A 72,089-nucleotide genomic window follows, 5' to 3' on the forward strand; every position below is an offset into this window, starting at 1 on the left:
TTTTCCAGAGGTTCTCATTAGGCTTTGAAAATATAACCCAACTAATAAAAGTGTCAAATTATTAATCACATAATTAAAAACGTGATTTTAGAGGGTTTTTTTTATACTTGTCCCAAACCCTCAAATTTTAATGAATTATTAGAGACGACTATAAATATAAACCTCAACCACTCTAACTCAACATGATTAAGGACTGACATGAACTTGGTTTCGTATTCCTTGGCCCCTATAATCAAATTTTTTTCTATAAGTATTTCTCCGGTAAAATGTTCATTCATATCATTAATGTCAAAAATATATATATATATACATGGTCAACAAAAATTCCCAGAATGTAAAAGCTAAATTTCGTTGGCCCCAACCTTTTTATTTTTTTTGGCAGACAACTTTATTATCAGCCGACGAATGATAGCCACATATCCATTTTAAGGACGTAATCTCTTTTATAAATTCACCTTATATTTTATAAAGTCGTGCCGTAGTTTTATAATGCCAACCCCCTATTTTATTAAGTCGCCTTGTATTTTATAAAGTCGTCATATGTTTAACAAAGTTGCCCTATAATTTAAAGTCGTCTCGCGTGTTTAAAGGGGCATGACGATGAGTAGTTGGTTAATAATAAAGTCGCATGACCTAAAATAAGGTGGGAGCAAACAATATTAATCATGTATATTTTTAGAATTTTGGTTGGCCATGGACATTTCTTTGACATGAATGATAAGTGTAACATCCCTCGATTTTGGGTCAAATGGTATTTATTTTTTATTTGTTTTTATGTTGTAAACCGATCCGATTTATATCCCGAACATTTCAAATATATAAAATATTGGATTTTATGTTACTAAAACATTCCCGCTTGTCTAATTTGAAAAACCCCTTTTACAGATTCGAAAACGAACTTAAAACGCTCAAGATACATCAAAAACGAACTTCCGGACACGAACCGACGTGCTGACCAGCAGCAGATCCGCAGCAGCCCCATTTTTGTTTTGTTTTTTTTTTTTTGTTGTTTTGTGACATGTCTTGACCCCTCTTGCATGCAAACCTTTATATCACACCCCATGCTTGACCCTTTCAACCCACCCTATATATACACCCCTATCCCCTTCATTAATCCTTGCTCATTCATCTCTTTCTCTTCCAATTCTCAAGCATTCAAAGGTGTTCTTCATATTTTTTTGGCAGTTTGACTTTCCAAAGTCAAACTGACCATAGTCTTACATTATAATCAACTTGTTAACACTTATTTATACTTGAAGATTGTTATACAACATATATATAATAACACCCTTTGTACCTTCGGTGGGCATTTCTCCGGTCTCGGTCGGTTAAGTGTCCGGCCCATAAGACAAAGCTACATGGAGGACTCGTAGTAGTCCTTGATTATATATATTTTCCGCATCTAACTATCAAACTTGTTATACTTGTTTAACTTCTGCTCATCTTAGTTCTATTTTACATTTTGAGTTCCATGGTTATGGGTTTGTAGAGACTAGCCTCGGTTATTCCGTAAATAGCTCCAAACCGGAAGCCGAACTCTTGTTTACTAGTTTGTTTAAATAGTTGTATAAACATGTTTTATGTAAGATTTGAGTTTCTAAAATCATTTTAATTAGTTCCATGGTTATGGGTTTGTAGAATCTAACCTCGGTCTTATCCTGAAACAAGATCCGAACCGGAAACCGAACTTTCGTTTAAAGACTTTGTTGTTGACTTTTTGTATGTAAAACTTTGGTATTATTATTTATAAATTATTTTACAAGTTCTATGGTGTTTGGACATGTGGTAACCATTCTTGGCCTTATTCCAAGATAAAAACCGAACCAAACCGAACTAAACCAAGTTTACTCGCTTAAGACACACAAGTGTGTTTTTAACCATTAAAGCTTATATATTTATTTAAAAATACTTTATAAACTGATTTTAATTATTTTCACAATGTACTCGGAATGTTGAACCCAACTTGATCTTATAACAAAGTTTGGACCGATTAAACCGAACACTCGCTTAACGGACGTTGTTAGTTCTAAAACAATAGAACTACATACTTGGTTAAGTCTCTTTAAGATTTATTGAGTTATCTCGTACATCTATTATTTTGGGAAAGTTGACTTTGGGTTTGGTCAAGTCACCAAGACCCGAACCGACCACCCGAACACTCGTTAAAACCCGTTTTAGTATCTATATTATAAAGGGACTTGCTTTCTTGCATTTTTACCCACCTTATTACTTAACATAGGTTGAGTAAAATTAAGGGCTAGATACTTTAACCCGGTTTCGAGCAAACTTACATTTTTAAAGGACTATTATTATAGTTTCTTAAATATTTACATTTTAAACCTTAAACTTTAAATTGTTTACATTTCTTATCATTTATTTTCGTTTAAAGACTTCCAAGACAACTTTTTTAATACAAGACTTCTTCTCCTTTAGGCTTCGTTTGTTAAACTCATCGTTCGGTTAATCTACAATCATCAAATCTTTCAAGTTTATTACTTGAATGTGAGTACTTTCATCCCCCATTTTCACTCTTTTATATTTTGGGGGTGACATTGCAAACTTATTAAAATCCAAATGATTTATACTTGAGTCTTAAACCACAAACTTTATTGTATACTTTACTTAAATAAATGCTTGATTTGGTGATTATATGCTTATATGCTTGAGTGCTAATGTGTTTACCGCTTTTGGATGGTTGATTCATAAATCCAAGTATATCTGGCATCCCCTTATAGAAAGGTGTCGTTAATGTATTCTTATTAACGATTTCTTACAAAATCCGAGTATATTTGGCATCCCCTTATAGAAAGGTGTCGTTAATGTATTCTTATTAACGATTTCATTTACCTAAATTGTTGCTATTATTTATTGTTTTGTATACAAGTTGTGGAATTTCATATTATATATCTATTGTTCAAAAACTATGAAATGGCTCACCAACCTTTATGTTGACAAAATCTATTTATGCAATGTTACAGGTTTGACTTTAGGTTGACTCGAGGACTTGAAGAAAAAACGTTATCGAGGCTATTAGGATATTAGCAAAACGAACATTATATTATTTACTATGATTTGAATTCGGTTATTGTATGAACAAGTTATGTGACTCTTTGTGTTTTTTTGAATTTAAATGAGTTGATTAAATATTGTCACTTAATAGTGTCGTGTGCGATGAACAATCGGTTGCGCCCCGACGTTTCCGTCATGGTCGGGGTGTGACAATAAGAATGTACATTTTGGGTATTTCCCTTTCTTTTAAGTCTCCTTTAGAGCGTTTACAAAAAGTTTTTTAGAGACAGATTCAGAAACCAAACTTACAGATAATAAAAAAACAGGGTATCATAAAGTCTGCTTCAGGAACTATAACTAACAGTAGAAAAAGTCTCCGAGGTTATTTTTTGTGTTAATTAATGTAACATCCCGGCTTACGCGGAATGCTCAAAACACATGTGACAATATTATCATTAATTAATTTTCAACATCAAGTACACAAGTTGTAACAAGAAATACAAGAAAATTATATAAACAATTAAACAACTTGTCCATTTATTGATATAACCTAAATTCTAGTGTCTTCTCTAAGCATCATCTTCTAATAATCATTCCTGTAGTATATATATAAAATACAGGTCAATTAAATGAATAGTTTGTGAGTTCACACAAGTTTTGTTATATATAATATAAAAGCCATACAATTCCATGAGGCATGTGAAAATCGAGCAAGTAAGGTCATTTCCAGTTGGTAATAACCAACGCACTCATAATCGCGTAAGTAAGGTCATTTCCAGTTGGTAACAACCAATGTACTCGGATAATGAGGCCCTTTTCCACTCATAACAAAATGGTCCTGAGTGCAAAAGGGGGCGTATGATCATACTTATTAAGGATACCACATAACCAACGCACTCATAATCGCGTAAGTAAGGTCATTTCCAGTTGGTAACAACCAATGTACTCGGATAATGAGGCCCTTTTCCACTCATAACAAAATGGTCCTGAATGCAAAAGGGGGCGTATGATCATACTTATTAAGGATACCACATAACCAACGCACTCATAATCGCGTAAGTAAGGTCATTTCCAGTTGGTAACAACCAATGTACTCGGATAATGAGGTCATTTTCCACTCATAACAAAATGGTCCTGAGTGCAAAAGGGGGCGTATGATCATACTTATTAAGGATACCACATGCAAGTAAGTTTTGAGCAAGTAATCAAGTAAACACACAAGTCCATCATATGAATTGTAGTTTTGCAAATGAATAAGTAAGCAATTGAATCGATAGGATATATATGCTACCCCTAAAGAGTGTAAAAGTGTTAAAAGGGGGTGTGAGAAACTCATCTCGAAAATGAGGACGATATTAGAACGATTCGAACAAACGAGGTGGAGAATCACGATGGATTTTCCTAAACAAGTATATACGTGTGTTAGATTTTAACAACGAGACTAAATTAAAAGGAAACTACGACAAGTAGGGATTTAGGGATTTTTTTTTATTTAAAATGAGATTAACAAAAATGAATTAAAGTTTATATGCATTATTTGATATTTATTAGTTGAATAATGATTTGTAAATGAGTAATTATATCATATTAATATAAGCTTAAATAACATGATTGAAAACAATTTATGATTAAATGTTTTGTTTTATTTTAGTAAGATAATAAATTAATTTACTAATTAATTAGTTTGAAGGCTTTTCATGATTTATTTTAAAGAAAAAATATATATTATTTATGTTGAACAAAAACAAACAATAATTAATTTACTCAATTAATTATTTAGAGATATCAAGTATATTAGTTCTATTATAAGAAATATTTATAATTTTGTATAAATCATCTTATTTAAAAGAAAGTTTATAAGTTTAGCTAAATATTAATTCTTGTTCTTGTAAAATAACTAGGTTTGATCCAATATTTAGAAAATCGAATTGTTTATCTTGGATACCATGATCATAGTGATTCTTAAAACCAAAATATAAGTTTTTTTATTATAAAAGTACCAGGATCATGAAGAACAAGTATTAACATTCAAGGTAAAATCAAAACAAAAGCTATAAAATGCTTGAAATCGTAAAACTTACTTGTTAGTGCTCTCAACCTTAAGAAAAGAATGTATTTGAGGTGTGAAAATGATGGAGGATTAGTCCTCCTTTTATAGTGAAATTATAGAGTTGTTATGGTTTATAGAATTTATGAAAATTAATCATATTTAATATAATATAATTAAAAACAAAAATTAAAATGGTTTAAAGGGGTTTTCAAAGTGTATAACTCTTTTAATAACTTTTATTTAATTAAAACATTCATTGGTTTATTTTTATTAGTTAAAAAAACAACATATGAAAAAATGGTATTAATCTATCTACCTATTTTAATAAAGTAAAATAATTGTGGACACTTGTCATCTTTTGGTTAATTTTTGCAATTCTTTTCCTTCCAAAACTAAGATCTTAATTGACCCTAATATATTTAATTGATCAATAATTATTCTCTTTCCTTTTATACTCAATTTATATCATATCTATTCATTTTTATAAAATAAATCTTAACATATTATTTTACTATATATTCTAATATACTTGGTGAAATCCAAAAATTAACAACAAATCATGTTTGTCAAAAATTAAAAACAATATAATTTTAAATGTTATCATTCATAACGTACAAATAAGCAATAATGGAAACGCAACTAATTGATAAGATTGGACCATACACCAACAGTAAACTGGACCATTAGTATAGTATAAACTGGACCATAATTATTGGACCATACACCAACAGTAAACTGGACCATTAGTATAGTATAAACTGGACCATAGTTATTGGACCATACACCAACAGTAAACTGGACCATTAGTATAGTATAAACTGGACCATTTGTATAGCAAAGACAACTTACATGCAAAAAAAAAGGCGAACAAAATTTGGACCAATTTTGGCAAAGGAAGGCGATTTAGTCTAATATTTTAAAATTTTAATTTTAAAAACCCACTAACATCTTCACTCATATTCTACAACCATCACCACTCTACTGCTCGTCGCTACCACAGCCGTCACCAACCGCCCAAAAAATTGCCAGAAATTTTCGCTGGAACATTGGCCGGAAAAGTTGCCGAGAAATTTTGCCAGAAAGTCGTCTGAAAAGGTCATCGGAAAAACACAATGGAAAACATTACGAAAAAACACAATGGAAAAACGCAATGAAAAACACAATTGTATAGCACAAGTAGGGGTGAGAAACTTAACCGCCATAACCATTAAAACGAACCATAACTGACATAACTGAACCGATTTTAACCGATAACCGACATAGCCGGCGGGTCGGCTTAATGAATTTTTAAAAACCACAAAATACGAGTCGGTTTTGGTTAAAGATAATTCCAAAACCACTATAACCGAACCGACCCATTTATTTAACCAACAATTTGTTTAATATGTTTGGGATTAACTTCCACTAAACATGTTGTTGGATTATATCATTTTGATGTTTTCGGTTCAACGTTTGTTATCTAATTAAGTTGAATTTCATTGTTGGATTATATAATGTCATTCCTTTTTGAATATTTGGTATTAATATTATGGATTATATATCGTGTTAGATTATGTCATGTTGTTTTTTTGTAATAATTGGTATTAAACTTTTAGGCTCAGTTATATTGTTTTGGTTACGGTTAACCGACCAATAACCAACTAATTGTAACCTATAAAACCGATTAACCAAAACCGTCATAACGGATCGGTTATGGTTATGGTTATCCATTAGCCGACATATCGGTTATGGTTATGGGTTTGGCTCAAAACCATCCCAAACGACCCATGCACACCCCTAAACACAAGTATTGGTAAAACACAAGTTGTAAATAAACCCACTAAATTTTTTTAAAATTTTTATATAGCATATGGTACCCATATAAAAGATAAAAAACGGTTGCTATTACGGTGATTAAGTTAATTTTTTTACATGTCGTATAAAAAAGTTATGGACTTTTCAAATGATGGAGGAATTATCATATGTCTTGCATGTGGAACAAATGTGTTATTCATATTATGTCATTCCCCCTAAACAGTTGATTTCACATATAAACTAATCTCAACCATCCATGTCCAGTATCAATAGACTAGATTACTTCTTATACTTCCTACAAAAGCCATACTTCCTGTTATAATCTAACTCATTGTCTAATGGATAGGACAGAGGTCTTCTAAACCTTTAGTATAGGTTCAAATCCTATTTGACTCCAAGATCAGCAAATATAGTTTTTAAAAGATTGGGTTTTGCGATTCAAAAAGGGGTAGCGGCGCAGCTTGTTACCCGCTTGCCTTCTGTTTCGATGTAATCTAAACTTTTCTTTAATAAGATAAACTAATACAATAAAGTCTTTTCATTTAAAAAAAAAGAACTCATGAAAATAAATCTGCCAATTGGAACAATTTATGAAAAAAAAAAAACATTTAGCATCATAAATGGATTCTAGGTGACTTGGAACGAATTTATGAGTAGGAGTAGGCACTATTGTGATTCTTTGAAGGTTTTTTTGCTCCTCGTAATAGTTTGGGATTAATTATGTAAGCATCGCCTTCGTATCAAATTATTTTACATCAACAAATACATCACAAAGTTTAGTTGAAATGTTTTAACTCTTTGTTAAATAATATGTCACCTGGAAATTAAACCTAGTGGTGCACAATCCATTAAACAACTATTTATATATTGGTTATTGGTCAGCATGGTCAAAATCGATTTGGCCAATAATCGGTTCGGTTAGTAGCAGGTTTCCAACGATGAAAAACTGTAACCCATATGAAACCGGTTAGGGCATTACCCAAACCGGTTAACTAATACTAGTTTTAAAAAACAGTTTTTTTATAAATTAAAAAAAGTACTAAAAACAAAAAAGTATTAAATAAATACCAGAAAAATTACAAATAACTAAAAATACTTGTTTTATTTACTTTTAATAAATTTTTAAAATTTCTTTGATAATTTCTATAAAAATAAACATAGGTAATTTTCATGTTTTATATGTCTAATTGTAGTGACGCCTTCTTCTTTGTTTAATTTTTATTATTCAGGTTGTGCTTCGGCTTCTTCATTAAATTCTTGTTAATCATTCTTGATTTCGGGATCGGCTTCATCTTTGGGTTCCGGTTCAGAACTACTTGCTAGTACTGAGTCATCATACATTTGTTCTTCTTCAGATAGTGGTAACGCTTTTTTTCTGCCACATCTTCGTCGTGCAGTTCTTCAATTTCGAGTTCTCCTTCCAGACTTGGACATGCTGTATTTGTTCCACCGCATCCAAGTGGTCGTTTAAGCAAATGGATAATTCCAAGGACGTGCCCGAGTGAGCCTTGCTATTCGTATATATAAACTCGATGACTAATGAGAAGAGCTCTTTCCGAAGCTACCATAGAAACATGAACGCCTAGTAAATCACAAGTCGCGGCAATTACTTGTAAAAGCATGTGATGATTACAACAAATCAGCCAATTATATGAGAATGACTTAAATGTTACATTTAATAAGAGAAAATTGATAATATAAAAAGAATAAAGATAATGAAATTATTTAATGGTTATATAGGAGAACTAATGGTTTATATACATGTCAATTAGGTGATACTAGTAAAAATATTTGCCTTGTATCTATACATGATACTTCTACTTTGTGGCATAAAAGATTATGGTATGCTAATATGAAATTACTCCAAAAGATTAATAATATTGAGCTTGTTAGGGAGTTGTCTAAATTGAAAATTGATTGGCATTTTTATGATGCATGCAATGATGCAAAATGTAGAAACAAGTTCACTCGCCTCATAAAGCTAAAAACATGAATTTAAATAAAGAATCTTGAAACTAATCCATATGGATTTGTTTGGTCTATCAACAACTCAAAGTTATGAATCTATGTACTTGGGTTACGGTGGCCTTAAAGCATTCCCATCTATTCCCATATCTTAAAATTCAAAATTACACTAAAAAATACCATATTTTCTCTATTCTTTTCAATTAAATAATATTTTTTTCATACTTTTATTATTACATTTTTTCTCTCTTTCACTCACATTCACTCTCAACAAATATTAAAAAATTATATGAGGTAAACAGTAACTTTTAAATTTACAGAAAAATCACTGCATTTCTCTCTCCTCTACTCACAGCACCCTAAACTATTCTCCACATTAAAACTATTCTTTACATTATAAAAGCACCACCCAGTAAGGGACAAGATATGAATGATATGAATGCTCAGTCTCCATTTGCCTGCTACCCAATTAAAGCCTGCTACCCAATTAAACCAATATAGCTATGTCCACCTTCACCAAAGTCCTGTCAATCCTCACTCATCTTAGCCTTTCTTTTAACGAGTCAACATCCTTAACATGCACAACGCGAATGAACGCAAAGCTATTGCATTGCTTATCTTTTTCTCTTTGGTATAGAAGTGTCCACCAAAGTTTCAAAGCTTTCGTAGATTTTCCATAGGAGAATATTACTAGTGCAACTGTCAGGAAGGTTTGAGATGAAGAATTTTGTAGGCTTCGGTTTCATATATGTCTGCTCACCCTTGCCTTTGCCTATTCTGTTGAGTATTGAGAACCAACTCCCAACTCCCTTAACTTTCTAGGAACTATTTATCCGAGAATATTTTGACGGTTTGAACCCAGTTGTCATGCAATAATAAGTACAAGTTCAATAGAGTGATTAAAGTAATTGCACGACGAAAGCCAAAATACAAGTCATTGTGATTAAAAAAATAAAAAAATAAAAAATGAGATAATATCAAATTGAAGGTATGTCGATTATTTGGACTACAAAAGCAAACCAGATTGTAGAGCAAGATCTGATAAGTAATAGTCGACAAATTGGGATTCATTTATCAACAGATTTTTTTCTTCCGTTTGAATTTATTTCAATAATTCTTTTAGTTGCGTTAATCGGCGCAATTGCTGTAGAGCCAGAATTGGTTTTCTTCTCAAGTCCCACAATGTTCTAAGGTTTTTTTGATGCAAAACAAAAAAACTAGATGAATAAGAGATTAAAAACATGATTACTCATCATAAACCAGAAATCGATTTATCATCAAATCCCATGATGCTCAATGTTTTGTTCTTTGATGAAAGCAAATACACATCATCCTCAAAACTATTGCAAATGAAACCTTGAACAATTTTTCTGTCTTATAAGAGTAGATGTGTATAAGTAATTCTACGGTTTCATATATGTAAACATGTTGTTACATATACGTAATTCGGTTATTAAAAGACGGTCAGTAATTAAATAGAATGTTGATATTAGTTTATTAGAATCATTAATCAATCATAAAATACACACACATATATACGTACGTATGCATGTATTATAGAACCACGTTCAAAAAATTAAACAACAACAATAAACATTAATTATTCATTAAAATTGCTTACAATACTTAATACAACGGAAACGAAATTACACCAGAGAATAACATAATACGAGGAAATAACATGAAACAAAAATACAGAAATAAATAAAGCGAAAATCAAAGCGGGTCTTGGCTGAGAATTTGTTTATTAAACAGAGTCCCTTAAATTAGATTTCGGGCCACCTAGGTGAACCCGTCTATCTGTCTCCCAGGATACAACAGCCGAAGCAGTTGTGCTGCCAGGATTAACCTAGCAATTGTCTCGCAGGATACAATAGCCGAAGCAGTTGTGCTGCCACGATTAACCTAGCACCGAACTATACCTGAAGTGAGAGTGACGAGTTTGACTGATTAGTTGAGTTATGTGTACGAATTTAGTTGTTAGTTGTGTATAAGCTGCACAATATCACTTCTATTTATAACAATAACCGGTGCTGACTCATCATAAACGTGTCAGGTGATCAGGGCTGCTCATCTATGGTGATGACACATAAATCGGTGACTCATCACCAGTGATGATAAGTGGTACACAGTAGGCCTATTTCGTTTAGGTGTTGACACGTAGTGTGTCGACCAATTCCCGTTGATGACAAGTGTCTCACTAGTCGGCCCCACTACCCCACAAAAATACTAAGACGGTTCTCAAGCGGCTTGTGAAGTGCCCTCAAAGCGTCAGGTGCTCTGCGCTAATTGCTAAAGCCACCAAGTGTGTTTTATCTTACAAGAATATAATCTTGTGAGCTCTTCTCCTTGTAAGGAGCTTACAAGTTTATCATTATATTTATGTGGGAGAAACCAAATTTTTTATTCCACCAATGTTCAAATTCTCAACCACACATTTTAAAGCATCAACATCATATTCATCTCTACTATTAGTATGTGTTAGTAATAACTAGTTTATTAGTAACACATACTAATAATTATTATTAGACTAAAATTTTCCAACATATATGTATGTTAAAAAAAGGAAAGAAAGAAAGAAAAAGAATAAATATAGCCCTGGGTCCATGATAAAAGCAGGGGTGTAGCTTCATGGGACTGGAGGTGACCCTGGCTATTGTCGTTTTTCGGTTAATATGGTAAATTTCGCAATATTTGTTCGGAAATTTTTATAGGTATTGAGTTCGGTCACCCGATGAATTTTTCCAAAAAGCTACCGGCCACCACTGAATTTTTTTTATAATAGGCCTGCGTTTGATTTTTCTTTTTATCAAACCTCGCATTTTTATAAACAAATATTAGTCGAATACTAAAAAGTTTTGTTTTTATTAAACTCAAACTTAAAGGGGACTATTTGTAACAATAATAAACTTGTTTAAAAAAAACAGATTGCCATTCAGTTCAGAACTCAAAGGCACTGCCTCACTGGAGACCACCGGGCACCACTAAGCGCACACCGTCGTCCGCCGCTTCCGGCCACCGCCTTGGAGACCACTGACCACCACACACCGGACAATGCATTTTTCCTTAGAGGCACCACACACGCCGCAACACCGATTAATCGCGCATCACAATTACTACTTAGCAATGTAATTGTTAAATTTAGTTTATTATTTATCATTATTGAGTTGTCAAACATTGTATAGCATCTGTATTGATTATTGTTCAAGGATTATAAAATTAGGGTTTATAATTGTGGATTTGGGAATTGATCAATTAAGCTTATCATTGGCATTTTATGGTGAAATGTTAGTTTAGCTCAATGCTATTGAATCTTTTTAATTAGTTAAATCATGGTGTAAACGTCACAAAGCTTCAAATAGTGAGCCGATTAATTGATGAATTCAAAGATCTCAAAGATCGTCGGGCTTTAATTCTTCTTCTAGATATTCACCATTCTACTCGCATTATCATGAATATTTTAGGTTTTTGTTGGTTAAAAAATTATCTAGTTTTTGTTTTTTTTATTATTGTAAGAAAAATCGTTTGAACTTTGAATGAATGAAGAAAAATTAGATATTTGGATTTCATATTGTTTGACCCGACCCGACCTGAATCGCCGACCAAAAATTTTTAAACCCCTGACTTCGGTCACCCGCTGCGACTATTACCAAGTTTCCCCACAAATTATTGTCATGCATGATTGGAAAGCAAGGAGTAATAAGTTTGGACTTTGGACCATATATATCTATGGTATAGAATTAAACGGGACCATTGATTTAACATTTTGGCCCAATCGAAAACACCAAGAGTAAGGTGGACCAAGGAAGTCGGCAGAATCATATCAGGACAGTTGGGAATGGGATATTTGGATGAGTTGAACCAAGTGGGTGACCCACCAAATCAAATGAACCATTAGAAAAACTACATCTAACTAAAGATCAACGGTAATCAACAGTGATACAAGTCTTAATTTGGTCTCTAATTGTGAGTTGTGGGTGGGTGAAGATGATTTGATCCCAAATCTTGATTTGGTGCAAAAAGTCAATATTTGTAGATGGTAATACAACCACATATTTTGGAGCTCCCAAAAGCCCAAAACGATCATCAACTACTATAGTATTATGTTAAGTTATATTTACAAGATCTTTTCCTATTATGCTTAGGAGATCTACTTCATAATTATCTCCTGCGTAAGCAACGGCATGATGCAATGTTTAGCAACAAAATACAAGATTATGAACGACATTAAAGCAACTGCATTTCTTTGGATTACAAAACATACGGCAAAAGTTCATGTTTAGGAATAGGATAATTGGTGTTCTTTTAATATTAGCTTTTGTTTATGCAATGACTGATGCGTTTTACTCAATGTTTTGAAACCCGGATCGGTCCTGTTATTTTATAATACTTTAAAAATTCTGCGTATGTATATCAAATCTACTTGCTTATTTTTATCCACGTCTCAATAAAAATTTTATTCAAAACCTAACGGATAGGGTTGTAAACGAACCAAACGAACACGAACAAGGCCTTGTTCATGTTCGTTTGTTAAGGATATAATATGTTTACGAACACTTCACGAACACTTACCAAACGGGATTTTATGTTCGTGTTCGTTCATTAAGAAAATGAATGCGTTCACGAACGGTTCAACAACACAAACGAACACAAATAAAATCGACGGAGGTAAGAGATGGAGATCGATGTATTCATCAATGTGAATAATGAGAAAGGAAATGAGAACACTGCAAAAACAATATGAGAATATGATTTTCTATTTTATGTTAGGGGTAATAAATTAAAGAATATAAGATGTTTAGATAATATAAATAAATGTACAGAAAAAAACTTTCATGAACGACATATACAAATGAACAATGAATGCTTATGAACACATTATCGAATGTTCACGAACACAATTGAACGAACGAGGGCTCTGTTCGTGTTCTTTTGTTTAACTAATCAAACGAAACTTCTTGTTCATGCTTGTTTATTAAGCGAACAAATATAAACGAACTTCCCACCGAACGGTTCACGAACTGTTTGCTGAACGTTCGGTACTAACGGATCAAATATGATGGATTTTTTTTTTGTTTTTTTAATCTTCGATACTATTTCTTTTTCCTTTGTTGCTTTGATGTTTTTATTTTCCTTTTTTTTCTAATTTTATTATTGTTTTGACTAAAATTGACAAAGGTAATTTCTGATCAACTTAGTACGTGAGGTAACATGCTTATATGAATTGCTAACAAATATGATAAAGCAAGCAAAAAAGAAGACACAGGTGGTTACGAGTAAAGCCCTTAATCATTTAGGATATCCGGCATAAAATCTCGGGAGGTGACTAATCGTCGCACTGCCTTTGCTTGTTCTTATTAATTAAAGTGAAGATTACTGCTTGAAAGCAAGAGACGAACGAAACTATGTGTTACATAGGAATTGTGAGGTGTATTATGTGTTTTCCTACCGATCCTATTACTCTATCAAATAGAAAAGGATAAATAACTAACATTCCAATAATCCTGGAATTACTTGGTCTACACTCCAAGCCGTTAGAGCTTTATTTCACACGTTTTTCTTTAGCTACTTACCATTTACTTTGTTTAAAGTAGGTCATTAACGTTCACATGCAAAGACAAGTCAAAGCCGAGAGCAAGATAAACGCTTAATATTGTTATTATTCATGATACCGGATTCAATTAGGATTTGAGATCCAGATCATAAAATTGACCCTTAAGGCTATGTGTAGTGGAGTGAGTAAATTGATGGGTGGTTTTTGACACGTGACGCCACGTCTGTAAGGGGACGATTTTCATTTTAGGATATGGTCGTTTGTATCTCAACCTCATCACATCATATATATATATATATATATTACACACACATCCTATTAAAATAATATTATTTTCAATGTACCCCACCCCGAGACGGTGTTCGAGGCTACATCGAGGCGATATTACCCCACTACACATATTCTAACAATCATCCCCAAAGTTTGGAAGTGTTTTTACCACTTCAGCTGTCAATTTTTCAAATATTGTGGTTAATATGCGATAAGACGTGACCCAATAATAGACAATGACGTCATGTATTGGTATGCCATATGCTAACCGCTCGAATGAAGTTTTTTACCCGCGAAAACGTTGGAAATTCTTTCCTCTACATTATTTTCCTACCAAAACAACAACCTGTAATCATATTCCATTCCTTCATTTCTTCTAGTATTCCATTCTAATCACATCGCAGATAAACGCCGATTGCTGCATCCTTTTCATCTTATGGGTAGCCGCCAAGATTCCAATCCATTCGACGACGGCGGAGATGTTAACCCTTTTGCGGTAATTCATGCATTGATTTTGTATATTGAAATTATATGGGTTTTAGGAGTCATGTTCCTGATTGATGGATTGAGCATTGGTTCTAATGGTTTTGAGAAACCCTAATTTAATATATTATTTCATAACATTCAAGCATATTTGACTACCTATTATGCAAAAAGCATTATTATTAATGGTTATGTTTATGTGTAAAATCTATTTTGAGGAATCATCAGAATCCTAAAGGAGACTCAAAACTATCACCACTTCCCCAAGAGCGCGTTCATTATGAACGTGGTGGTACAACCGTTGAGATCACTCTTGATAGCACCGTGGTATGATTAGGATTTTGGCTTGCTTTGAATAATTTATCTATCACATGGTTTTTTTAGTTTTTGTGTTTTTCATGAATGTAGGATTTGAAAGTCAAGGAAAAAGAACTCCAAGCTAAAGAGAATGAATTGAGAAAAAAGGAAGAGGCGCGTTTTCTTTAACTGTTACGTTTAGAAACTTCAAATCACATCCCCGCGCATACATATATATATACACTAAATTATTGTGAAAATAAAAGGAACAACCTAAAACGTTTACCTAGACATGTGTCACTAATATAAGCTACACATGATTTCCACGTGTAGATTCTATAAATAAATTAAGTTTGTTCATATTCTGTTTTAAGGTTTTGAAGAGATGAATAAAGGTTGCATTTCAACCATTTTCTAACACTTTTAACAAATTTCAAGATTGAAAAAATTAACGATTTAGCTTGTTCTTGTTGTTCTCGCAAAGAACTTTGTTTTGTCTAGAACCCTGTTAATTATTCGCACACACACCAACATGATGTTTTCATTATGTATTACTTCTTTCTGTGCAGGACCTAAAGAAGAGGGAGGAGGCAATTGCACATGGTAATGCATTTTTAGGGGGGCGTTTGATTTATGAACTGGGAGTTTAGAGATTCTAATTCCTTTGGTTAAATTCATTCACAATTTGAGAGGAATTACTAACTTGAAAGAATTTAAGTGAATTGCTTCCAATTGAATTCCATTCATTTTCTAACCAAACATGTTACTATTTGAACTAAATTTCTAATTCCAACAAATTATGCGAACCAACCAGGTTAGGAATGAAAACCAATATCCAATTTCATAATGCTACAACAAACCAAACGTGCCCTAACAGTGATGGATTAATAAGTTTTTTTGAGTCTTGACATAATATATTCTATGCAGCTAAAATAGATATAGAGGAAAAAAATTGGCCACCGTTTTATCCTGTGATTCATCATGACATCACGAACGAAATTCCGATCCATCTACAGAAGATTCAATATGTTGCGTTTGGGTCGTTGTTAGGTATGTAAATTTGAATCTATATTTCTTTGAGTTTTATGTTCAATTTTGAGAAATCAAGTATCATCCATAGTATTTCATACGCTATGTAAATGGAACACTAAACATTGAAAATCATGATTGCAGGTCTTATAGTATGCCTTGCATGGAACTTTATAGCTGTGACCGCTGCCTGGTTCCAAGGGCAAGGTATGATTAAAAGTACACCTCAGTGCCTCACGATTATGACACAGCCCGTTTTGCCAGGCTTATTTAAAGCAATTTAGATACTCTTTTTCTTGTTTTTTTTTTTTCAAATATATCCATACTTAAATTTCTTGCTTTGACAGGTACTTCTATATGGTTACTTTCAGTTATCTACGTCATAACTGGAGTACCCGGGGCGTATTTTTTGTGGTATCGTCCTTTGTATCGAGCCATGAGGTATTATAACAAGACCCGGGCATGTTATGCAAAGTTGCAAACACATTTTTATGATATTTAAAATCTTCTTTTATTATTCCGGTTAATAGGACTGACAGTGCTTTAAAGTTTGGTTTCTTTTTCATAGCGTACATCGTAAGTTCTATTCATTTAAAAAAATTTTAACTTCTCTTTTCGGGCAGTTGCTTCTTTGTATGTGAATACCGTGTTGCTCATGCAGTGTCACATCACCTTCTGTGGTTTTGCTGCACTCGCTCCTCCTTTTTTTATTCAAGGAAAATCTTTAGCGTAAGTTTTTACTGTTCTATTTTGTACATGATTTAAAATATAGAATACCGGATGAAGAATCGGTGGTCCAATTAACCTTTCAAATTTGATGACTGTCTTCTATATTACAGAGGCATTTTGCCTGCTTTTGATTATCTAACCTGGAATGCTTCGCTTGGGGTAAGTGTATTGGTATTCATTATATTGGTTACATATTATATACATATATATATATATATATATATATATATATATATATATATATATATATGATAGACAGATAGATAGACACACACACATTTATGGTAAATAGGGTTTTCGAATTGCGGTTAAGGATTAAGGAACCTTTAAGGGAGTTGCACAGTGATAGCGCCTAGTTACTGGATCGTGCCTTTAACTCCTTGAACCGGTTTCATTGATTAGCAGTGTATTGTGGAACTGTGAGTTTGTTATAAAATTTTTTAGATTAAGGTCATTATTGTTCTTCACTTGTAGGGCATCTACTTCATTGGATTTGTACTTTTTGCTCTTGAAACGACAATCAGCGTATGGGTCATTCAGGTAATTTGAATATAAGCACGCCACACACACATATTTATATACTTGTGTGTTAATTTTTCAGTATTAAATAATTTGTTTAATGCGGATTTGCAGCAAGTTTACATGTACTTCCGTGGGAGTGGAAAAGCTACACAAATGAAAAATGAGGCTACAAAGAAGAGTATGTTGGCAGTATTGTGACATGGCTACCTACACTTAGTTAACATCAAAAACCATAAATATGTGTTTCGGGAACTCCTTGATGTCCCATTTACCACACGAGTACAGTGTTAGATGCTAGTTCGTTTCCAAGAGATAGAATGGTCGTTGGTTCGACAAATCGGACCAAGACTTTGTATCATGATTGTAATCTAAGGTCGAGATCTTAGTCGCCTGTTGTATTTTACCACATTTTATTCAATTTTAGTATCTAGCTCTTTATCTCTATATAACATAATTTCTTCTTTTAATGAAAGTCAATTGTAGACCATTTTAGGAAGGAAGGTGGACATAAGTGTACTCCTTGTACATAAGGCCATAAGGGGATAACACATATATAATGGCAAATTGAAATTATGTTATCATATAAGATGACAAACTACTTGTTCAATATAACAAATTTCAACTCACCAAGTTGTTAGAAGATTTGTCCAATGATGGTGTAACCCTTGTCGGTCTGGATAACTCTGGTTTCACACCAAGGTCGTGCATATATCGTTTTTGGGTCAGTTTTATTCTCAAATCAAAACCGAATTTTTAGTTTTTGGGCTTTAGAAAACCTTTCGGTTTCGGTTGTCCAGTTGTTTGTGCAGGTTCAATCTAAGTTTCAATGAGTCTTTCAGTTTCACATTTGTGCTTGAAATATCCGTACGGGAAAAGTTACAAGTTTAACGAACATGAAGGGCCTTAAAGAAACTAATAATAATTTAAATAAAACAAATTACAGGGTTCTCATTTCCCCTAATTCTTCCAACCTGCAACTAAAAAAAGCCGCCATAATGCTTCAAATGTGCAGCTACAGAGAAATCACTCAAGACAATAATAATATGCACAAATCACACAATTGTAAGCTTCATCCTGCTTCCAATTTCATTTCTGTCAAACGATTTTACGTTAAACGGCACAGATTCCCCATTAGGGTTTATTTAGGGTTTAACTTTACCCACCAAAGTCGTTCAAAAATCGAGTCTTTACCTGTAAATAGTTATAATAAGAGGAATAATAAGCGATACGGAGGTTTATTGCCGTCAATTTTAAAATCTTTGGATTCCGAAGAAGATGTCGATAAAACCCTAAGTTTATATTATGGGAAATTGAACCCTAAAGAACAGACTGTGATTCTGAAAGAACAGAGGAATTGGGAACGGGTGGTCCGGATTTTCGATTGGATGAAATCGCAGCTTGATTATTCACCCAATGTGATTCATTACAACGTGGTGCTTCGGGTTCTGGGTCGGGCCCGAGAATGGGATCATTTGAGACGGTGTTGGGTCGAGATGGCGGAAAAGGGGGTTTTACCCACGAATAACACGTACGGGATGCTGGTTGATGTTTATGGAAAAGCGGGGTTGGTGAAGGAAGCGTTGTTGTGGGTTAAGCATATGAAGATTAGAGGAATGTTTCCTGATGAAGTTACAATGAATACGGTGGTACGAGTGTTGAAAGATGGGGGCGAGCATGATCGGGCTGATCGGTTTTATAAGAATTGGTGTGTTGGGAAGGTTGTTTTGGATGATTTGGAGTTTGATTCGGAGGCTAGTTCGTCTCAAGAACCCGTTAATTTGACCCAGTTCTTGTTAACCGAGCTTTTCAAAACTGGGGGGAGAGACCATATACCGAGCACGGGCCGATATGATCACGAAAACCCGGTTCAAAAACCTAAGTTAACTTCAACTTACAACAATTTAATCGATTTATATGGAAAAGCGGGTCGGTTGAAAGATGCAGGTAAGGTGTTTGATGAAATGCTTAAGTCAGGAGTCCCGATGGATACGGTTACTTTTAACACCATGATCTATACGTGCGGGACCCACGGGCGTCTATTAGAAGCCGAGTCGTTATTAACTAAGATGGAGGAACGAGGTTTAGCACCCGATACAAAAACTTATAATATCTTTCTGTCTCTGTATGCTGATACGGGCCACATAGATCAAGCTCTTTGTTGGTATAACCAGATACGTGAAACGGGTCTTGTTCCTGATGATGTTACGTATAGAGCGGTTATTAATATTTTGTGTGAGAGAAGAATGGTTAGTGAAGTCGAAAATGTGATAAATGAAATCGAGGAATCGGGGTTTTGTGTCGATAAACAATCGGTTCCGGTAATTGTTAAAATGTATGTAGATGAGGGGTTAACCGAACGTGCGAGGTTAATATTGGAAAAGTGTGAAAAGAACAGTGGATTATCGTCAAAGGGTTATGCTGCAGTTATTGACGCGTTTGGTCAGAAGGGTCTGTTGACCGAGGCTGAGTATGTGTTTAATCGTGAGCGGGAAAAGGATGTTGTCGAGTATAATGTTATGATCAAAGCGTACGGGATTTCACACGCGTATGATAAAGCGGTTTTATTATTCAAAGCAATGAAAAGTCGAGGCGTCTGGCCCGATGAATGTACATATAACTCGTTAATTCAGATGCTTTCAGGTGCAGATTCGGTTGATGAAGCAAGAGATCTTGTGAACGAAATGCGTGAAGCTGGTTTTAAACCCTCGTGTTTGACTTATTCAAGTGTTATTGCAAGTTACGTTCGGTTGACGCGAGTGTCAAATGCGGTTGAGGTTTATAACGAAATGGTCAACTCTTCGGTCAAACCAAACGAGGTCGTGTTTGGCTCCTTAATAAACGGGTTCGCGGAAGCTGGTGAGCTTGAAGAAGCTCTTCGGTATTTCCAAATTATGCAAGAATCAGGATTGCTGGTCAACCAAGTCGTGTTGACTTCGTTAATCAAAGCATATAGCAAAACCGGGCTCGTAGACGGTGCGAGAACACTTTATAACAAATTAAACGAATTCCCCGGTGGGCCCGATGTGGTGGCATCGAACAGCATTCTAAATCTTTACGCGGATCTCGGTATGGTAACCAAAGCGAAATCAGTATTCGACGATTTACAAAAACGCCATCAAGCCGACGCCGTTTCGTTCACAACAATGATGTATGTTTATAAAAACATGGGTATGCTCGATGAAGCCATAAACGTAGCAAACCAAATGAAAGATTCGGGTTTGTTAACCGACTGTCCATCTTTCAACAAAGCAATGGCGTGCCACGTCACAATCGGGAATCTAACCGCGTGTGGTGAAATGCTTTACGAAATGTTAATAACCCGAAAGTTACAACCGACATCGGGTACATTTAAAGTATTATTCATCGTGTTGAGAAAAGGCGGGATCCCAGTTGAAGCGGTTGAGCAGCTCGAATTTGGTTATCGGGAAAGTCAACCGTACACGAAACAAGCGGTTGTGTCGGTTGTGTTTTCGGTTGTCGGGCTGCACGCATATGCATTGGACTATTTTCAAAATAATATTAAATTCGAAACGGGGTTGGAAAACTTTATCTATAATGTTGCAGTTTATGTTTATGGGGGTGCTGGGAGGATCAATGACGCGTTAAAGGTGTTTATGCGGATGCAAGATGAGGGTATGGAAGCGGACATTGTAACGTATATATATTTAGTCGGGTGTTACGGGAAAGCGGGTATGCTGGAGGGGGTGAAGCGGGTGTATGGTAAAATGAAGTTCGGTGAAATCGATCGGAACGAATCGTTGTTTAAGGCGGTTATCGAAGCGTATAAGTTCATGAACAGACATGATCTTGCAGAGTTGGTGAACCTGGAGATGAATTTGAGTTCTGATGGAGAAAATTTGAGTAATACTGAGGGCGAAGATGAGTCTGATGAAACATATGTAGATTTATCTGTAGAAATGTAAAGATCAGTTGTAGAGGTTTGAATTATGTTTTTAAGTGTTGTTGAATAATTTTTAAGTAGATTATTATTTCAATATTTGTGTGTTATATGTTATTTGCAGAAGTTATAAAATGAACAAGAAAATGTTTGCAAAAGATATTAATTGAAAATTTTGTTTTGGTACTTTCTGAAACGCTATGTAAAATAGGTTGGTGATTAAAGGAACATTTAGATATTTGTAGATACGAAGAATCTGGCAAGGGTTATTTAGGCCGTGTGTAGCATAAGTACATTAACGCATGGGGAGTTTTAAGTGCAGCATAAGTACATTAACGTCGGTGAAGAGGTAGGTCCCAGCAGAGCCCAGTTGGACCCGCAAGACTCACCTCAAAGAGGGACGTCTGCGCAGTTGAACCCGCAAGACTCACCTTCAACAGGGACGTCTGCGCAAAGGCTAAACTCGCAAGACTCACCTTGAAGAGGGACGTCTGCGCAGAAACCAACTGGATCCGCAGGACCCACCATGCTCAGAGACGTGACGTCCTTACGCGCAGTACGCAAGCTGTTCCCGCAGGAAAAGCCTCCCAATGGTGAAGTACCCCGCCTGTTCCCGCAGCTGCGGATACAAGCCATCAGGGAAGGCTACCTGCGCAGCAAGGCTACACGCACAAGGCACTTAACTCTTAAATAATTCAGTAATGTCACCTGAAGAAGGAGTGAGCAAGCTGGGAACACTCCCGCCCAAAGCCGGGAATACTCCCGCCCAAATGAGCCAGTCCGTACGCTACTGGAGGACCTTTTGTACTGTACCTGACGAGGTATGGACACAAGGTCTGACCAAAGCAGCGACAGCTCACTGTGACAAAGGAATAGTACACAGCCGGCCTGGTCACTATCAGCCGCTGCCTACTCACCAACCCCTGTCACTATTAGCCGCTGCCTACTCACCAACCTGTCGTAGCACGTGCATAGCCTGCAGTTGGTGGAAAAGGAATAGTACACAGCCGGCTTGGTCCCTATCAGCCGCTGCCTACCCACCAACTGCCAGCATGGCATGTGCGTAGCCCACAGTTGGCAGAACAGGAATACTATTCAGCTGGCTGTACCTTCTTGGAAACCTACCTTCGGCTATAAATACTCCAACACCTTGGAATGGTAGGGACACATTACATTACCTTATCACATCTTATCTTCTCTAGCAATCTCTTAATATACACTTATATTCAAGAGCAATCTAGTCTGATTCTCACGCCGGAGGGTGGTCACAAGGAGGTACCCCCCCTTCTCAGTGATGAGCTCACGGTGTCTGTTTTGCAGGTCATCAGAAGAACCATCTTGCCGGACATAACCCTCGTGGGAAACATCTGTTTAACCCCCAGATTATCCATAATCTGTCCGGGGTCACTTAGTGTTTCTTCAGTCGGTTACACTGTGTCGGGGCGTTAATAATGAGGCGGTAAGCAATAACTTTTCTATTTCTTTTGTTCTTTTTTTTTTAATTTCCTTCACCTCATAACTAGCTAGTCTGTTAACCCACAACACCAATGATACGAACATGGTCCTTTTCAGTGTTTTAAAAACCGGTACGTACCGGCCGGTTGAACCGGTTAAACCAGATTTTCGTAAGGCCACCGGTATTTTTGTGCGGTTTGCTAGAACATCGTACCGCCGGTTTTTTCAAAAATACTGGCTTAAACCGGCAAACCGGTTTTAAATCCAAAATATTTTTGATATTTTTTGCAGCCGATATTTTTTAAAAATGACTTTTAACATAGCGGATAAAGTTGAAACGAGTAAACACAATAAACGACGATTAGTTAATCAACCAATTTTATATCATGCAAATCAATGTGGGTTTATTTACATCTTTTGTAATCGACTAATTTCGTATACAAAGTATATAAACTTTGTATCTGACTCGACCATTGTTCATGTGTGATATTTAGTTCAAGTGTGATGCTTATTAATGTACTTTTGGGTTATTTTTTGAGTTGAAAGTGTATTTATATGGAATTACAAGGTAAATTATTTAACCCGGTTGAACCTCTCGGTAAATTCCGGTTCAACCGGTTGTGACATTTTTTAACCAAATCCGATACGAGTAAAATACCGGTTTTTAAAACATTGGTCCTTTTAGTTGAGGCTAATTTGTAGGAGTTAGAGTAGTGGGTTAGTTTTTATCAGTTTTTTTTTATTAACTGCAGAAGATTAGTATTAATAGTTTCACATTTGTTTGTAATAGGGGTGGATATTATTATAAAATTAGGGTTTCTTTAACCTTGTATTTGGAAAATTGTCATCTTGAATTGGCTAATCGGAGATCAAGCCTATCTCGAATGTGGCTAGTTATGTTAGTTTCATTACTTTAGAATTCCATATTCTATCAATGGTTCCATTGCCGGGAATTACGAGGGTACAAACTCGGAGCAATCCAAGAGAAGATGGTAAATCAGTCTTTAGAAGTAGTCATTATGAGGAAGGCTATGGTAGTTATGACGACCACAGTGGGAGTAAGCCAGTAGATCCAATTGCCACACAATTGGCTTCTATTGGTGTAAAATTGGGATCGATGGAGTCCATGAAGAATGAAACTAAGGGTAGCAACACTACCCCTGTCCAAATCGCTACCTAATTAACCACCAAAACCACTCCGACTCCACCATCACCAAATTACTCGGTTGATCTGCCCGCTCAATTAGCAATCATTGCAACCCAATTGGTAGCACTAAAAGAGGATATTGCAGAGATCAAGGTTTTATGGAATGGCAAGGAATCTCAAGAAGAATAGCACGACCCACAGACCTGATCTGGCTAAAGAGGAAGACCCAAATGATTTCCCTTATAGTAATGATGATAAAGATCGACTTGAGCATGTCTGGGGTAGTCATTTGAAGGTCAATAATGGTGTTCAAGTGCAGACTGGAGAGGGTGTTAAATTGCAGGCTGGAGAGGGTGTCGTAGATTTGGAAAGCACCCAAAATCCCATACAAACCCAGGCCTCCTTAAAGCAACATAAACTGACTTTTTCGGTTAGAGATCCGGGCCAAGACAACCGACAGGTCCAGGAAACTCTCATGCCAATTATTAAAGATGGGGAAAGTGATCACCAGTTTTATTCAGTTCAAGACCATCAGGGGTTGCAGGAAGCCGGTCAACCCACAATAGAATGGCTTATTGCTTGGCGCTACAATTCCCTTGTTTCCGACTTGAGGACAAGTCGATTTTTCGGGTCGGTAGTATTGATACGAACATGGTCCTTTTAGTTGAGGCTAATTTGTAGGAGTTAGAGTAGTAGGTTAGTTTTTATCAGTTTTTTATTAACTGCAGAAGATTAGTATTAATAGTTTCACATTTGTTTGTAATAAGGGTGGATATTATTATTATAAAATTATGGTTTCTTTGTGTTTGGAGAATTGCCATCTCGAATTGGCTAATCGGAGATCAAGCCTATCTCGAATGTGGCTAATTATGTTAGTTTCTTTACTTTAGATTTCCAGATTCTATCAACCAACTTAATGGGTGGGTTAGTTAAAACTCAACCAGCTTTGTGGCCGTAACGTGACGCTTTAATTAGCATGAGTTAGTTACCCATAACACATATCTTTATAAAAATTTGAAAATATGAAGTTGGATATGAATTAAATTCAAGAAAACCGACTTGAAGTCATGCTAATTTGTTTTGCAAATTAAGAATAAAGCATATAGCAAGGTTTAAAATATCTTCTTGGGGCTAAGTTATTCTACATAGTCTTTAAAATCTAAGAGTACAAAGACACAATGAATTCCAAAAATATAATATAATGTAAAATGAATTCCAAAAATATAATATAATGTAAAATATAAGTTATAACACATGTCGATGAAAAATGACAATATCAAAAATAAATAGAAAAGACGACAGGCTCAACACACAATGACAATCCACAACACAACACAGGCTCAACCATATATCCAAGTGGGCTGCTATTATTACACACAATCACACATAATTGTTGGGTTATTAATTTTGTTTGGGCCAACGAATTGAACTTGGGCAGTTAAAATTTTATAATTTATAGTGTTATTTTACATATTTAGAAAAAAAAAGGAAAAAAATGGCGTTGAAGTCCCGTTCATCTAAACGACAACAGGCTAAGATAGCTTCAACAGAGGCTTTATTAAGTGTACAATCAACTATGTGACGCAATATTATAGAATAAATCTAAACCCAGGCTTCAACAACAATTCAATGTTTTACATAAATAAAGTACATTCAGTTTAGGGGCGAAGGTTAGCGAGGGCCGGGGGTGCCCCCCCTTGTTTTTTTTTGCACAGGGGTGTAAATTTACATGTTTTCGTCCGATTTTTTTTTTTTTTTTTTTTTTTTGCGTTGTGTAAATTTACTCGTTTTCGACTTAATATTTGAGCCCCCCCCACACCGGTTTATGATTTTTTAAATACATTTTGACTCTGGCTCTCCCGAAAAACTCGTCCAAGCTTCGCCACTTATTTAGGTTGTATAAGTATGAAATTAATATGATTGAGGAACTCCAGTTTTTGGCGTGCTAATTAACAAATAATAAATATATTATATTAAAGATGCCAGCGATTACTAATTAATAGCCGTTGACTTTCCTGATAATATAGTCAATGCTAATTGCTTATGGATATTCAAGTTTTACATTCAACACGACAACATTTATTATTGGCTTATTGCTTTTCTTTTTCTTAAAAATAGTCTATACAGAGACAAGAAGCTATACCCAAAATCCCACCTCCCAAATTGCTTTTCTGAAAACCTGAATGATTTGTTTTCCGGTTATGATGAAATGAAGGTTGATTGCAGTGTCCGAAATGAAACAATCGAGCTTGACAAGTTCTTTTGTGATGTTGAGAACGTGAAGGATGACTTGATCGTTGTTGAGAATCTCTACAAGAAGGTACAAGAGTCTATCGAGGAAAGCAAGATGGTCCACAATGCAAGTGAGACGAAGTTGCTTAGATCTAAGATGGATTCGGATTTTACGCACTTGTTGAAGATCGCGAAGATCATCAAGGGCAAGCTAGAGGCCCTAGACAAGTCTAATGTTGAATGCATAAAGATACCAGGTTGTGCCACTGGTTCATCAGTTGATCAAACTCACACTTCAGTGTTTCTCAACTTGGGTAAGAAGCTTAAGATCATTATGGACAACTTTCAAGAAATGCACACTCAAGTTAAAGACGAGTACAAGGAGACTAGTGGCAATGTAGAAGATCTCTTTCACAAAGTAATCCCGGATCAAGGCCGAGAACAAATTACATACATGATATTCGAAATTAAAGAACAAGAAAATGCTTTTATTGAAATTGAGAAGACTCTAACAGAATTACATCAAATTTCTTTAGGCATGGTCATGCAAGTAGAGACACAAGGACAACAAGTTGACGACATTGAAAGTCATGAGGCTTATGAAAGTTATTTTGTCCGACCCAGGACAGGGCAAATAGTAAGATCGAAGGGCTTGGAGAAGAAATGGAGAAAATGCGCTTGCATCATAGTGATCATCTTCATCCTTCTTTTTATAATTTTTATTATCACTTACTTTTTTATTTTTACCAAGTGTGTTAAGTTTAGATTAAGATATTTGAGTTTTGATTTAATGTTGTATTTTCTTAGAGCATGTTTGGCCGGCCAGTGATCAAATTATTGTTTAAAAAAAACTAAGTCTTATTTCACTATTTATTTTAGTTTATCTTCTAATATGCCGGTGTAGAAAACTGGTATTTAATTAAGTATGAAATTAATATTGTTGATTAAGTCTTTGGTGTAAATTAGTAGCTAACAAATTATAAAATACAATTTTATCCTAGAGCTGTTGGTGCATGTAGTCATTGGCTTTCTTATATAATATAGTGAAAGTCATATCTCCATCCCAAGACGCAAACATTTGTCATTCCTATTCTTCTTATTTAAATCTTGCTTAAAATCTATTAGAGTGAAGGTGCTATACATATGCACTCACCTCCCAATTTCCTTTGCTAACCACATGAATGATTTGTTTCCCAATTCCCTTAAACAATATCAAGACCTAAAGAGACAAGCATATATTGATGTCATGGAGCTCGTGTTGGTGTCGGGAATGACACAATCGATCTCGATAAGTTCCTTTATGATGTCGATAGCTTGAAGGATGACATGATGGTTGTCGAGAAGCTCTATAAGAAGGTACAGGAGTCGAATGAGGAATGGAAACTGGTCCAAAATGCCGAACAGATGAAGTTGTTGAGATCTAAGATGGATTCAGACTTTACACACTTGTTAAAGATTGTGAAGATAGTCAAGGGAAAGCTAGAGGCCCTGGACAAGTCTAATATTGAGCTTCAAAAGATCCCAAGGTGTGGCCCTGATTCGTCATATGATAGAACTCGCACTTCGGTAGTTATTGATTTGGGTGAGAAGTTTTAGACCATGGTGGACGACTTTCAAAAACTACTGACCGAAATAAATGATGAATACAAGGAGATCATCGAGAGAACGTACATTGCCTTCACTGGTGAGAAAGCCAACGAAGAATTAATCGACAACTTAATATCTAGTGGGAATGACGAAGATTTTCTTCGGAACGCTGTTCATGATCAAGGTCGTGGACAAACTATGGATACAATCTCCGAAGTTCAAGAAAGAATTGACACTATGGTTCAAATTAAGAAGAGTTTAAGGGAACTACTTAAAATTTTCTTAGACATGGTCATGCAACTAGAGACACAACCCGATGGCATCGAAAGTCATGAGGCTCACGCAACTTCCTTTGTACTACCCGAGGCGGATCAAATAGTAGCAGCCAAGAAGTTGCGAAAGAGGTGGAGAATATGTGCTTGCATCACCGTCTTCCTCGTCCTTATAGCCGTAATTATTTTAGTCTTGTACTTTGTTGTTATACCATTACCATATTGGGTTAAGTAGCCAGGGGAGGTCAAAATTACTATACTATTAGTCTATTATTAGTGTTTAATGTTTCAGTTTGTTGTCAATATAATATAATATTTGAAGTGAATGTAAAAAGAAATTTATTGAAACTCTTCAATTGGAAAGAATAATATAAAAATTTTATATATTAAAAGTTATAAAAGAAAAAAAAAGAAAAATAATATATATAAAACTTTATATATTTCAGCCAAGAAACATGTCTCGTCAGTATATTCGAAATAATATAAAACTTTATATATTAAAAGTTATAAAAGAAAAACAAATATAAGTAAAACTAGTTATAAAAAAAACAAACAAAAGGCTAGCATATCTTTGACTATGTGTTTGATGCTAACATATCGTTATATGTAACAATGTAAGTTTGAATTTGAAGTTAGGCTGATTATTGAAGGGCTTATATGTGATAATGAGGAAAACATGAAGGGAATTATTAATTATTATCAGAAAAGAAAGGACGCCAACATCTTGTCTGTTTTCGATCGGAAAAACAATGGCTTCAACAACTTTGGCGGCTCGTCAAGCCGCAACTCTTCTCCGACTCTCCTCGTCTAGACCGGCTTCCCTTATCCAGCGCCGTGGTCTCGCCGGCGCCGCTGGTACAATACCTCACACTGACACTCTTTTTTTTTTTAATTTCTTAATCACTCTAAAATCACTCTAATTGCAGATCATCATGGAGCTGCGAAGGTTGATTTCTGGAAGGATCCGATGAGTCCGTCTACGTGGAAGGAAGAACATGTGAGTATATATATATATATATATATTTTTTTTTAACAAATTCAAACACATGTGAGTTTGTCTCCTTAGGGCTAGCGTTTTCAAATATTCTTAATTTTATTTTTATGAAGAGTTATTCATGTTGGAATTAATTGGATCGAACAACGCTCATCATTTTTGTCTATTTCAACAACTCTATTAATGCAAACCTAGCTAAACTCGTTTCCTTAGAGCTGTAATTGAGCCGAGCCAAGGGTGCTCGACCTCGGTTCGTTTACTTTATAGAGCTGAACAATTCAGCTCGAGCCGAGCTTGTTTAATTTTTTTGTTTATCTTATGTTCAAATTTTGATATATAAAAGTATAATTTTAATATACTTTTTATGGATTTGGATCAAATACAAATGACTTTTATCGTGACAAGTTTACAAGTAACTAGAGTAGTTATTTTAACACTTGAGTAATTATTATTACACCATAACTTTTGAACTAGAGTAATTATTTTATAACATAATTACTCTAGTTCAAAACTGTAATTACTCTAGTTAGTTGCATGTTTAGTATGCTAATTTTATTTGTACCGGATCTCGCCCCAACTTTTTATAAACTAGAGAATTTATAACGTTATTTTATTTTTGCTTTTTATTTTATAATAATGTTTTAAAGATTGAGTGACATAATATATGTATTATTTTTAACTTTTTCTGTTTTTGGTGTGCTATTATTATATATAGATATTAAAATTTAGGGTTTAATCTAAACGAAACAACGAGCCGAGCCAACCTTGGCTCGAGCTCGGCTTGTCAAGAAATAGAGTCGAGCTGAGCTACATAATTCAAAATCGAGCTTTTTTTGAGTGAGCCGCGGACTTTTGGAACAACTCTATTTCCTACACCAACTCTAATTCCTAATGATACTCGATAATAAACATTACACTTTGGGTATGTTTGGCAAGGAGCTTTTAGGAGCTTTTAGGGGCTTCAAGCTTTTAATAAAAAGCTCCAACCTAACAAAAAGCCTTGTTTGGTTCAATGGGCTTGAAGCTTTTATATTAAGAGAAAAAGCTCTTTTTCTAAACACTACTACTACTAGCGTTTGAGAAAAGGCTACAAGATTTTACAATTTTGGTACTTGAACTTTCATCAACTTTTGTTAATTTATATAATAGTTACATATTTTACCCTTATTCAAAACTAACTACCCCCGTGACTCTTTAAAAGTCAATAACTTTTTCACACGTTAATATTTTTTTAAACACATTACATCATAAAAAAGAGCATTTTATTCTCTTTAATTTGAATATGATATTGATATACTTCTTTACCGGTTATGATTGGCAACAAGTCGAGTCAGACAAGCTCGGGTCATGTGTAAGACCAAATTAGGGTCGGAACAAGTCGATAAAAAATGGTTAATTTAGTTCGGTTCGTGTCGGTACGGTTTTGGGTCGAAAGGAGCCAGGTCAGAATATGTTTCAAATTAAAACGGTGTCGGGTCGGAAAGGGTTTCAAATCAAAAGAGGTTGGTTTAAAAAACTATCTATTTGAAATTACTGTATATTTTAGCTTTGTTTCTTGATTTTCGCCACGATTACACGCTTGCTGCCTTTGCACGAAGTACACGTCTGCATTCAGGTTATGCGTGCACTAATATCAAGTAAATCGCGTACCGACACTGATTATGCGGTTGATCTCAGGTTGTGCGCGCACTCCGCCGCACCGCGCTGGCACCTAATTAGTTTTATTAAAAGCTCCAGCTACTCAGCCAAATACCTAAATATATCTAAAAAGCTTCAGCTACTCTGCCAAACACCTAAATATATCTAAAAAGCTACAGCTAATAGCTACCAGCTACAGCTACCATCTTCTAGCTACCAGCTTCCAGCTAGTTTTGCCAAACATAATCATATACCTTATACTCAAAATTTGAGACAATTGCACTAAAACAACTTCTTTTCCTTGTTTTATGGATAATGTGTGTAGGGTTATTAAGCTTTTAATTAAGCACACAAGAAAATAAATAACCATTAACATGAATTCCTTTGTCTACCACAATAAAATCAATGACTTGAATACATTTTGTCTCGGATGAAAGGACGATAGAGACTAGGCGAGTAGGTGGTATGGCGTTCACTAGTAGGATCTTTGAACCAAACGGGTTTTACCTCACCGTGATAGCGCCTTCCATCGAGTGTTCACGGGTGTTGGCCGTAAGTGAGGGTTTTCCTCGGATCGAAAGGCGAGTGTATCCCGATGTGATGAATTTAGCTAGTAGTATCTATAACTCTTTAGTAATTATCTCCTAACAGTAAATTAATCATTTAATTTACACTCTAATCTTTTATCTTCAAACTCTTTATTATTTTTACCCCTTCTACTTCTTGGTTGTTCGTATTTGACCTCGTTCATATGTTAAATCAAGATTATATCCTTCAATTCATATGGTTATAATATAATATGAACTTTTTTATTTTAGTTTGTCATCATCTCATTATCTGGTTGGGGATTGTTAATCTTTGGTGGATACAAGGCTTTTTCAGGAGGCGAGAAGAAAGATGAGGTACACACTTGTGCTTGCGAATTTAATTACTGAAATGTGCAAAGTTTATACTGAAATTTGATTGTTGTTTTTGTTTGTGTGACAGAAATTGGTGGAAGCAGTGAACTAAGAGATTGGATTCAGAAGCTTTTTACTAATAATTTCTATGGGTCAGTAAGGTTTGTTTTTTTAAAGTTATTTGACCTATTTTCTAGATACTAATTGCATCTTTTGCGGTTTTGTCAATCGCGTATTTGAATAAAATGATCTTTTAGTTTTTTCTATGTGTTCTACTTTATAATATGCTCAAGAATCTTGAATTGCATTTAGTAGATTTGATTATCTGAACAGGGCCTAACAGTTGTGACAGTATGCCTTTAAACCCGAAGCGAATGTCTAGTGAACTGTTTGACAGGAAGTTCATTTATGTTTGTTTACTTAATAAATGAACAAGCATAAACAGTTTTTGAAGTCAGTTAGTTAAACAAACAAACGTGAATACATGCGTCGTTCATTTTCTGTGTTTGTGCGCGTTCGGTTACGTTTCTTCATTTATCCTCTTTATTTCATTGGTTTATGTTCGTTTATATATTTATTCAAAATATTTAGGCCAATTATAGTTTAGTTTAGTTTTATTAAATCTTTAGGCTCAACATATTGATGCTCGCATTTACTTTTTAATTGGTGTTTGCTCATTTGTGTTCAAGTATGCATGTGTGATTACGTTCGTGAACCGTTTGTTTATGCTAATAACAAATGAACACGAACACGCATGCACACAAATTTTCTTAACGAACAGACACGGACAAGAAAATTGTGTTGGTCTAATTTCTCGTGGTCTATTTTCGATTAAATTTAAATGAACGAACACCCTAGTTGCCGGAATTTGAAATCAAGAAAACAGAATTTAGAAATTACTTATATTATCATAACACACCATCTAAAGAATGCGATCACTCTTCTGTTTCTTCCTTGTAATCTTGATCAGCTTCCGCAACATTTCTAGAAGATTCCAAATCGGCTTCTGTCTCGATTTCCGCATCATCTTCATCCATTTTATCAGCTTCAGGATGAACTTCTGTGGGGCCCACATCAGGTTCTCCTTTCAGTTGACTTTTTTCATTTTGAGTTTGACCATCAGTTTTGGTTACCAAACTCTTGTCCCTTTGGGTTAACCCATCAGTGGTATTGTGAAGTTCAATCTTTGTATCATCTTGATGGTCAGCTTGAACTTTGACCTTGTTGGTCAAGTTGACTTCACGACTTGATGGGTCGTCCGAACTAACGGACCAGATTTTAGGTGGGGTTTGCAGAGTGCTTTTAAAACCTTGAATTTGAGATTCTTTGTGTTTGATTTGGTTCTGTTTTTCATTAATTGCTAACTCAAGAACGCGTTGCTCGTCTCTCATGGAACCGATGGTGGATTTCATCTCCATGATCTTGTTATTGAGCTCAATCTTTTGGGCTCCAATGGAGTATAGCTTTGCAGTCAATTCTTGAATCTTCTTTTTGTTTTCTTTTGCATATTGCCTTTCTTTCTGCCATCAATGGGATAACAGTGTTGGTATAAAAATATTAAACGTGATAAGATGCAGGAGTCTATGGCCCGGTTTGGCTGGTTTTGATGAAAATCCCGGGCCGAACCACCAACTACGAGTTTTTAGGTTTCTTCGGTTTTGATTAAAATTTTGGGCTGAACCACTTGATTACAATGTATAGCAAAGACAAACCAAACGGCTGCTTTTACCGCCACTCGTTTTTTAAAAGTAATTGATTTTATAGTAAAAAAATTAAAATAATAAACAGGGTTCATGGTTACAATACTATATAATACACAAATATCTGCATATATAGTCTTTCCTTTTTTACAGTCAATTGCAGATAGCATGTGCAAATGGAGGTGTTCAAGGGCCGGTTTGGACGGCTGTAACAAAAACAGTCCAAACCACTAACTAAAATTTTTGGAATGACAAACCAAACCGGCCAGTTTTGGCGGTCTAGCGTTCTGGTTTGACGGTTTATATCAATTTTTTTTTTCTAAACATCAGCTTGTATTAAAAAAATAACAATAATAATAAAGATGGTTCACGATTATAATTCAGTCATATTATGCATGTATACATATTTCGAAAACCAAAAAATATATAAAAACAGTAAAAGTGAAATGGTTGGTTTTGAGGGGTTCTGAACCAGGAACCAAAAACTGCGAAAACCGAACTGGATCTTAAACATGTCTCGGCTAAGATGGTTGGATCAGCTTAATATAGAGATTATGACATCAACTACCTGCAAGAGGAGGTGAAGAGAGAGAATTTGGCGATCTTTGTCTTTGATAATGACGTTAAACAACCGCATGTCTTTTATCCTCTGAACCGCCATCATTCCCATTAACGCAACCAAGATCACCACCATCACCACCGTCATTTTCTTCTTCTTCATCCATCCACCACCACCTCCACCACAGTTGTTGTCTGGGTGTCCCTTCATCCCCATTCTGTTTGTGTGTATGTGGTTTGTGATGATGGTTCATAAAGTGGAAAGTATTCCACGAGGTTAAAACTTAAAACGAGGTGTGGAGTGAGTAGGTAAGTGCATGGGACTTGTGCCCCAACTAAAGTGCTTAATTCACTCTGTTTTTTTGTTTATTTATTCTTTTGAAATATGCCTACTGAAATCAAGGTTTGAATGACAATATTTTCATGAGAGAGGCGTGACAAAAAATCGATTATTCAAACATAAAACAAGTTAATAGAAAATGTGAAACTCAAATAACCGACCTAAAGTAATGCACAATGTTTCGGTTTTGTTTTATGAAAACCGAACCGTTAAGCTGCGCATGCACTGAACTTGTTCAAATGTTTGTTATTGAACTTATGATCTTAATTCATTATTTTGGTTCAAAAGTTGTGTTCGTATTCATTATGATTAATAAGATGTTAACAAAAAGGGTAGGACAAAAGTTTAAGGCCGAGTTTTTATTGATATGGGCAATTACATTTTTCAAGTCCAAATGTAGAACCGAAAATGAAACCACAGCCGAATCAAACCAATGTGTAAAATTGAAACTTTGATTTTGGTTCAATTTTTGCCTTAAACCGACCCGACCCGTGTACACCCTAACTTTCATTTTATACGTGACAATAAATAATACATATATATGCCAATCTATAAGCGAGTACAAATTTATATATTTATATGTAAAATTGTTGTGATATACATAATTATTTTGTGATTTGTTTCATAAAATAATACCACTAACATTATTAGTGCAAGTTATTATATTTAAAAGTAGGTCCATAAGAGTTTTAAAGGCTCAAGAAACCTAATATCATATTACTAAAAATTATGATTCTTAACATAAAATCATCATCATCATATGCACACATTAGCTAAAGGAGCATAACATTTGGTTGCTAAAGCAAGAAAATAAACTTGATTATATGAAAATCAAATGGTTGCTACATTCATGCTACAACCTTTTTCAAATATCTTTTTAATTATCATATAAAACGAGTGGTTTTCCGGTTAAGCAATGCTCCTAATCCTTCGTAACCCACCTACTCCCGCGAACCTCATATCGACCAAAGTTCAAGCTTTGGTCAGTAATATTCTCCCCTACACTTGTGTAACTCCTGCGATGCCTTCTTTTTTTAGTGTCACCACTGTAGCTAAAACTCCCGTTTAATAGTGGATCATCGATTCCTCGTATGATTCTTTGTTTGTTGATACAACTGTCATCTTTTGTTCTTTGATCCTTATCTGACTTCTTTATGTTTTCAGATATTTTGTGAAGCCTTTCATTAAACTTTGTGATCCCTTTCTCTACAGGTACCACAGCTTGGCTAACTGTAAACCTCAAATCACTAACAATCTGTTTCAAAAAGAAATTGAATTTAGGTAATCAAGTTGTAAACAAGTTGACGGGTTGAGATGTTTAATCAAATGATTGAACAGATCAATTGGAGCACAACCTGTCTATTAAACAAGCTAGACATGACAACCCTAAGTCGGTTTATTTTCAAGTCATGTTTCTTGTTGTATTTAGTTAAAAGCATGCAAAACAAAGAAAACTTACATATCCACCGCCACCAACGAAAACATCACGAACACTTTCTCGAATGGCGGTTTTGATCTTAACATCTCCTTGGGGTCGTGGTAGCCGTAGTTTTGTGGGGCGTTCACTGTCCCTAACTTCATCAGGGTCTAAAGGACAGTCACTAGACGCGTAATCACCAAGAACAGAAAAATCCCCCATATAAAGATCTCCCATTAGTTTGTACGGTTCGGATGGAAACACATATAAGTGAACCATAGAAGCAATCCCCATCTGTTCTTGATTCAGACATACTTAAGTTAAACTTCAGAACGTTAACATAACAACACTTTTTGCAACGTGTGAACTGAAGTAGGGGTGTTTACGGTCCGTTTTTGACGGTTTTTAAGTCAAACCGTTAGTTAAACGAGATTTTGACCAATGCAAACCAAAATCAAAATGTTACTAACGTTTAGTTTGGCGCTTTGGCTTACCAGGCCTTTATAATATAGAAGTGATAATACGTAAAAGTTAAAAGACCTGACTCCTTGTATTGTATTGTTAAGCAAATCTTAACCATTTGTATAGCCCAACTTAAAATAATTACAAGCTCAAGTAAAATGCAAAAAAGCTACATAGCCAAAAATCTTTTACGGACCAGTTGTTTTTTTTTTTTTTTGTAAAGTTTTAATATAAATCACAAACCAAACCGTTTGGTACGGTTTGAATATGGCGAATTCACCAAAAATGTCATCTTGACCAATGAGTTTGACAAAATAGCCTTAACTTTTAAAAGCGTCATCTTGGGTTGCTAATATATTATATTTTTTAGAACCCAACCGAGAAATTAAGCTGATGACCATTTTAAACGGTTTCACAATTTCAAACAGACCATAAACACCCCAAATTGAAGGTATGTCTAAGTGAAGAAAATTACCTCAATACAAATAATAAAATTCTGGATACTAGATTTGAACTGCAGCTCTTGAGCTCTTGGACTTCTGACCAACCCAAAAGAAAAAAGAAGGGCAATGGCTACACCTTGCCACCATGTCAGGAATACAATTGATTTAAAAGTTAGAAACTTGGACAATGGATTGATATGTGAAAGTTCATGCTTTGTGATTTCATAAAACTGAACTAAGCAATATAAAGCCCATGTCTGACTGAAGTTTATAACAACAGCCATGTAAGGGTACCTGCATATCCAACAAGTTTAATAAACCGACATTAGTCAATGCTCAAGTTTAACCCGAAACATGAAAACAGACCCCGAAAAATAATGAAAATCACAACAATGACCATTTGATTAAACTATTTTACTCAAATAGCTGCAATTGCACTCTAATCACCACTCACCAACGGCGCAGAAAAAGCCAAAACTGCGCCACTGGCGTAGAAATAACTAAAATTGTGCCACTAGTGATGACCAATAACAAGATGACATGTGGCATCAGTGCATCACCAATAGCGCTTTTAGCATAAAATTTGCACCATTGACGATTACTTATCTACTATCAAATAATTTTTCATTTTCTTCAAGTACACGTGGCACATAATTATTGGATGTAACCAATTGTAACAGTCAACTGGTTATGTGTTCATAATCATGGTCAAATGGTTATTTATGTGACTTTCCTGAAACTGCTAGCTTACCCACATCCCCACTTGAAGTCACCTTCACAATATACATCAAATGCTTCAAGAATCACAGCCAAAACAGATGTAATAGCCTTTATGAGCATCTGTTAGAAAAAATCACAAGTTTTTCATATATAGTATGAAGTCATAAGTTTTTCGTGATGACAAATTAAACAGAAAACTTACATATTGAACAATTCCAGCTTTCATGATTTGATAAACCCACTGCCCGAGTTTCCATGGTTTTAAAAACAAATTCATTGGAAAAATATGTCTAATGATTCCCTTTTCGGAGGTTTGGTCTAGCAACGGGCTTCTCTGACCCGCACGTCCTTCCCTCTCCATGAAATTAATAGCCCGCTTCTCGCCCCCTTGAGAAAGAAAAGAAAATTATTCATAATCTTTGATAATATGTGCAAATTAATGAAAGACATTCATGTTTTAAGTCACATACCCAAGCATGCAATTAGATATCTCCCAAAGCAATACATTGCAAAAGCTTCATAGCAATCTCTTAGTATCTCGATTTCAAGGCTAATCGATGGATTCAACAGCGACACAAACTGCACATAAAAGTTCTAAGCATAATATGCATTCATGGTTCTTTTTTGGTGATTATGAGAACCCGTTAGAAAAAACTCAAGGAACCCACCGATACCCTAATGATCGTGGGACTAGGTAAGCCTCAGCCTACGCTGGGTAGGTGGCCTACAAGGTGTTAATACAGTAAACTAGTGGAAGCTGAATTATAACCTAAGACCTTTATAGAAGGAACCGGACGCTTATCATTGTTTCACCCCCTCTTTAAATAATCACATTAATTGAATGAAAGGTTTAAAAGCCTAAATATGAGCATAATGACATATGTTACTCTATGTGATTTGCCTGTGAAATAAGCAAACTCTACCCTATTTGTTGAACTTAGATTTATGGAACTTCTTGTACTTCTTGGTGGTTTCCCGTAAACGAACTCTACAAGTTCACTTAGGTGGCAAGGGAACTCCATAGGTTTTTCACCAAACTCTATGAAGTTAGCTTACAGGGGTAGCGAACTATCTATAATCACAAGAAATTCGAAAGACAGCAAGAAGTACCAGTCTCCTTTCTAAATCACCACCTACTAATTATAGAAAAAAAAAATCCCTATAATTTGTTACCTTAAAACTTCCTATGTGTCACTAAACGTTATAGACCTTAAACATCCATATCCATCATCAGTCACCGACACCCGACATATGAATAAATAATAAACAAATGAAACACCATCTTCTTAGTTCTTAAATGCAATTATGTCATATACTTTCTTCTCAAGATTCAGGAGTCGTAAACACTACAAAACAACCGAGTATCACTTACAGATTCAACAGCATAACTCGGTACCATGAACACAATACCAAACAAAAACTTTTGTTCCTGTCAACCAAACACCACCCAAACTTATCAAGCACATTGTCTACGTTTCGATATAAATTGTATGAGAGCGAGACCTCGGGGTTCTTGTAAGCAGATAGGTGCTGGAATAAGAGGAAAATGGACAGGGTGAGACTGACAAAAACAAAGACAGCAGCCACTAGGGTAGTCCATGGGAATGCGGAGTATTTAAGGATTGTGATCAAACTAACAAATGCTTTTCCTCGTATCTTCTTCATAGGATTGCTTCAAACAAATCCAGATGATCTTCGATCCAAAAAAGAAGAATGAAATACACCATGAGAATGGAAGGTTAAGATGAGTGAACGATGGATTTGATTAGTGCATGCATGCAGAACTAATCGAAATTGACCTAACCCTAAAATCCTCGTGAATTGCTTTGCTTGATTTGATTAAGCCACTGAATTGGGTGAAATTAGGGAACACGTCAAGATTTTGATCCATCAACAAAATAGGTCTTAAGAAATGAAAATACCCTTTGAGTTTTGATATTATTTTTGGAGAAAATAAATAAATCATATGGATTAACAAATGTTGTTAAGCTTTTGCTAATACTAGTAAAAAGCTCGCGTGAGGCGGCGTTGACAATTTACAAGACGATACTTGTTTCTTGTTAGTTTATTAATTCTCTCGTGATATATCATATAGTATTGTAGCTGACGTTTTCCGGGCTTTTCTACGTTTATTTCTTCCGCTTCATGATGTCGATCCTGTGAACTTTGTACGACTGGTTATGCATGATGTGATTCTCCGACTGGCCTTTTCTCACACCGGTTTAATCTTAATACTTGTAAATTTATAAAGATTCATTTGATATAATAAAATAAATTATAAAAAAATACTAAAAGTTTTATTTGATCAGTTTAAGATAAACCTGTCAACTATAATCCATTAGGGTTATCATGCATTTAAGTAAAATGCCTAATCATTTAGAATAGGTCAAAATAAAAGAAAGGACAAAGTTTTCTAAAAAAAGGGGTGTAAATTGGTAAAAAAATGTTTAACTGGGCGTCGGTACGTGCATAGTAATTGGACCAAAATGAGAAAAAAAAAAAAAAAGAAAAAATCGGTTTCTTTCTTTCTTTTTTTTTGTTCATTTTTAAGCCAACACGTTATGACCTAAATCCCGTTCCGCCCCGACTCTGTTCAACTCGAAATATGTTTTGACCTAACGTGATCCTTTTCGACGCGAACCAAATTAACCCTTTTTGTATCGAGCTATTCCGACACAAATCCGATCTAACCCATGACCCAAGCCTGGGTGACCCCAGCCGACCCGCTGCCCGCGCTAACTAGTAATCACGTAACATGTTAATTTTTAAAAAAATTTAAACTATAGCAATATAATACTAAAATTAAAGAGAATAAAATGCTCGTTTTTATTATATAATATATTTTATTTAAATATATTGACGTGTGAAAAATTATGCCCGCTAAAAAGCGGTGGGAGTAGTTAGTTTGAAATAAGGGATAAATGTGTGATTATTCTTTAAATTTACAAAATTGAGTAGAGTTGAGGGACCAAAAATTGTATTTATTTTTTGTAAATGAAAGTTTACTTAAATATTGGTGAATAAAGAGAATTTTGCCCCTAAATTTTTAAAATTATATGCATTATAGTTTATACGGTTTCAGAAGAGAGGGCATTGTTTGGAGGAGAGACAAGATGAGCGTTTTAAAAAATGGGTTATGTGAGGGTGTGACGAGAGAGGGAGGACGCAATTTGGATCGTTTTAGGGTGGAGGGTTCCATCCCGGGACCATGTTAATATATGTGTGTTTTGGTTTTTATTATATTTTTTTTGATTGCTTGAAAATAACACAATTTCTTTAGAGTATTTACATTTAATCCATCAAAAAATGTGAGTAAAGTTTTTATAATGTAATGAGTGGTTTAGGGTGTTGTGACTGGAAGAGAGACAAATTCATTGATTTTTCTGTATATTTGACAAGTTATTGTTCGTGCCCTATAATTTTTTAGTATATTTTGAAAGTGGTTGCGAGTGAGGAATAGAAATAGTATTGATGAAGGTATAAGAAAGTATTACTTAATTAAAAAAAATGGAGAAAATGTAGTAATTTTTAGTGTAAATTTGAATTCAAAGATACGAGAAAGGATGAGATTGCTCTTAGGCATTGGGTCCTTCACCGGACGCCCTATAATAGGAATGGATGTAAATACTTCTGATTATGTTATACTATTCAGGTATGCTAAATGCGTTTAATATGATGACAACTTCAAAGCTCTTAATCTCCCATCAATATTATTATTAAATATATAATAATAATAATAATAATAATAATAATAATAATAAAAAGACGGTTATATTTGATTTTGTATATCAAAAAATTGAAACTTGAACTCAAATTGAAACAATGCTGGTGTTATGTTCTGCCCCTGCCAATTATCACAAGATGGCATAGAGATGCAGTTTGCAACCAATCATCTAGATAGATCACTAATGTATGAATTTTTATATAAATTTGTCTTTAACCACCATTATGAATAATGTTCTAGCGTACTTCCACTTAACAAACCGGCTACTTAGGATGAAGGAAACAATTGCAACTACTGGATTAGAGGGTAGAATTGTAAATATGTCATTTGTAGCTCATCTTTACACCTATCAAGAGGGGATCATTTGCTCTTCGTATGATGACATTTTGGATCTTAATACTTTTCCTGAACCAGCTATTCGGACAAAAAGGTATACGAGCAGTCCAAGTTAACCCTCTAATATTGCATTTTTTGTTTTCTAGATATGTGAGACTATTTTAATCTAATCTCATGTTTGGTTAAATTGTAATGCAGGAAGAAGAGCCAAATATTCTAGGAAGCGTTTATCCACTTACATTAAAGGTGTATACTTCATTAGATACAATAGTTGACTTAAAAAGTCAAACTACATTATATGAATTCCTCTTTTATTTTTTGTATGATATTAAGATTTATATGCATTCATCTTTTAATTGCTGTAAATGGTGTTCTATATTGCTGGAAAATGATAGTTTAAGCAGTGTTTATATGTTGTAAAATGATGTTGTAGCATGTGGTTTTATGTGTTGTAATGGTGTTTTATATGCCTGAAAAACGATGTTGTAAAGTGTAGTTTTAGGTGCTCTAATGTTGTCTTATATTGCTGGAAAATGTGATGTTAATGGTGTTGTATATGTTGTAAAGACTACTGTAAAATGTGAATTTAGGTGCTGTAAATGATGTTTTCTATTGCTATAAAATACGGTTTTAGGTACTATAAATGGTGTTTTACATTGTTGAAATATGGTGAGCTAAATGCACTGAAACATGAACTATTTTGCTAATACTTTATTTTGATTTTCATATTTACTTCAATGCAACTTTTAATGATCAATTTTCAGTAGTTTGTTGATTACCGTAAATAATTTATGAAACTTAAATTTATATTTAATTCTTTGATACCCTTTTCAAAGTTTGTTTATATATACAGTAAGTTGTATATGCAACAGTAAGTTTTCAAATCAATCTTTTTATTCATTTAATCATCATTCATTCATTCGTCCGTTCATGATTAATATGGTTTAATCAGGTGCAACATCTATCATGACTTTCATTTAATTTGTATTTTGTTGAACTAAAAGGTTTGATTGACATTTTGAGATGGTAAAATGTACGTAGTCCCATCTTTTCAGTTGTTTGTAAAATCTCTTAATAACTTTAAGATCACCCACTACTAGGGGTGTGTTTTTTAACCGTACCCGAATAACAAGCCCAAACTAAAGCAACCCGAGACCCAAATAACCCAACCCGAAATCACCCGAACCGATTAAACTCTTAACCCGAACCCGAGATAAAATATTCGGGTCGGTATTTGGGTTGAAATACCCAGATTCGGGTTGACCCGAATAACCCGAAGTATAATAAATCAATGCATGTATCCCTAATTTTATAGGGTAGTTTAGCGGTAAAGTAGCACGATGATCTTATGAATTCTTGTTCGGTTGTTCTCAAGACTCCAATTAATACTAGATCTATCATATCCCAATGTATTAATGACCATAAAGCATGTGGAGAATGCATCTTCAATTCAAAAACTTAAACAGTATAGTATTTAAACCAATATTTATTAAGCATGTTTCTTCAATCTACACAAGTATTAATCCACATGCTACAACACTCCTTCATCCCGTCTAATGCATTCTTATATGATAAATTTCATGTTTTGCTAAATAATATATGCTATTGTTAAATATGGCTGTATATTATGGTTTTGTAACGGCTTAGAATATGGTTTTTTAATTTATGATATTGTTAAAGGCAGATTTTTTTTTAATTTGTTAAACCCGAAACCCAACCCGAATTTACCCGACCCGTATAACCCGAAACCCGAACAAACCGAACTTATTTGGGTCGGTTCTTGGGTCAATTTCAAACAACCCGAAACCCGAACAACCCGACCCAAACAACCCGAAACCCGAATAAATAAACCTAAACCTTTTCGATTACAAACAACATTTGGTTACAAAAGTACCACAATATTTAACACATGCCAACCGCTAACAAAAAAAAACCTAAACTAGGTAACACATGTCGTTCACAAAAATATCTAGATAAAATTAGAAAGCATACTAAGATTACTTCTTGGCTAATGTTTTTCATCGTTTCTTCAAATTGTTCTTATAATTGTTGCTCCCTTTCCTTTCATTCAGCCGGCTCTCATTCCATTCGTTCCAAACGATTGTTCTTATAATTGAGCTCTCATTCGCGCTATTTTTCTAATTCGGGTCCAACTTCTTGAGCCTAAAAAATTGTTGAAACATACATAATCAAATATATAATACATATTTACATAAAATCATATGCACATATGCTCAAAATAAGTTTGGATCAAAACGAGTATACTTAAAGTAGTTGCATGTCAACAAGTTGTGATAAAAATATGTCCGAGTCCAAATGAATCAATCTAAAACATAACAAAGCAAATATATGGAAATCAAACAAGAACTTGTTAATAAAAGTGTTTCTACATATATCTAAAAAACTATAAAATCAACTAACAACCTAACACAATAACCTAGCGATTACACGGCCGACCCTGTGCCACCCATACCCATAACCCAAAACCCATTTAGCATACCCGATCAACACTCCAAATAACGCATATTTACATACATGCATATGCATACAAGCATTTTAACAATGATTTCCAAAAGCGATCCTAACCCAACAACAATAATGCCTAAGCAAACTATGTAATGCAACATGCAAACAATGCTTTCCAGAACTGATCCTCCTAATCCGGAAACAACTAAGCATAAACAATATGAGAGAAAAAAGTATGGTGTAATTCTTAAAACAATAATAAAAATAGTAATAAACAAAATGCCTATATTATACCTTTCCACCATGAGTACTAGCACGACGACCACCACCAGGATTACCTTGACTGCCGGCCATAGTGCATACACCCTGTATTTAATAGAAAAAAATGGTTAGATATATAATATAATATTGACAACCCTATGATAGGAAATAATTTAAAGTCATGTTCGACTTCATCTAAAGAGTGATTAGAATAAACCATTTCATAATCATCGTCGTCATCCTCATCTTCATCGTCATCGTCATCTTCACCTTCATCTTCATCTTCATCTTCATGGTCATTATCAACATCATCATCATCTTCAGGTTGCTCCTCCTCAAAAATCATTTGCTCTTCTATATTGGTATTTGTAACCCGATCTAAACGTTCACTTCTGGTAGCATTATCCGGTAACTCAAACCTTTCATCCATCTGAAAGAGCGCATTTGCTTCCGTGTTTCCATCATTCAAGACTTCAGTTTCAGGTGTAGTGACCTCATAAATGTGTCGAGCTTTTGTCTTAACAACTGCCCATAGATCTTTTGTATCACTTGTCACAGCAGGGTAAGAGGTGTAAAACACTTGTTCTGCCTGTGATGCTAAGATAAACGGGTCTTGGCTTTGAAGTCCGGACTTGGGTTCACATCAACCAGCTTATTTTTGTTAACTACTACACCATGTCTGTTATCAAACTATCTGCAGTTAAACAATACAACAGTTTGAGGCCCATTGCAATCATATTGGAGCTCTAGCACCTCGTCTAATAAGCCGTAGTTTGCCATTTAATACACAGGGCATCTAATTAATAACTTCTGGACCCTGTCTATAGTTTGCCATTCAACGTCTGTTGCGTATTTTTTTGCAAAATGCAAGAAATAAGAGACTACTAGTTTAAATTGCAGATTGAAAGTTCCATCTCTATTGGTTCTCATCGTATAAATCCATTCTCTATTCAAGGACATTTTTATCAACCTATGACCAAAATTCGACAGTTGTTAGAAATTAACAAATAGGCCCTTTTAAACAACAATTCCATGGGTTTCTAAACTAAAAGGTGTTAGGATATTCTGAAGTCAAATACTCAAATAACAACTTTGTTTTTTGTGACTTGGTTTTGAGCTTCTGTTAATGTGCAAGTGCAACTAAAGCAAAGCACAACTACAACCGATTTCCCTTAAATAAAAGTTGTTTCTACTTCACATTATTATACCAAAACTGAAACAGGACCAAATCTGACATGGATATATAAACCAGTATGGCATTTATTATGTCGTATTATGTTTTAATGGATAGGTCTTAACGGTCATATTTGCCTTAAAAGATTATATCAAGCCTTGATAGCTCTTAATGACCTATTATGGCCTGTTAGGTCTTAAAAGGTCATATCAGGTTGTAATGAGTCATATTGGATCTTAACAGATAATAACATATTATACTTTCCTTATTGACCATTTAGAGAGCGTTGATAACTCTTAATGGCCCAATATAACCTTTATTGTGATTTATTAGGTTCTAAAGGCCAGTAATAGGTCCAACATAGTGAATAATATCCGATCTTAACACACAGATGCTAATACACACTTATACATACATTGCCATCTGCAGATCGTTTGTTTTCTCAAATAAGTTTCAGTAACAAGCGTTTGCACAAGCTCTTCTTGGTGCAGACTTGGCACATCCACTTCTGAGATCTTCTAAGGTATGCAGAGGGTTAAACACCACACCCTACCAACACCCACTGTCCACTACCACCACCAACACTGTCCACCGTCCACCACCCACCCACCGTTCGTCACCACCACTGTCCACCACCCACCCCCAATGTCCACCACCCACCACTATTGCCGTCTACCACCACCGCCACCACCCACCACTACCACTATTCTGCATATATGGTTCGCAGACTACAGGCATTTTAACTCTGAAAAAACAAACATCACCTAACAGATATGCATATGCACATAGAGTATCGCACACACACGCACACTCATACATGTAGATTGATGCATACGTACACTACCACCCACAAAACATACTCATACACACGCATATACACATACAATAACACGCACACATACACACGTACATACTTTAAAACATACACGCACAAGAATGAGTAAATAAATAAATTAAATTAAAATTATTTTAGTGGGAAAATTGTCATAATATATGAAATGAGTTAAGAAACAAAATTATTTTTTTTTTGGAAAATTTGTCTGAAATATATTTTTGACATGTTTTCAACATAGCTTAAAACTTATTTTTTAACTAAATAAACAAGTTACCTTCATTAGAAAAATAAATGGATCGAATTATAAAGAATTTTCTTTTGGCAAACTTATAAGGAATCTCATTCTTTTTTCTTTATGAGATAAAAAGTCACTTTAATTTGTATTTTGTAAATAAATTATATGAATTAAAACTAAAAGTTAGTTTTGTGAGAAATTTGTCAGAAATGTATAATTTCTAACAATTTTCCTACAAAACTTTTAAAAAGTATATTTTAAAGTTATCAAACAAATAAGTTGCCTTACTAATAAACAAATTAAACGAATTAAAAAGTTAAGAATTAGTTTTGTGGCCAATTTATCAAAAATTCCAATAGTTTCCTACAACTTTCCGACAAAGCTTTAAAATTTATTTATTTTTCTTTAATAAATAAATAACTTACTATAGTTATTAAATAAATTAAATGAACTAAAACTAAAAATAAATTTTGTGGGAAATTTGTCTGTGAACTATCAGGAACTGCTTATTCGCATCGACAAAATACCTACAAATAAATTTTTGTCGCCATTGCGTCAGAAAATTGAAGGAAAATTTAGTTTTTTCCAAGTTCTTTTTTTTTGTCGGAAATTCGTTGCTAACTCGTTGGAATCCTTGTTTGTCGGTAATTTGTTACAAATTTTTGTCGAAAATATTTCACTTTTCTAGTAGTGACCCGAGAGTCTCACAACTACGTATATATGTTGTTTGTAACTGATTGTAAGAATACAAAATGCTTGAAATTATTTATATTACTAAATTTATTTACCTTTGCTGTTTTTGTTTTATTACAACCTCATGTGTTACATGGATTCTAACATAGTAAGGTTATAAGCAGGTATGCATGATACTTGCAGGAGAAGTCGTGAATTCAATATGTATGAGATACCATTCTATAATAAGGCATAAGACTATAACTACCATAAGCCGTCTCATAAGTCATAACCGACATACTAACTGTCAAAATTGAATATTGAATTTATTAAATTATAAGGCTATAAAGTACAAAACCGAAAGCTTAATCAAATTTAATATGAATCAGATATTCCGATAATACAAATAGAGAAAATGATAGGTGAATTGGTGTATTTTTACAATAGCAAAACTCCCCCCTTTTTATAGCATTGACATTCTCCTAGATCTTGATTTCAAGCTCGTTTTTTTATAGAAAATGTTATGAGACGAGTGGTTTTTTTTATAGAAAATGTTAGAGACGAGTGGTTGTGTCACACCCCGATTTAGGACCTAAGTGTGTGACTCATAGTTGGTACCTGTTTTGTAAATATATCAGAGTTACGAATTATTTAGCGGAAGACTTTGGTTATAATAAAATATTAATTTATTTTGAAAACTTCTCGGATCATAAATATCCAAGTGTTTAATTTACAAATCTTGTTTAATCTTGTTCGCAATGCTTTAATAATTAAAAACTGAGTCATCTCCATGTAGCGAGCATCTATTCCATGAGTGACTCTAATACGTGCTATCTGTGCTAAATCTGTTTCCCTGAAATGTGTGAGGAAAATACGTCAGCGATATGTTGGTGAATCATTGACTCTAAAACATTTAATAAATCTTTTACTGACAAAATAGTTTTCTTGAACACACTCAGCGAAAACGTCTCTTATTTTTTGGACTTGTGCCACTTGCCATGCATACACAATTAGAGCTCTTCGGGAAATGATGCCCATTGGAGAACTTTGGTTATGATTTCTAGCCTACGGCCACGTAGCCTTGCATGATAGGCTAGACATATATATTTAGATCCAGACACAACATGTGTACTCGGTCTGAGTTGCTTTTATTTTCTATCTTATAGCTTAGGGATCACGTAATCCCTTAAATTTAGAGATCAAGTAATCTCATATAAACATTTGACTGACTTGCTAAGATAAACAACCAGTTTATCTTAATGACTGACTGTAAAAGGTTCAGCGTATTCACTTGTGATTGTCTTTTCTGAATGATGTGGTGATCTCGTTTGAAAATCTTTGTGAATGAATGATGATTGACCAATAATAAAATAGGTTTATATAAATACTCGGATCATCTCTTGATACAGCTACAGACATTTAGTCTGGTTTTAATAGCTTCAAACCTTGATTGATAATTTGCTCGAATAAAATATTTAGACCTGTAGTGTAACACCCCGGCTTTAAGAGGAATACGCCCGGGTGTAACGTACAGATCATTCATAAGCTCGTAACGCTATTAAAGCGACAATAATTATATTTAGTTCATTTCATATCATCAAAAGTACATACATTGTTCATAAATAAAAGAAAACGATAACACTTCATCGAAAAGTAAATAAGTACTTTATGTCAAATATCGTAAGGTATACTAATGATCTTCGTCCTTAGCACCCATCGATTCAACCTGTAGCACGTTTAAAATAATATATTTTATCAACAATTAAGTTGGTGAGTTTTCATAAGTTTTTGCGTATACATATATATATGAAACTCGCGATTAAACGATCGTCATGAAATAAATATTCAAGCGTCAAGTAAATGAAATCAAATAGTGTCGTCCTCCCATTCATTTAGCCGAAGTCGTTGAAGTCGGGGAAATGAGAACCACCTTACGTAAACAACTGAAGTCGTAACATTACACGGCGCGGGTACGTTCTATCGGACCCTCCCACTATGTGTATGCGTTTGCGTTTGCGTAACTTCCACCAATAAAACAATAAACACGTTGCAAGCAAGTTCACGTATAATCATAAATAATATGCACGAATAATATTAACATGTACGATATAAGTGAATCGGTTTGTAAACATGCGCATAACTAACGAAAGAAAAATTTGTGACGTGCTACCCCCAAAACATTATAAAGCGTTAAAATGGGGTTATGAAGAACTCACCTCGAATTCGAAGGTAAACATGCAATAAAAGCTGAAAGCACGATAACGACACCGAAGCAACCGAAAGTGCGTTAAAGAATCCTAAACTATTGAACTTCTCGAACTATAATTAAAACACAACAAAATCTAACTATCGGGATTGAAAAAGTTAATTATTGTATAATTTTATTGGGAATATATAATTTTAATATTATAAATATGTTATATAATTAACGCTAACTAATTAAAATATAACGAATTTTAAGTTAACGAATTTATATTAACGGGTTAATGTTGGTGCATGTTTTGTAACAGATGATCTTTTGTGTTTGTTAGAATTGAGAGCAATGGTCAAAAAGGAGACCGTTGGTGCACTTTGTGACCGTCGCTATGCAATTCTGACCAGCGGAACGCCACAGGCGAAGTTAGCACAACTTCGCCTTAGGAGAGGTTGTAACAACTTCTGCCTTAGGCGAAGTTAGAACAACTCCGCCATAGGCGAAGTTAGCACAACTTCGCCTACTGAAGCCCAGGCCCGAGAATGTTTTATATATATATACGTGTGTCTTGTTTAGGTTTAAAAAAATCCAGAAATTAGTGTGTGTTTTGAGTAGTTTGTTTGTTTAGAGAGAGTAAGAGACAAGGAGAGTCGTGTGAGACGACCCGAGGTAGAGCTCACCTCGGGTCAGTCGTGTTTTCTGTTTGGTTACGGTATGTAACGTGTTTTGATTATTATATATGAATCTGCAGATTTGTTTATCCCGTTCTTGTATTTGTTCGTGTATTTGTTCGTGTACGTGTTTGTGTTCTTCATCTTGTACACCAATAAACGAGTCTAGGAGGATTCCGCACTCCTAGACCTCGTGCAGATCTCGTATCGATCGGCGACGCCCCAGGGGGGACCTACATGTGGTATCAGAGCCTTAGGCTCTTATGCTATGGTTCGAGATCTGCGTTTTGGTGTTTCTGGCACGTTTCTGTGCGTTTCTGGCCGAACAGCGCCGCAGGCGAAGTTATTGTTCATCAGGCGAAGTTGCCGTCACTGTTCGTAGGGTTTCAGCGAAGATATAAGGTCTGGCGAAGTTATGGACAGGCGAAGTTATAGCCAGGCGAAGTTGACTTTAGGCGAAGTTAATGAGATTAAAAAAAAAAAGAGTGTTTTGGAGTTTTCGTCTGTATGGCCAGGTGTACACGATTATTGTGAGACCGAAGACGTTGTTCCGTCAACGAGTGAAACTTGTTATCTCTTGGTCTTACGTGTGAACAAATACGTGTCAACTCTGGATTTGGAGTTGAGTTTGTGAATGGGATATTGATTGAAACTGGATATTGACACATATTTGGGTGTTTGTGGGCAATGAAATTGTTGTTGTTCGAGGTTGACCAACTGAAGAAAGTCAAATTGAACTGAAGGTTTTCGTCATTACTGGATTGCGGTCAGAGCATATTATTTATGTTATTTTCAAGGCGTTCGAGAATTGGATCCTGAAACGTGATGCTCATTTATTAGAGTGAAAATTCTGTAACAAGTTGGATTTAATCGGGAATTAAAGTGTTTATGTTCTTGATCGTTATCCCTGGTGATTGAAGATGCTTCAGATTAATTAATGGTCATGTGTTAGATTCTGTCAAGGTGGTTTTGTGATGAAATTGATCACTTGATGTTGAGTAGTTGAAGATTAAACCTTATCGTATGCCGACGAGTTGGTGAAGTTGTGGAGGACGCCCAACTTCACGTGTTGGTGAAGTCAGATGGACTCACGTGATTGGTTGAGATGATCTATTGGCACGAGGATGCATGCATTTCAAAGACCTCAATCATTATAGTCGGAGAAGCTTACACTGAAGGGGAGATCTGATATGGAAGACGCTGGGTGATTGGTAGATTTGTGAACCTACAGGACAGTTTCAGACACGGCTGGTTGATGAGCAAACAGAAGATCATCAGTTAAGAGGGAGTCTGTTGGTGCATGTTTTGTAACAGATGATCTTTTGTGTTTGTTAGAATTGAGAGCAACGATCAAATGGGAGACTGTTGGTGCATTTTGTGACCGTCGCTATGCAATTCTGACCAGCGGAACGCCACAGGCGAAGTTAGCACAACTTCGCCTTAGGCGAAGTTAGAACAACTTCGCCATAGGAGAAGTTGTAACAACTTCTGCCTTAGGCGAAGTTAGAACAACTTCGCCATAGGCGAAGTTAGCACAACTTCGCCTACTGAAGCCCAGGCCCGAGAATGTTTTATATATATATACGTGTGTCTTGTTTAGGTTTAAAAAAAATCCAGAAATTAGTGTGTGTTTTGAGCAGTTTGTTTGTTTAGAGAGAGTAAGAGACAAGGAGAGTCGTGTGAGACGACCCGAGGTAGAGCTCACCTCGGGTCAGTCGTGTTTTCTGTTTGGTTACGGTATGTAACGTGTTTTGATTATTATATATGAATCTGCAGATTTGTTTATCCCGTTCTTGTATTTGTTCGTGTACGTGTTTGTGTTCTTCATCTTGTACACCAATAAACGAGTCTAGGAGGATTCCGCACTCCTAGACCTCGTGCGGATCTCGTATCGATCGGCGACGCCCCATGGGGGCCTACAGTTAACGATTTATTAACAATTTAATATTGTCTTAATTACAAGATTAATACATAGTTTGAATATTATATCGTCTGCGTAATTCTGGTGTTGACGGTGTATTTTATTTTGAAAACGAAGGTGCTAACGAATTATAAAGTTTAGCGAATGATAAATAAATATGTAAATGTTTTACGAGTTTGAACGAAATTTGAAGGGTTTGAAATACTGGTTTTTGGGTGAGAAGGATAAATATAATTTTTATAATTGATTTTATGTGATTTAAAATAATTTTATTTAATTTATAATAATTTATAAAAATATATTTAGTTTATAATAATAAAAAATAAAGGCTTAAAAAATATACCTAAAAGAATACACTGACCCGGGTTCAAACCCGGGTCTGGTGTATTACATGTCAAAGACTTAACCAATAGACCAAACCAGATTTGATTGTTTAGGAATAGAATAGAATAAATATAAACAAATACAAAACTTCATCATCTTCTACATATAAACCCTAGGATTTATGTTAGGGGTTTTGATTGTCGGCCAAAAACTAACAAAAATCATATAACAATTACCTCTAGATGTTTCGGATTGACGAAGAACAAGGGTCGCCCGGAATGATGAATTTGACGAATTAATACGAGTTATTGAGAGATTTACAGTGGGTAAATATGGTGTGAGCAAGTTTAGATGAACAATAGGGTCTTATTTATACTTATAATTGGAGCGTAGGACGTTAAATCATTGTTAATGGTGTTTAAAGGATTCCGACCGTTAGCGGTGGTTTCGCGACTAATGAAGGTCTAATTAAGTGGTGATATATGTTTGTAACGATACATGCGTGATTATTATTAAGTTAAAATGTCGTTACAATGAATTAATTGATTAAAACGGAATTTAAGGGTATGTTTTAAGGCTGGCCGGAATAAATGTGTCATCGTCGGACGGTTTTCCGGTCACCGGAAAATCGTGAAGGAAGGAACAGTGGCTGAGGTTCTTTTATTAATATTATAAGGTAGCGTTTGGTATGTAGCAATGATAGAGGAAATGGAATAATTCATTACGTGAAATGAAAAATGTGATGTTTGGTTGCTCAATGGAATGGAATCATCCATTACATATGGAATCTCATTCCATCAAAACCATTCCTTCCCACCCCCTTCTTTTTTTTCATTCCATTCTCTCTTCACCCTACTTTCTCAACAACACCACCACTTAACAACAACAACCACCACCACCATCACTACCATCGCCACCACCACCAGCGCTACCACCGTCGTCGCCGCCACCACCACCTTACAACCAACGTTACCACTGCCACTGTCGTTGCCACCATCGTTGCGGTAACCATCGCAACCATTGTCATCATCTCCGCTTGGTCGTCATCGCCACGACCATTGTCGCTGCCTGACCACCACCAGCTGACCGCCACCTCCCTACCATCGGCATCACTACCAATGCTATCACCGCTTGACCACTGCCCCCCACCACCACCGCTTGACCACTGCCCCCCACCACCACCGCCACCACAACCATCACCCCTGCCGCCTGACCGCCACCATCACCGTCGCCATCGCCACCACCATTTTCGTCACCGGAGCTACTACCACCACCGTCGCCAACATAGTTTTTTTTATTTTGGTAAAAAAAAATTAATTTGAGATTGGAGTGTTTTTATTATTTCTATTTCATTTCTATAGTTTAACCAAACAAGACAAAGGAATGTAATGATCTATTTCATTCCCTTGTTCGTTCCATTCCTTCTCCCATTTTATTCCCCCTTCATTCCATTACCTCCAACAAAACATACCCTAATATAATATTTCAAATGATTTTACATTTTAAGTCCTTAAAGTTCCATAAAGTTTAAAGAATTAATTTAAAGTATAATTACAGTTTGAACCTCGAACTTTGAAATGTTTTTCAAATGTAATAAAAGAAGTTATAACTTTGGATTTTACATTATGCCCGTATAGTTTGCAACTTCCTTAACTTTAATAAACTTTAAACCTTAAAGTGTTAAATCCCTGAGTTTTGTTTATTGATCGAAACAAAAGAAAAGAAAATAAACAAACGATGATCGTAAATCATCGGGAATATAATATTAATGATAAACGAGTAACAAATTAAACTATGTCGAAACGACCAAACGGATCGGTTTAACGAATTCAAATACGTAAGGCAATGACGAATGCCACATAAATAAATGCAACAAATATAAATAAATTATATATATATGTGTGTGTGTGTGTATGTATGTATGTATAAACAAAACCGAAAATGCGAAATAGGTCGGGTTTTCGGGTTTAAAAAATAACGAATGTTACAAGTCATATGCTGAGTTTCTTTTGCATGAAGAAATATTTATGATAGGTTTCTTCTTCACGAAGAAACATCAATTGACTATAACCCTTGTATGTAAAGTCTTACGTTTCTTAGTTATGAAGAAACATTAATTTTAACAATATCTTTTACATATAAAACTTTATGTTTCTTAATCATTAAGAAACTATATTTGATTATATCCTCTTGTATGTAAAAGCTTATGTTTCTTAATCCTGAAGAAACATTATTTTAGCTATACCTATGTATATATAAAGCTTATATAAACATTATGATGATCAAGGTTTAGGCTATACCCTCGACTATGGTCTGAGCCATATAATATAATAATAAAATAATAACTTAAGCGGAACCCCTATCTTACACAAGTATTTGGAGTTTGTACGCCTAAGCTTGTACGAGCAGCACTTCTGCTCTATATCGCGTACCGGGGGTTAAACCGTCGGAACCTCGAGGCTTGTCACGTACTACAAGAACCAGCACGTAAAATGATATAACGCTAAATATATATTAATCCCTTGTATATTTTAATTAATATTTTAATCGTTTATGTTTGGTTTTTATTAGGATTTGTATACTACTAACTTATTTGAATAATGTAGGTTTCGGGTTTTAATTCCGGTGAAAAGAGGGCGAAAAACAAGCAAAAACAAGCCGAACCGGAGAACCGACGCATCAGAAAACGAACCGGACTGAACCAGGATTGAACCGGACCAGACGAGGTGGACCAGCCCCCCCTAGACCGGAGCGCCGCGCGGCCAAGAGGGAGAGGGCCGTCGCTCGGCGCGGCGAGCTCAGCTTCCAGATCCTTCGTTTTGTTGGCCGACTTAACTTATTTTTGGACCCCTGTTGCCTATGAAAAGACCCCTAAACTCACCCTTAATCATACCTTGAAGTTTCAGACGAATTTGGTGAGTTCCGAGGCGTCCGAGGTCAGTTTCCGGCAGCTTTGGAGTCGAGGAATCAGCCGGCGAAGTGCTTAATAGTCAAGGACGAAGGCTCCGGCTTTTATCGCCTTTATTCTTCCGTTCTTATTTATTTTCTCCATGATTTCGTTTATTATTGTTTTGTTTAAACCTAAGATGATAGGCTAAACTTTATAGACTGCCTAGGCTTGTGATGAACCTACTTTGACGTTATGTTTTGATTTGGGATTTATTCGCGTTATGGTTTTTATGGTTTAGTAAAAGGTTTACTTATATTAAATTGATGCGTATGGATATTTAGGATTGTTTGATTAATAGTTATTATTCCATAGTTGCCTAGAATATTGTTTGTCATTATGATAGGTTGCTATTAGGTCAATTACTTTGTATTTTTGATTATTTTATGATTGATGTGCACTAAGATCTAATTATTAATTAAATAAACCTAAGTGTACTGCTAACCTAAATAGCTGTAAAGTGCTAGGTTATTGATAGGTCTTTGTTGATCAGGATTGCTAGATTTAGTTCTTCGTGAGGAGTCCGTTTATGTTTGATTGATTAACTTTGTCTATCGAATCAATTTGATATATTAAACTGCCTTTGATTTCCGCGCTGTAAGGTAGGATTTCGTATAAAGGAACTAAATTATAAACAATTGGGTGACCGTAAGCGAACTTGATTTTTAATACTGGTGTGCGTTAAAACTTGTTAGGAATCCATAGGTTTCTCTTGAGAAGGGTCAGGGGTCCTGTTCGGGTTTTCTTATAAGTGTCTATTTTACGATCCCAGTCCATAACTAAATATTTTCCCGAGTCAATTCATTACTGAAATTTAGGGGATTCTAGCCTAGGTAGTTTTCTCATCATCATCTTATTTTCATAACAAACTTCGCTTTCGTTTAAATTACTTGTTTTCTTAATTAGTTTTTAATTATAGTATTAAATTAGTATTTTAATTAAAAATCCCCCAAACAAATATAATTAATAATTCGTGTTTTGTAGTCGAGTCTAATTAGCTAATAAACGTAATTTAGAGAGTCTCGTGAGTTCGATATCCGGACTTACTTAGCTTTACTAGAGTCGATCGGTTCACTTGTCGGTTAGTAGTTTAGTCGAGTTTTAGAGAGTCTAGAGTATTACTTAGTGTTTATTTTTAGTTAATTTAGTTAATAATTATTAAACTACTTCAAGCACATCATAAAACGAGGCTAATTATGTGTATAAAATGTGTGTTGGTATGAGGAATAAACATGCTGTGAACCTTTCTATTTATAGCCATTTTTATGTTGATTTGTGTAGCGTGAAAGAAGAATGTTATGGTCGTTCGCGTAGCGCGAACTGATCTAAATTTGATGAGTCATCGCTGAACTGCCACGTGGTCTGGCACGTGATGCCACATTCCCACACATGTCACACATGCACGGTAATCACTTCGCGTGGCGCGAAGTAATCACATCTTGGTTCTTTGCGTAACGCGAAACGTTTAAATCCTAGTTTTATCTTAGCTCCTTCGCGTAGCGTGAAGGACTAGATCTTTATCCGTTCGCTTAGCGTGAAGGATTGAGATTTTAGATTTTACTCTTTTGGTCCCTCTACTTCCAAAAATACAAAAGGCGGCGATGCAAAGTGCAAGGGCGCCACATTGCGCCCATCGCCCAAGTCCGTGTGCATGCACGTCGGGTACTTCGCACCCTCTTCTAAGACCACTGGGTGCATCTTGACATATAAGAATATTACTATGGAAATTCTTTATCTTATAAAGAGCACCTAAGCTTTATAGTTTTCCAATGTGTGAGGAAATTTCTCCTTCCTATTTATACTTATATGGAATGATCCCACTTTCTTCTTTGTTTTGATGTGAGATGAACTTTCTTATCTCTTTAAGATAACATTCGTTTTATATTCTTATCTCATTTTTCCTATACTTATATTGAAAATAATTTTGGTCATTCATATTTATTAATTTGTCAAATTTGAACCGAAATTTTGGGAATGTTACATGTTGTTAGCCAAACAAACAATTTTAAAGATAATGATAGATGAATAGTAGATCAAAAGCAATGATCATCTTTAAACACATACAAGAAATTACATAACTTTCTTTCCACTCCGGGGTGGTGGCTCACACATTAATCAACAATTACAAATGGTAGCCTAATGCCAGCCTATTTGTAGCCCCTTGAGCCTTATTCTCTGCCCCCTCTTGTTGAAAAACCATGAAGTGTGGTCATATGTCTCAGCGACACTAGGATGTCGGTGTCATGTGTCTCAGCAACATAAGCAAGCGTCGACATGTGTCTCAGTGGCACTTCTAGTGTCGCCGGTAGTGTCACAAAGTGTCGTCTTGTCAACACAAGGAAATGTTTTCATGTGCCGGGGCGACACTTCTAGTGTCACCAGTACGTTAATGACGCTACTAGTGTCGTAAGGGAGTGTACCAAATAGCATGAAAACACCATAAATGACCATATCGTTTAATTGATAATATTATTCTCATTTTTAGTCCCAACAAGCACATTCATACGATGAATAAGGAAAGATCCATAGCATAATTGAAATCCACTAATTAGTGAAGACCTGAATCAACTTAATCAATCAAATATTTGATTGGGAGGAGATAGACTAGATCGAGAAGCTAGGAAGCCATGAAGGAAACCTGCCTATGAGGAGTAGTGATAAGACCAAACAAAGCATGGGTTGAGTCTTGGAGAGAAAAGAGGGCTCTATTAGTCCATCAATCTGAGGGGCAACTCATGAAAGATACAAAAGCCCAACCATGAAAAAAATAATATTATAAGGTAAAGGAAGATTAAATTGGAAAAAAGAAAGGAAATTTACATTAACCATTTATAGTAGAAAACAACAAGAGATGTATAAAAGTGTGTCATCATTACGACGATGTGCGTATTTGCTCAACTCTTGCAAGTAGACGAACACTTCAAGCTCGAGTCATCATAATAGTGCGTCTGAAACCACTTGTAGTTTAGTGAATGCATGAGTCACCCTAGAATACACATACTATGTCCTAGTTCCTCCGTATAGGCGTACGCTTCACACTCGAGTTTCACTTTGTAGAGGGACAAATATATGCACACGTGTGTGTTAGTTATATCAGATAAATGAATTATAAACTTAATTTAACCATGTTTTTAAGATTTTAGGATTGACAATAAATGGTTCTCTTCCTAACTTCCCTTCGCCTTTCTATCTCTTAGCGGTTCCTTCCCTCCCTTTTATTTTTTCTAGGGTAAAGTCCTCTTAAATGGATTACCAACTTCTTGGCAAAATGCCTACGATTAAAAACTACCGACATGTCAATTCTTTTTATAAGCTTGAAAATAGGTGCTGTAAATTGATTCATATATGCATTCTTGTAGAAAACTGTGTTTTAAATTAAGTAATTTTTTATACATGTGTAGATTATATGTATATAACAAGTAGATGATACGACTTGTTTAGTTGAGTCTTAATGAGCGTAAAGACATTCAACATGTTCATATATATGCATTTGTCGTTTAAGGTCCACTTAATTACTAGTTGGTATGAAATCAATTATCAACATATGTATTAAGGTTTTTCTTTTACGATTTAATTATTTATTAATCAGGAATCTACCTATTCTAATAAACTAAAATAATTGTGAACATTTGTCATCTTGTGGTTAATTTTCACAATTTTTCCCTCCAAAACTAAGATACCATAATATATACAATAGATCAATAATTATTCACTTTCCTTTTACACTCTATTTATATTATATTTATATATTTTTATAAATATAAATACTAACATATTATTTTACTATATATTTCAAAATACTTGGTGAATTCCAAAAATAAACAACAAATCATGTTTCTCAAATATTGAAAAGAATATAATTTCAAATGTTATCATTCACATATTATACTACATACATTGTAGATTATTGTAAAGAAAAACAGAACTCGAACATGTTTTCATTTTACAAAGTAATTCTTTAGTCATTAAATTATAAATATATGTTTAAAAGTCGATCAATTTTTTTTAAAATCAATCCATTTATCTATTATTATTATCATTATTATTATTATTATTATTGTAAATTGTTATATAAATTTAAAATTATAAATACATGCTTTAATTCTATTCATTTATTTTTCGGTTAATTTAGTAAACTATATATATATGTGTGTGTGTGTGTGTGTGTCAATGGCGGATGTAGTTAATGGTTAGGGGTAGCATCCGCTACCCCTCAACTTTTATCGACAGTGTAAACTTTTTTCCTTTTTAGTCGATTTTCGTATTTCGCTACTTCTGAAAAAAATTTTACGTTACCCCTACTTATTTAAAGGCCAATCAATTTAAAAGTTCAAATTAAATAAAAACCAAACAAATATATATTAGGATACGATATTTAGATTATTCTAGATGATTAGGATACGATATTTAGATTATTCTAATAATATATAGCCCAAATTAAATAAAAACAACTAATATTTTTTTCTTTGTTTGGACGAAAAATATTAAACAGAAACAAACTCTAACAGAAACATGCTCGACAAAATCATCATTTTTTAAAAGTTCAAATAAAATAAAGTCCAAAGCAAATAGAAACCAATAACCTTTTTTTCTTTTGTTTAAACGATAAACATCAAATAGAAACAGGCTCAACAGAATCATCATTTTGAGGTCGAAATTTTTAATACGGTTTGGATATGTAAATTCAAGAACTTGGAAATATAATTAGAACATGTTTGTGATTGAGTTTGAAAAATGTTTATTGGTGTTTCCAAAAAGGAAATAAATTAAAATGTGTTTGCCAATAAAGAAAATCCTTTTTATTTTAGCTTTTTGAAAGGGTTAAAATACAGTTTTCTAAAGGCCCCAAATCATGGCTTTTAAAGATGGTTTTTTGAAAAAGACAATAAGCATTTTTCAGACGCAGTCCCAAACATGCTCTTAATGATGTCTCAACTAGTTTGTTAGAAACATGTCTGGTTTAAATCTTGAGATTCGTTTTTCAAGTTTGACATATCTAAGATAGTGGCAATTTCGGGAATGTATCTGAATGATTTTGGTAATGAATAAAGAGGGTGTTTTTGGATGATCGTACGACCTTTTATCACACTTTAAAGGAAGATGATAAATTTGCAAAATTGGATGAATGTGTGACCTTGCTCTTGTAATTGTGGAAACCGGAAAGCACACCACTTTTCCTTTGATTTCTAGAATATTAAAGCTAGCGTTGGTTTTTCCGATTACAACGGCAACAATTGGAATATGTTTTTCTAAAACAGAGCTTATCAATACAGGTTTGCGTAAGAGAATGGGTGATGAGTATTTGAACAATGCTTTAATTTGTGCAGTCGAAAGAGAAACGTTTAATAAAGTAAAAGAAATTTTAAGCTTTCAAAAACCGAATAGAAGAAATTTGCACACCAAGTATCGTGTTTCTATTTTTCGTTTACACTGTATGAAATACGGCAAAAAAAATTTTTTGAACGTTACCCCTGAGATTTATGTCTAGATCCGCCACTGGTGTGTGTGTGTGTTAAAATGTAAGAATAGTATATACGAATAACTTTCAGGCATAACAAAGTTTATCATGCTTAATTTATTAGTGTTTTTATCAATGATTGTTTCGGGTTTTTATGAAACTTAAATTTTATTTTATAGGTTAAAAGTTGTTATATAGATTTTTTGTTACAAGTTAACTACATTTATGTCAAAATTTGTTACGGGTCAAAAATGAAAAATTTTAAGTATTTTTAAAAGTTTGAGAATGCAAATAGATTTATCGTCAAATTTGTTATGGGTTCAAAGTGTTGACTTGAAAATGACAAAAGTATGAAAGTTATGATTTTAAACATGATTCGGGTTTCAAATTTATTTTTTAAGGGCATTTTTTGAAATAATCAAAAAGTTCAGGATTTGACAAATTGACTATTTTTCCCTTGACTATTAAAATTTAAGAAAAGATTGTGAACCTTTCGACATGCCATCCCCATGTCTATCAATGATTCTAACTTTTATCAAATTCGAAATATTTATGTTAGCATTAACTTTTTCTTTAATGGTGATCAGAATGTTGTATGGAAAGCTGTCATGCAAAACTATACTCAAATGAAACAAAATATTCATAAAATTTGAATGGGTTAACATGTTATTTTATTATGACAAAGTCGGAAAGTCCTCTGAAACTTATCAAAATCTTTTTCATGGTGTAGCTCAGAAAAACATAGTTCTTGAAGAACATCAATCGTTACAATTTAATGTTCTCATTTCCTTTGATGTGGTAAATTGATAAATATATCAATAAAGATAACGCTCCTTTTGTATTTAGGTTGAGTGGTTAGAACTACTATCGTATGAGAAGACTTTCCAAATAAGGTTCATAACCAAAGTTCTTTCAATTATACATATATGACACTAAGAATGAAATTTTCAATATAAAGAAACATTCTCTGGTACGTTTTTGCACGGACATTTTTTTTATTAAGTTCATTTAAAAAAATCATTTTGTGATATAAATAAAATCAATTTATGTACACATAGTATAGATACAAGCATAGACGTAATACATTTTTTTATATATGCTATTTAATTATTTGCTTACTTGTAATTTTATAATTTAATTATCCCGTGTGTGAAGCGGCTATAAAACTAGTATGTATGTATGTATGTATATATGTATATATACAGGAGAGATTTCAAATGAGAAACACTTTGAGTTTTAAGAACTCGGTGTAACAATTTTGTTTTTGAATTTTTTTACACATACGTAATTTATGTAGGTTACATACACGTAAAAAAATACATAATTTTTTACTCACCGAGCTGACTTTTTACACATGTGTATCAGACGTAAAACTTAGTGTAATCAGTTACATCTTTATTCTCTCTCCTACTTTGACTTTTTAGTCAAATTTAATCTCAACCACATATTGTAATCCATTTAATTAAATGTGTGGCCAAGAATTAAGTTCTTAAGTTCTTAAAACTTAACATGGTTTTCAAAAGATCACACCCCTATATATATATATATATATATATATATATATATATATATATATATATATATATATATATATATATATATATGATTTGGATCAAATAAAAATGAAATTAACGATGCTAATTGTAAGAAACAAGTCGAGTAATAATTACATAATTACTCTACTTGTTTTTATGCATTACATAATTAATCAACTTGTTTCTCACAATTAGCATCGCTAATTTCATTTGTACCTTTATCCCTCCCTTATATATGTATAATGTTTTAATTTTCATAGAACGGCATTCTAGCTATTATGTACAATCGTATTTCATCTCAGTCAAGTTTTAATTTTCGTAAACAAGCAGTTGTCATATGTTCACATGAAAATATTGGGAAAGAAGCTTTCCCACGCTAGTTATAGTTAACATGTTTTACACGTGTTAATTAAATGTAAGGAAAGAATTTTTTTCTTCTTTTTTTAATGACAGAATGAAAGAATAAGTTTACAGTTAAAAGTGCTTGTATGGAAGCAAAAAATAGTGACTGTAAGTTTCCTCTTGATAACCAAAAAGAATTTGTGCCTTTTCTTCGGTGGCATGCTAACTACGTACATGTGCCTATTATATTAATTATAGGTTAATAATTGTGATGTATAGAACTGTATGTAATCCCGTAACTATCTTTTCTCTACGCAGTTTTCAAGCTTCTCTCTTTTACATTGGTTTATTCTTTGTTTGGGATTAAACCCAACACCTCTTATCTAGGAGACTTGCACTTTTATTATATGCTTGTCCTACAAGGACTTTTGTTGTGTGTATACTTAAAAGAGAAGTATAATAGTATTATCTAGACTTTATTTATAATCAATTAATCAGCCATGCCTTTTTTAAAATTCGATGAAGAACCTAAATACTTTGAGCCGATCATGCATATTTAAACACGATGTTTCAGTCAACACCTGACGAATTAAATCGAAATAAGATGAGATACAAGACCGGCCGACCACCTCGTTTGTACATACATTGAACCGTGTATGCATGGAAGTCCATGAAGTATTGTCGTTCTTGTGACCACTTAAATATACATAGGAGATGGAGATAGTGATAAAATGCAAGGAGTACGTACGTATTTAGAATTAATGTAAGTAGATGGCTGGCCACCCACCCTAGTTAATTCACGGCCACCTCGATCCTTCAATTCTTTTCCCACTGTCAAGTGGCCGTCAGTTCGCCACCCAGTATAACAACATGTTATATGGCAACAGTACTTCCTTAATTTCGACACGTTTTTATCAAATTAACTTTATGTTTAATTTTTATTTTCTTTCTCGCTACATATTTTTAATTTCTATATAGGACTCGTCAGTGTTCGAGTCTTGCTTGGATTGTACGTCCGCATTACTTAATTAGTTTGATTTTAAAATCTGACACGTGCAATAATCTGGCCATACGATCCATATGATAGGAAAGTCATCGGGTCATACGGTCCAAGATACATTAATTAGGTTCAAAATTTGTGAAGTTAAGTACAAAGACCTGAAAGAGAATTCTTACCAAATTCATGATTTTTGGCCACTAATTTGAGGAATAGTCGTTCAAAAAACTTCTGTTTAACACTAGGAATCAAATTCCACAAAAGATTTGTGATGTTTAGCACGTAAAAAACTCAAGAATTACAGTACAAACCATCTCTCTAGAATGTGGTGTGAAAGATCAAAATGAAGTCTCCAATGTGCAAGGACTAATTATGCCTGCTCCAGACGTTTAGCGGCCAACGTGGAGTTGTGTTGGTTGAGTTTGTGGTGTAATATATAGGAGCTGGAAACGTGGCCAAATGAAGCTTGGTAGACTAAGCGACAATACAACATGTATAACCCTCATACGGACCGTATGGCCAAACCGTGGGCTAATACAAGCTATTGATTTAGGACTTTCACACTAGTAGACAACAATTTACGATACGGTCTGTATAATTCCATATGACTAATATGTTTGGATCAAATACAAATTAAATTAGCGTACGAATCAAATAGTGTAATTAACTACATACAAAACAATTACTTTACATAATTATACTAGTTGTATATATAATTGCACTATATGATTCGTATGTTTATTAAGTTTTTAGTTTGTACGTTAGCTTTCCACGTGACCAATATTGTGTTATTTTGTAAAATTGGCGGATTAGTCCTTGTGCTTTATGTTTGCAGGATTGGTAGCTTTAGTCCCTTGACTTTACAAATTCATAATGATTCATTCAATAGATATGATGCATGTTAAGATATTCGTACGTTCACTTGTATGTACATATAAATTGTTATATTCTTTTGAGAGAAATTGGTTTTGAAGTATGAGAAGGAAGATAACAATACTTCAAGACATATATTTAATATATTGTCTCTTGTTTTGAAGTAAATATTCCCACATAAGATAAACCTAATTAGACAAGAGAAACATGCTACTCCAAATTCTATACATAAAAGATAAAAAACTGAAACAAATAGCAAAGAAACATATGCGTTTGGTTTAAAGGAGAAAGAACCACACGAGGACCCCTAGAAAAGGACGGATCTTAATTTCTACTTGGCTGGATGATCTGGACTGAGGAAATTGGACCATATATGGGTTGATTGAATGAAATTTATTTATTTATCTCATCATCTAAATTTTCTATTGCCTTATGTTAATCCTAGATTAACCCTTAGCCTAATCACTTAGTCTTTAGGTTAATGTTTAGTCTTTCTTACGGGGGTTGAGTATAATCCGACAGATCTGGGTAGTTTCACCTATAAAGCAAAACATCGTGAGCTTGTTACGAGAAAGAGATTGGGGGGGGGGGGGGGAATATATAATAAATACAAGCTATCGTGGAGCACTAGTGAGTGCTCTCACAGGAGAGTAAGATCATTTTACTGTTGGAGGTTGGGTGGTATTTATAGTCGGATGGCAAGAGAGAGGGAGAGAAAGAGAGAGAAAGAGTATGGGTTATTTGTCATGTAAGGAATTCCACCAATCAGAGGGCTTGCTCGTGCGTCAGGAAAGTTGGTGAATAAAGTAGTTGACTGATGGTGATGCTTGTACTATGTAGTACGATTGACCATGTGTTGTCGATTTCTATTGGCTGGGCATCATTTTCAATAAGATATATACTTCCTTTTTGTACCATACCTAGAAAGATTTTCAGCGCCACTCTTCCCAAAGCGTCAGGAAATGTTTGACGCATGGTGGACTGTCCGTTAGCGCCCTGTACTTTGTACCAGACGCATGGCTGTTCAGCCTGTGAAAGTGCCTTTGCTTAGTAGGTGTGTGTAAAACCCTACCCCTTAAGTACTTTTAGAGTTTTAGTAATTTTTATCTTTTATGATCATTTCTTAGTGCATGTGTTAATTATTATACTTATATACATTTACAAACTTAAATTAAATCTCATAGCAATACAACAAATATAAGAAATTTTTACGTAAAAGTTATATCATTAATTCGTAAGTTTATTTTGAGTATGTAGGTAGCAGAAAATAATAAAACCTTGATATAGTAATAATAATATGAATAGAAAATTACAATTCAAAAATTGCTGTCTTTCTACCATTTGATCATGTTTCTAACTTAGTCGTCCGTATTAATTGATATTTAATGCACAATTAAAATTTTGGGCACTTTTAAATGCATATTTAAAATGTAAAAAATGTATATAAAATTAAATTATCTGTTGTATTTCACTTTTGAAAGTCTATTAAAAGAAACTAATGTATTAGGGTAAACTCATCCCATTCATTAGGACACTAATACCTTAATACCTTGTTAAGGAATGTGATGAGATAAAATGCAGCTTACTATCACGGAGTCGTGCTCATAGGCTTCACGTGACATCCTCAGTTGCCCATTCATTCTGCTTCGTTTATTGATGATACGGATTTCTGGTTTCATCACATCATGTACTCATCATAGGAGTGCTCCCACCTCTTGACTAGCATGGTATGCAGAGAATGCAAACACTTCCGTTGCACAACTTTCTTTGATTGTTGAGTACCTAGCTCTCAAATGAGATGCAGTATTAACTAGTAAACTCTAACAGTTCAACACAAGCCAAGTGCAATACTCGAACATTTGACACATCACTTGAAAGTCAGCTTTAAAAGGGTAAAAAACAGAAAATCGATCAAGGTATAAAGTATAAAGTTTATAAAAACAACTTTGTCTTCGTCTTGTATACATTGATCTACCTAGCTAGTTAGTATTGCATACATTTCAATATTTATATAAAAATAAAAATAGAAAATATTGAAAATTAAGTTTTTCTATACTAAAGTACAAATTCATTGTATTTTCTTGCACGTTTATGGACTTTTATCAATTTTTAACATTACTTGTAAGAATCTTAACGTATAAGTTGCAAAACATGAAGCTAGCTTATGAAAAAGAATCAAACAACTTCTTCTTCACATGTAAACATATATACTTTTAAAAATATCACTAGCTAGATGTGTATTAAAGAAGAAAATAAATTATAGGTTTGACCAAAACCTAGTGTTCCCACCAACCTAAATCCAACATCATTTATAAATAATGCAAATGTTCCAAGTCGTTGAGCTATCTTCAACTTCCTCCGGTAACCACCCAGCCACCACCCTCCTCATTTAATGCTATAAACACCCACCATCTCTTTATCTTTATATAGCCCATTCTATCTCCATCTTCATATATTCATCTTCACACATGGATCACAATACTACAGTTGACATGGAAAACGAAATACTAACGGCGGAACTCGCCGTCAAAGACTCCTCCTCCGCCGTGATCAAAATCCGGCGAAAGCTTCCAGACTTCTTGCAATCAGTTAAACTCAAATATGTCAAATTGGGTTATGGGTATTCTTGTAACCCTGCAACTCTTACTTGTCATTCTCTTCCCGTTAATAATAACCACTCTTGTCCAACTCACCGGAGTTAACCTACACACCGTAACCCTAGTGTTCACCAGCCTTGACACCGCCACCAGCCTCACTGGAGCTATAATATTATTCTTCTTAACAGGAGTTTACTGGGCTAAGCGTCCAACTCCGATTTATCTAGTCGACTTCGCTTGTTACAAACCCAAAGATGACTGCAAAATCACCAACGAAGGGTTTACGAAAATGTCCGAAGAGTCCGGGTTTTTCGAGCCGGAAATGTTGAACTTTCAGCAACGAATTGCCACCCGGTCGGGTGTCGGGGACGAGACGTACTTACCGAAAGGTATTACGGCTCGTCCGCCTCGGTTAACCATGAAAGAAGCTCGTGCTGAGGCTGAGCTTGTAATGTTTGGTGCTCTTGATTCTTTGTTTAAGAAAACCGGTATCCGGCCACAAGAGATTAGTATTTTGGTTGTGAATTGTAGCTTATTTAATCCGACGCCTTCGCTTTCATCGATGATTGTTAATCATTATAAGCTTCGCCCGGATATTATGAGCTTTAACCTTGGTGGTATGGGCTGCAGTGCTGGAGTAATATCAATTGATTTAGCTCAACAGATGCTTAAAGCAAACCCTAATACATATGCTGTGGTTTTGAGTATGGAAAATGTTACTCTTAATTGGTACCCTGGTAATGAAAGATCAATGTTGTTGTGTAACTGTTTGTTCCGAATGGGCGGGGCCGCAATGCTGCTGTCGAATAAGTCGAGGGACCGTAGGCGAGCCAAGTATGAGCTGGCGGGTTAGAACGCATAAAGGAGCGGATGATAAGTGTTATAACTGTGTGTACCAGCGAGAGGACAATAAGGGTATTATTGGCGTCTCGCTGGCACGCGAACTCATGGCCGTCGCTGGGGACGCCCTGAAACGAATATTACGACTTTGGGACCGTTGGTGTTACCGTTTACCGAACAGTTTATGTTTTTTGTAACACTTGTGAAAAGAAAAGTGTTTAAAATGAAGGTGAAGCCCTATATTCCGGATTTCAAGCTTGCATTTGAGCATTTTTGTATTCACGCGGGCGGTCGGGCGGTTTTGGATGAGATTCAGAAGAATATGAACTTGACTGAGTGGCATATGGAGCCGTCGAGGATGACATTGCACCGGTTTGGGAACACGTCTAGTAGTTCTTTGTGGTACGAGTTATCATATGCGGAGGCTAAGGGACGGGTCATGAAAGGGGATCGTGTGTGGAAGATTGCATTTGGGTCGGGTTTTAAGTGTAATAGTGCGGTGTGGAGGGCTTTGAAGTCGATTCCAGCCGGGTGTGAAGGGAACCCATGGGCGGGTTCGATTGAGAAGCACCCGGTTAAGATTCCGGTTTGAACGTTGGGTGGGTTTGTGAGAATTGGATCATGACCAAACAATGGTGTGTTATTATTATTATTATTATTATTATTATTATTACGTACAGCAAAAACAGGAAATGGAAACACAAGATAGGATTTTGGGGCAAGTGTTTTAATTCCCACATGATTAATATTGTTTGATGTTACCTTTGTTTTGCAATTGTATTTGACTTACAATGATGCATGGTCAATCAAAATATCAATATTTGAATATGTATCTATTTGGTTCTTGGAAATCTTGGATTTGCAATTCTCAAAGTTGGCTCCTTTGGAAAACTACTTAATTAATTACAAACTGGTTTTTGAAATAAATTGCATATCAACAAATAAGAAAAAAATATAAAAAGAGATTGGAATCTTGGATACAAATGTTTTGCCTTATTTGAATTTATTATTGCCACCAATGCAAGAGCACGAAGTCATCTATTTCGCTTGATATATGCCCTGCTAGCTAGAGGTTGAAAATTTTGTTACTCAAGCCTTCAATCCGCTTTGCCTACCTAAACTGCCTAAGCCCATAAAAAAATTGTCTTATCAACTTACCACTCCGTGATAATAATTGCAATTTTGTCAGGTCGGTTTCATAGCCTAAGAGAGGTTACCTTGTATGACCACGATTGTCATGTTCGTGATAGCCGAGGCGGTTTTCAAAACATCAACTATCGTCTATTTTTAGTCCCTTTGAAATCGGGTTATACTTTGGTACGGTACATGGAGCCTTAATGACGTGTGCTCTCTCTCCTCATAATAATAATTTTAGAAGAGAAATAAATTAATATTATTTTTTTATATATTTAAAAACTATTCAAGATTTTAAATGAATTATTTATGTAAAAACATGTGTTTCGTATAGAGTCAATCCTCCATGTGTTTTTGTTTTTGTCAATTAAATTGAAACGGTTTTAAATAAAAACTAATTACATTTAAATGAATCTATGATATGCAACATGTGCACGCTACTACAATTAAATTTTATGGATGGGAAGTCACCAACCCTTACCGGCCTCATAAAGCCTTCCACGTACCCATGCAGCCTGGCTACATTTTAAGTTGAACCATTTCATGAAGCCATCTAATTTCAGGTTGATCATCAACGCGGTTCAAAAAATAAAAATAAAAATAAAAATCTAAATTCAGGTTGAACCAGTTGCCACCCACCTACCCACTGCACTAATTAATTTATGAACGTTTTTTTCTAAATGAACCCGACCCAGTCTGCTTTTGGTATGCTGCCCGTAACCAGTTCCTTGGAGAGAAAGTAAAACTTTTCACAAAATTGTTCATTTGAATTAATGCTACCCTTTTGCTTTTAGTCTTTTATAGTTTTATAAAAACTTTGTTATCTTTATGATGTTTAAACTTTTCATAATTTTGTTCATTTGTTTTGTTAATTACCCTTTGCATTAGCATGTTTCTTTTCAGCCATGAGGTACCAATCCCACCAATTCATTAGAGGTGATAGTAGTTTCAGGTTTGATAAGCGGAGTGTGCTCAGATTAAAATGAATAACATTTTACTAAAATAAATTCAAATTGATCTTTGTCATTCTTGCAAATATGTATATTTAGATTGAAACAGGTAACTATTATCTAAAATACATTTATTTATGATGACAGAATTGTTGATTATGTCGGGCTGATAGGTTAAGTTTCACTAGGTTTGGGTTGACGATATGAATCGTGGAACCAAAACACAACCCATATATTTATCAGTGTCAAACATCAATTAATCTAACCTTTACACACTTAAAAATCATTTAAAATGAAAACGCCCTTTTAACCTTTTTGTTATCTAAACGAATCAAACGGATTAACATATTATAAACGATTTGGGGGTTGTAAAGATGTTAGCAGGTTGGTTGGTTGTGCGGGTTGTCAACGAGTTGTAATCAAGTTCACGTGCTGATTTGGTTAATTAAATAGATTGACAAGTTTTTTAATAATAAAAGTTTAATATATGTCTATTAAAAAAGACCCATGAAATTAAAACGATTAAATGTACACAAAATCTTATTATTACCCTGTGTTGTCGGTTATCACTTATCACCCACTACTTCCTCTGATTTTTAATTTATCTTTATTTGTTTTGAAGCCCTTCCTAAAATTACCAATCTCATGATTCACTTCCTATTAACTGAATTAATTATTTTCTAAAAATAAAAAAGACAATATTTTACTATGTTTCTTTTTCATTTGATCTTGTTTATGTTTCTTTATTGGTTTTCTTGTTGTGTTTGATTGGTGTACCGGTATATATATTGTTTAACAACCAACAGCCACCAATATTTCCTTTACTACAAGTTTTGGCTTGCTAATTTAATTTAATTAATTAGTAATTGATGCATGTCTTTGGTTGATAAGACAAAGTTGGTCTATTCTGGACCCTCGGTTGGCGTTCACGCATACGAAATGAGGCAAAACTAAAATAGTAATACATGTTCAAGAATTTGCTGCGCCTTTTGCTAGAAACTTTGTGATTGTATATATTTTTTTAATGGCCATTTGGATCACTAACTATTCATCCGAATATAGCTATTTCTTCCTCTGGATGAAACCCAACCTGAAACCTCATATTTTTCGTCATGTGTGGGAATTAAACGCAAGATCTCCCCCCTTTTTAAATTGAAGCATTTGAGTGACTCACTTTAAACTTTCTGATTATATCAATAATAATATTCTCTGCCGTTTCTTTTTAAAAAAAACACAACTTTGAAAGGTTTGATTAAAGTAACATTTATCATACATAATCCGAACATTAACATATATAATCGAATCGGTGTAAACATTACTCGGTTAAACTCTTAATTGTGTGATAACAAAGGTGTAATTGTGTATTATGCTATTGATAATTTATTAGGGTTTTACAAGAAAATAGGTTTTATACTTGCCCCATATTAATTTACATAATACTACCTCTAATATTTGATTAATTACATTGCGTCTAATATACTCAAAACTAATAGTCAAGTGTTACAATTTTGGTTATTCGCTTTATTTGTTTTATTCGGGTAATTGATAAGTTTAATTGGATATATCATTCAGTTAATTTGTATGGTAATTACCAAAACAAATACAAAACTCAAAATAAATAAGGTTAATGTTATCATGCATGCTCAAACTTTTGATGGGAATCAGCGATATAAACCCCATGTTATCGGTGAGCGAGCGAACACAGTATCATTTTAAAAGAAAATTAAACGTATGATATTGAATTAACGACTGAACCTATTATTTTTCGACGAGCGAACCCAGTATAATTTAAAAAAACATTTGAACACATTAATTACGAAAAAGTTAGTTAATTTCTTTTAGCAATATATATATATATACATTTGAACACATTAATTACGAAAAAGTTAGTTAATTTCTTTTAGCATTATATATATATATATATATATATATATATATATATATATATATATTTATAAATATAAAAAGCTTTAAAAAAACCTATGAAATTATTAACAAACATTACAAATTAGCCAATAATAAGCCATATAAATTATTAAAAAAATCCAAAACTATTCATAAAATGGGTAAATAAACCCAACCCAATAAACATTCTTAATTAAACATAATACCTCAATAAAATTTAAATACAAAAAGAAT

General features: G+C 34.5%; 4 protein-coding genes and 4 pseudogenes across 4 annotated transcripts; 6 read left to right on the forward strand and 2 right to left on the reverse strand.

The window, feature by feature from the left end:
- The first annotated feature begins 15,078 nt into the window (after positions 1-15,078).
- On the forward strand, positions 15,079-17,986 carry LOC143564592 (secretory carrier-associated membrane protein 1-like). Its single transcript, XM_077051820.1, has 12 exons — positions 15,079-15,138; positions 15,354-15,452; positions 15,534-15,596; positions 15,992-16,025; positions 16,350-16,472; positions 16,596-16,658; positions 16,799-16,892; positions 16,982-17,027; positions 17,113-17,180; positions 17,291-17,339; positions 17,655-17,720; positions 17,814-17,986. Exons 1-12 carry the CDS (start codon positions 15,079-15,081, stop codon positions 17,898-17,900), a joined length of 852 nt encoding a protein of 283 aa, XP_076907935.1. The 3' UTR covers positions 17,901-17,986.
- A 711-nt stretch (positions 17,987-18,697) lies between these two features.
- LOC143564593 (pentatricopeptide repeat-containing protein At1g73710 pseudogene) lies at positions 18,698-21,625 on the forward strand (annotated as a pseudogene).
- Positions 21,626-24,365: 2,740 nt separating this feature from the next.
- On the forward strand, positions 24,366-27,289 carry LOC143564594 (syntaxin-125 pseudogene; annotated as a pseudogene).
- A 322-nt stretch (positions 27,290-27,611) lies between these two features.
- LOC143564595 (syntaxin-125 pseudogene) lies at positions 27,612-28,528 on the forward strand (annotated as a pseudogene).
- A 514-nt stretch (positions 28,529-29,042) lies between these two features.
- On the forward strand, positions 29,043-32,121 carry LOC143564573 (uncharacterized). The gene is made up of 4 exons (XM_077051806.1): positions 29,043-29,148; positions 29,220-29,290; positions 31,744-31,827; positions 31,913-32,121. Exons 1-4 carry the CDS (start codon positions 29,043-29,045, stop codon positions 31,934-31,936), a joined length of 285 nt encoding a protein of 94 aa, XP_076907921.1. The 3' UTR covers positions 31,937-32,121.
- Positions 32,122-32,676: 555 nt separating this feature from the next.
- On the reverse strand, positions 32,677-34,465 carry LOC143564574 (uncharacterized). The gene is made up of 2 exons (XM_077051807.1): positions 34,093-34,465; positions 32,677-33,344 (listed from the first exon to the last, which is right to left on the reverse strand). Exons 1-2 carry the CDS (start codon positions 34,297-34,299, stop codon positions 32,760-32,762), a joined length of 792 nt encoding a protein of 263 aa, XP_076907922.1. The 5' UTR covers positions 34,300-34,465; the 3' UTR covers positions 32,677-32,759.
- An 879-nt stretch (positions 34,466-35,344) lies between these two features.
- Positions 35,345-39,184, reverse strand: LOC143564575 (protein LAZ1-like). Its single transcript, XM_077051808.1, has 8 exons — positions 38,968-39,184; positions 38,837-38,893; positions 37,935-38,043; positions 37,667-37,851; positions 37,496-37,584; positions 36,777-37,038; positions 35,882-36,133; positions 35,345-35,677 (listed from the first exon to the last, which is right to left on the reverse strand). Exons 1-8 carry the CDS (start codon positions 39,127-39,129, stop codon positions 35,345-35,347), a joined length of 1,449 nt encoding a protein of 482 aa, XP_076907923.1. The 5' UTR covers positions 39,130-39,184.
- A 27,701-nt stretch (positions 39,185-66,885) lies between these two features.
- On the forward strand, positions 66,886-68,497 carry LOC143564576 (3-ketoacyl-CoA synthase 1 pseudogene; annotated as a pseudogene).
- Positions 68,498-72,089: the final 3,592 nt, after the last annotated feature.

Source organism: Bidens hawaiensis, unplaced genomic scaffold, assembly GCF_021521415.1.
Source record: "Bidens hawaiensis isolate Kalapana, Puna unplaced genomic scaffold, B.hawaiensis_p1.1 tig00022042_1, whole genome shotgun sequence".
NCBI lineage: Eukaryota > Viridiplantae > Streptophyta > Magnoliopsida > Asterales > Asteraceae > Bidens > Bidens hawaiensis.

Excerpts from the sequence above, each read along its gene's own strand:
- LOC143564573 (XM_077051806.1), top strand. The coding sequence starts at position 29,043 with ATGGCTTCAACAACTTTGGCGGCTCGTCAAGCCGCAACTCTTCTCCGA. Across the intron at positions 29,149-29,219 it reads TGGTCTCGCCGGCGCCGCTG|ATCATCATGGAGCTGCGAAG; the intron begins GTACAATACCTC and ends CTCTAATTGCAG. Across the intron at positions 31,828-31,912 it reads GAGGCGAGAAGAAAGATGAG|AAATTGGTGGAAGCAGTGAA; the intron begins GTACACACTTGT and ends TTTGTGTGACAG.
- LOC143564575 (XM_077051808.1), bottom strand. The coding sequence starts at position 39,129 with ATGAAGAAGATACGAGGAAAAGCATTTGTTAGTTTGATCACAATCCTT. Across the intron at positions 37,852-37,934 it reads ATATCTAATTGCATGCTTGG|GGGGCGAGAAGCGGGCTATT; the intron begins GTATGTGACTTA and ends TTCTTTCTCAAG. Across the intron at positions 36,134-36,776 it reads ATTTTATTATTTGTATTGAG|ATGGGGATTGCTTCTATGGT; the intron begins GTAATTTTCTTC and ends AATCAAGAACAG.
- LOC143564592 (XM_077051820.1), top strand. The coding sequence starts at position 15,079 with ATGGGTAGCCGCCAAGATTCCAATCCATTCGACGACGGCGGAGATGTT. Across the intron at positions 15,139-15,353 it reads GAGATGTTAACCCTTTTGCG|AATCCTAAAGGAGACTCAAA; the intron begins GTAATTCATGCA and ends AGGAATCATCAG. Across the intron at positions 17,181-17,290 it reads ATTCAAGGAAAATCTTTAGC|AGGCATTTTGCCTGCTTTTG; the intron begins GTAAGTTTTTAC and ends TCTATATTACAG.
- LOC143564574 (XM_077051807.1), bottom strand. The coding sequence starts at position 34,299 with ATGGGGATGAAGGGACACCCAGACAACAACTGTGGTGGAGGTGGTGGT. Across the intron at positions 33,345-34,092 it reads CTCTTCACCTCCTCTTGCAG|AAAGAAAGGCAATATGCAAA; the intron begins GTAGTTGATGTC and ends CATTGATGGCAG.